Source organism: Camelus dromedarius, chromosome 28, assembly GCF_036321535.1.
Source record: "Camelus dromedarius isolate mCamDro1 chromosome 28, mCamDro1.pat, whole genome shotgun sequence".
Taxonomy (NCBI): Eukaryota; Metazoa; Chordata; class Mammalia; order Artiodactyla; family Camelidae; genus Camelus; species Camelus dromedarius.
The window spans coordinates 21,401,694-21,465,740 of NC_087463.1; the positions used below are offsets into that span (position 1 = coordinate 21,401,694).

The 64,047-nt window shown below is 38.8% G+C and overlaps 1 protein-coding gene across 1 annotated transcript; it reads right to left on the bottom strand.

The window, feature by feature from the left end:
* Positions 1–18,332: 18,332 nt before the first annotated feature.
* TMX3 (thioredoxin related transmembrane protein 3) lies at positions 18,333–60,644 on the bottom strand. The gene is made up of 16 exons (XM_031441765.2): positions 60,432–60,644; positions 59,390–59,444; positions 53,697–53,736; positions 52,368–52,491; positions 43,582–43,627; positions 42,156–42,236; positions 40,039–40,138; positions 39,202–39,279; positions 37,523–37,589; positions 34,486–34,584; positions 31,615–31,672; positions 31,364–31,417; positions 28,268–28,324; positions 24,508–24,637; positions 23,192–23,260; positions 18,333–21,745 (listed from the first exon to the last, which is right to left on the bottom strand). Exons 1-16 carry the CDS (start codon positions 60,475–60,477, stop codon positions 21,491–21,493), a joined length of 1,359 nt encoding a protein of 452 aa, XP_031297625.1. The 5' UTR covers positions 60,478–60,644; the 3' UTR covers positions 18,333–21,490.
* Positions 60,645–64,047: the final 3,403 nt, after the last annotated feature.

The window sequence follows — 64,047 nt, forward strand, 5'->3', positions numbered from 1 at the left end:
TGTATGTATATATTTTATGAATTTATAGTTCATATTAGTAAATAATTATATGAAATTCGCAGTTAAAAAAAGAAATTTTGTGATATGTTTAACCTCTTTACCAAATATTTTTCACCACAGGCCCCTTTGCTAAGCAAGATGTATTAGCATCCTGTAAAACAATTACATTCACACTGCCTTAGTCAATGGATTAGTTTTTTTAAAAAATGTAGCTCCAGCACAAATGCCCACTGAAAAAAGAATAATTAAAACAACGAAGTCACTTGAAAAACAGTTAAAGCTTTTTATATTTAGACTCATAGCTCCTAACACAGAATGAGTGTCTTTCAGCTATCCCCCCCATATATCAAAACTCAGAACTTAACTATATTCAGCAATATTTGAATTAAGAAATGCTGTCACATAGGCTAAATAGATTAGAATGAATTCACATTCAGTTTTCAGTTTCTCTTAAAACCATGGTTGCTTGTTTTTCAAACATGGAAATGATTTACCTGGTTAACATTTTAGGATAAGCCTTGATAGTGGCTATTTTTACAGAAAATTAGTGGGAGTATGTTTCTTAACATGTTAGTTAAACAGCTCTTAAAATCATCTCTACCAGTTGTCATGGAAAAACAGCCTATCCATGTGCCATCAACCATATTACATTGGATTGTAAAAATATCATGACATTTAAATAAGAATTTGTGTATAATAGCAGAGACTGATTTTTAGGTGAAACAGACAGAAATACTTATTAGTTTGATCATGGAATAAATATGCTGTTACAAGGTATGTCAGCAGGAGGTGAGTTGGAAAAGGCTATTCCATGCCTATAACAATGTCACTTTGATCACATCTGCAGAAACATGGTGATCTGTAAATTTTACTCTTCCAGAGAGCTGACCTCATCCAAATGCAGAAAAGGGAATACATCTAGTCCGTTTCTCTAAATCCTATCAATGTGTTTCCACTGTCAGACAGTGCTGACTGACTCTGCAGGCAGAGTTTGCCCTTACCTGCCTTTGGATGCTTGGTCCACAGTCTGAATGTTTGTGGCTCTCTCCCTCCCCCAGTTCATAATCTTAACTAGAGCTGGTCACCCATAGGTCAGAACATTGGCTTGATTCTGCCTACTCTTTCCAGAAGTTCTATGCAGGGCCACCATTTTATTTAAGAAATATTGCTCAGCATGGCTTAGAGATAATAAACTTGACTGAGGAGCCAAGGGGGTTGATTTGTCCCTGGAAACCTGCTCTTTCAAAGTTTTGCTGTGTTTTATTGGAAAGTCAGAGTTGGTACTTGTTCCTCCAGATATAATCTTTCTCTAAATAACCACCCAATAATGTGTGGTTAGAGATGAGTGACAGGATGTAATGAGAACATTTGTTTGCTCAACCACTGGACTTTTTTGTTCATAAGGAAGAAATATAAAACTAAATAATTCATGTAACATTACTGACTCCCACACTATTGATTACAATGGTTGTCGTCAATTTGCTGCCCCTCCAGCCTTCCCAGCAGGTTATTACTTACAGATTGTGGCATTATTTGCTGCCAGGATTCCATTTTTAAAAATAAGTGTAAACAACAGGAGGAAATTTTTAGCACACCAGACAGTTCCTTCCCTCTTGAAAATAACATAAGCTGCATCTCTGGTTTTTAATTAATCAGACACCAAAAGTTGATCCTAAAATTTCAAGTAGGATCAAAATGCGTGGCAAATGATAAGACTGAAATAATTGCACAGAGTAGGGTATGAAAGTTACTAGAATGAATTTCTTTATAATTTCAGACCAATGAGAGAGTAATCAAATTTGGTCACTTTAAATGACAAAAGACTAAAATTATATGATGTGTTTATTAATTATACTATAAGATAACAACAGTCTGTTTTATTATAAAGTCAGATTCCTGGATGTGCAGAGAAAAATACGAAATGTGACAAGCTATAAAAATTGCTTATCATTTATTAGCAACTAGGAGATTTTTAGTTAACTGTTAAAGAATTACCTTGAAATGTTTTATTTCCCTTTCCAGAAGGAAGGCTGAGAAAATTCTATTTATCCTGTTTCAATAGCCATGTTAATAACAAGCTATGTAATATGTCAGTGTACTAATCTGCAGAAGGTGTAACTAGGAAAAAAAGCCAGTTACTTCATACGGCAAAAAGTATCCTCTGTGTTGTGTACGAAAAAAGGACTAGGTAGTCCTTTCTATTTTTTAAAAAATGCTTAGTTATGATAAGCTGTCGCCTCTAAGTCACATAAGCAACCAGAATATTAATAATTTATAATTCCAGATTTTCTTGATGCTGGGTCTATTTGTAAATGTAAGCTTCTCACAATTTGTTCTCGTATTTATGGCAAGTATTTTCTTACCTTTAAAATGATCACAGAGGTACAATTACAACTAAAGATGGTATAAAGGGCTCATGAAAACAGCACCGCAATAACAACGAACTCCAAAGCAACTTTCAACCCCAGTTCACTCTCCTGAGGGCGGGCACAGGGGTAGGTCAGGGCCGTTGTACTGATGTCTGTGCTTCCACAGCTGCGAGTCATCTTACAGTCCTCACCACACTTGAGTATAGTTTGCCCATGTATGTCTCCCCCTCAAGACTGAGAGGGAGCCCTGATGTGTAAATCTTTTTTTTTTTTTAATTCTAGCTACCAAAATAGCATTTGCAGTATAGTGGATGATGAATAAAGTCTACCTGAATTCAATTCAATCCAAACTACCCACCTTACTCATGATACAGACTTTTAAAATAAAATAACTGAAATTGTTTGTTTCTATTCTGTGCATTTTCATCAGTGTGGCCAAACACACACACACACACACACGCATGCACACATACCCTACATCCACTCTTTATAGCCCTCTGATATACTCTGAATTCAACTACTTATGCCCATTTGGTTGGCTCCTAAAGAATGAAATACATTCTGAAATGCTTAACAAATTACAGTCACCCACCCTGGCAGGCTTTGTCCCGCCACTCGGCTTTGGACTTCCCAAGGGCTTTATAATAATTTTTATTTTCTTGGCTATCATACTCTTGACGAGCAACCATATTTCAAATGTACTTTACTACCTTCTAGTTGCTTCTATACATCACCAAGGAGGAGAAATAAGATCAGGTGGGATGTCCTTGAACAATATAAGTTTGAGCGTTTTTATTCAGAGTTTTATATTTCAACCAAGTGGAAAACTTTGGAATAAATAATATAATGTGAATTAAATCACCATTACTTTCCTATAATTTAGATTTATTATTATTCATGTGAAACTGCTAAGCCTCTCCAAGATACCCAACTTTCTAAAGCCAGCTTTCTGCCAAATCAGACCTGCCAGTAAATCACTGATGATTTTTCAGGTTATGTGACATTTTTTTGTCTTCATTTATATCACAATGCTCTGGGTCTTTTGAGATAGTCATATTTCATCTTCAACTAAAGAAAGAATAAAAACCTGGGTATATAGAATGTACATTTAGATTTTTGGGGGGCTTTCAATAATTACACTGTTTCAGAAATATATCAGCTATGAATCATACTGCCTTTGGCAATTTTCACCATCATTTGCTTATATATACTCAGATTATATATCAATAAATCTCAGGCATTCAGAAGCAGTAAGCAACACAATGTTACAAACTGAAACTGCAAATCAACAACCAGCGTGGATTGGTATTTGTACAGCACAGTATTTTATTCACCATTACTCTCAGTCATAAACCCTTCCGACTGTGCACACTAATTCACTTATTACTAGAACACATTGATTCATCACCTGCCTTGATTTTATTCTATGATCTTGGATTTCTTTCCATGTTACCAATGCTCATTTAAATCCCAACAATCATTTCATATCCAATATTCATTTCAAGAACCTATTCCAACTATGGTAATCCGCAGATTTCTTCAGGAGTATGTAATGAAAAACAGAATGAGGAGCCTTGCATTTGAGCCCTGGCTAAAGTGTTCACTACTCCTGCAACACTAGGCACATCGTTTATGTCACTTAGCCTCAGATTTCTCATTTGGAAAACCTGGATGGTAATTACCCCTAGTTCCCAAGTATACAATTATTCTAAAATGAAGTAAATCAAAACAAGTAATCATCAAAAGTTATAACATATAAATTGTTTTTAAATTTCCACATGCCACTGTTACACCTGTGGTCTATGCATATGACCTAGCCGTTGAAAAACAGTGTATTCTGTTTGTCTTACCTCCCAGAATAGATTGCAAACTTAGCAAGGCTAAAAAATTTGTACAGAAATTTTATTCTGTTTTGTTTTGCACAGCATGTGGTAAGTACAGTGCTGGACAAACACCTGATTCAGTGAAATTTGATTAGAGACGGATGGGTTCTTTTTCTTAGTCATTCAAGTAGATGACTAAATAGTTAGATTAACAAATGAATTTAACTTGATGGATCTCATTTGACATTTCATTACCTCTTTTCTTCAGAAGTGATTAAAGCATTTGAGTGATTTGTTTAAGAGAGTTTTTTCTCTGGAACAAAAGATTTTGAGGAGTAAATAAACAAAGCAAGCATACTCTTTTGTGATGGAAATGAAAACTTGTTTTTGGACAAAGCAGTAATAAAAATCATTGAAAAGAAGATTGCATACACTGAGAAAAACTACAACTGAGTAGGAATTAGCCAAGAAAAGAAATAGAGGAATTTGAAAATGGTCTGCACACGACAACTCCCAAGTTCCTGCTACACTGAAAGCAATTGGGAAGCTGTGGGAAAACTGTAAGTTTTGGTAACCATCACATTCTAGCTTTGAGACCTTGCACAAGTAGGTTAAATTCTTATTACTCAAGTTTCCTCATCTATAAAAGGCATAATACACCTGGTTCATAAGAGTAGGAAACATTTTTTAGCAACTTAATGTTATCAAAAAGCAAGTTCTCTTATTGGTTCTATAAATGGGAGAATTTCCTCTAAATCATTAGTCTCAGAAGGAGTGAACTAGGACGATCAGATCTGATGAGGTAATAAAGTGACAGCATTTTGCAGGTACCAAGGTCTTGACTTTCCTTTATGAGTAACTAAAAACTAAACCTTTATCTCTTACTTATGTAGCATGTTTTCTAAAAAGCAGTTTCCTTATACCAAATAAACTATGCAGAGATCTGTCACGATTCCATGTAATAAAATACAAAAATTTCTATTAAAGTTTAATTAGATTACAGCTTTCACAGCAATGAACTCAAAACAGATCACAGACATAAATGTAAAATGCAAAACTATAAAGTCCCTAAAAAGTAACATACGAGATAATCTAGATGACCTTGGGAATGACAATGACTTTTTAGGTACAAGACAAAGGCATAATTAATGAAAAAAAAGAATTGGTAAGTTAGACTTAAGTAAAAAACGTCTGCTTCATTAAAGGTATTTTCAATAGAATGAAAAGACAAGCTAAAGACTGGGAGAAAATACTTGCAAAAGACATATCTGATAAAGGACTGGTATCCAAAATATACAAAGGAGTCTTAAAACTCAACAATAAGAAGACAAACAACCCATTTTGAAAACAGGCAAAAGATCTGAACAGACACCTCACCAAAAAAGATATGTAGATAGCAAATAAGCATGTGAAAAGATACTCGGTGTGATACCATCATCAGGGAAATGCAAATTAAAACAATTAAACATTAAAACTGCACACCTATTAGAGCGTGGATTCTAAAGCACTGACAACACCAAACTCTGGTGAGGCTGTAGAGCAATAGGAACTCTCATTCACTGCTGGTGGGAATGTAAATGGTGCAGCCACTTTGGAAGACAGTTTGGCAGTTTCTTATAAAACATACCCCTACCGTATGATCCAGCAGTCATGCTCCTTGGTACTTACCCAAAGGAGTTAAAAACTTATGTCCATACAAAAAACCTGTTCGTGGATGTTTACAGCAGCTTTATTCATAATTGCCAAAAGTTAGAGACAACCCAAGATGTCCTTCAGTGGATGAATGGCTAAATCAACTGTGTTACATGCAGACAATGGAATATTATTCAGAGCTAAAAAGAAATGAGCTACGAAGCCGTGAAAAGACATAGAGGAAATTTAAATGTGTATTACTAAGTGAAAGAACCCAATTTGAAAATGCTTTATGCTTCCAGCTATATAACATTCTGGAAAAGGCAAAACTATGGAGATAGTAAGAAGATCAGTGGTTGCAGGAGTTTCAGGGCAAAAAGGAATGACTAGGCTTCACACAGAGGATTTTGGCAGTGAAACTACTCTATATGCTGCCATGATGATGGATACATGTCATTATACATTTGTCCAAACCCATTGACTGTACACAGGAAACATGAACCCTAATGGAAACTATGGACTTCGGGGGATTATGATGTGTCAGCATAGGTTCCTCCTTGGTAACAAATGTACCCCTCTGGTTGGGATGTGGATAATAGGGGAGACTGTGCATTTGCAGGGACAGAGGGTATATGGGAAATCTCCGTGCTTACCATTGTTTTGCTGTAAACCTAAAATTGCTCTATAACAGTTCATTACAAAAACTTCATTAAGGCATCCAGAGAAGGCTCAAGGAAGAATAAATCGTTGATGACTTTAAGACAGTTGGCAAACTAGTTGTGTAGAAGGTTAACATCTGAGTTTGGGTCAGATGAAGGATACAAAAACCAGGTTTAGCAGGTCGTGAAGTTTCCACGTGGCCCTTCCAGTTTCCACATGTGAACATGGAATGTTTACTTCCTTAGCTCTCCTGTGTCCAACCTTCTTTACACCTGAGCTTGTTCCTGTTTGCAGGCTTTTTAGAAATTGTTACAAACTGGTTTTCAAATTCCTTGTTTCCATACCTATCCTAACTTGATCCATTTCATGTAACTCTGTTTCTTATTGCTCTGGTTTGATTCCTGGCTATATCTTGTCTCAGTTTAACTCAGAGGAACACAACAATACAAATCCTGGCCCCTTCCCTTGGCATTAACCAGGACATGGCAAATACGTACTTAAATGGCACTCACCTATTTTCTCAAAAAGGTTAAATTGAATTCACTTCTATATACTTCCAAGTTAAGCTTCATTTTCAAAAATAACATTTTGTAGTATATTAAAATATAAAATGACTCTTTTTAATCTGTTAAAATAGACTGCAGAACTGTTTGGAAATTAGATACTGAATAATTTACATTATACTTCTATATATATCCAAAATAATTATAACCGACCAATAGAAACTACATTAGCAGCAATGACAGATAGACACATTCACACACACAGGCATTAGGGTTTTCGTCTCTGCCTTCCACTAAGACCAGAGGAAGGGCTGATTTGCTTAAAAGCTAACTTCTAAAAGATCTGCTGGAAAAATAATGCTAGACATTTAGTGATTATGTTAGGCAATGGGTTATTTTCCTGGAAAGTGACTTGTTTTATTCATATGCATATTAGGAGAATCACTCAGCTTTGACTCAGTTGTCAGGAATTCTAAGCTTGCCAGTTCATCTTGGAGAATCGCAAAGCAGAAACATATCCATGAATACATACTGAGTGTCTCCCTTGATCAGTATGACAGTGACTGCTTATAGCTCCATCCTGTGAAGCAATTCCTTGACTACTCATCCTTATCACCCTAAATTACAAGTAAGAATATAAAAGTGTTATTTTCTTAAACATGCCAGGCTTCAGGAGTTTTTTTTCCCCGTCTCTATTTAAATACAAGAAAACAGAGATTAAGTGAGAATAGGTTTAGAAAGTTTCAGAAACAAGTGTTTGGGTTTTATTTGCTCTTTCATGTTTTTCATAAACCCTCTGAAGATAATGGAAGATTTAAGATGCATATAGCTGACAGTAACAGAAAATCACATCCCCAGCCAGTTTAAACAATGAGAAAAATGCATTATCTCACAGCAAGTAGTACTGAGGAGAGCCGTTCCATGGCTTGGTGAGGGAGTCAGCCCAGTGGGATACGTATTTTTCTGTGTTCTTTATTTAATGCATTCTAATATTGCACGGGATACACGTATACTGAAACATTTGTGGATTATCTGGAATTCAAGTTTAAGTGGACATTCTGTTTTGTTTTTTCCCAAATCTGGTAACCCTAACAATGAGCCTGCAACATCAGCGTTCAGATTCTAACACACTTATGAGTGAGAATTCTGTTAGAAGTGTCCTTCCTTTTAGGTCTCCCATGTTTGAACAAATGAGAGTCAGTTAAGACATATGCATTAATTAAATAAAATTATAATTTAAGGTACTTTGGTTTTAGAGAGTCACTTGATCCTTGGCTCTGAGTGTCCTTTTTGCATATGTCTTTCAATTTACAGAGCATTTTTTAGTCTCTTCAAATACAATAGCTGTACTAAGCACTAGAGAAATGAACTTTAATTAAATTCAGTTTCTTCACACACATACATAGTAGCTGCCATCTACTGCCTAGGGGTGTAGAACATGTGATCAAAGAAAATTCCCCAGTAAGAAGCTATCAAAATACTGGTTTTAGAAATGAAATCCATCGACCTGAAAAGTGTACACAATATTACCATACTGCAATTCTATGTCATTTAGGAAAAGTAGAGTATTAAAATTTTAGCTAGTAGTTCCTCCTTGCAACATTAGTTACAAGGTGTAATGGACATAAATGCTAGAAGTTGATATGCAAAAAATATAGTTTTAATTCCAGGGTGTTGATTCTATTTTCAGGCACAACTTAATTATACAACAAGTCAAATCAAATGAAGTGAGCTAGTTAGAGGACAGGAAAGAAGCTAAACTGAACAAAAGAGAAAAGAGTAAATTATTCTTAAAAGTCTTTAATCACATTAATTGTCACATTAAATATCAAAGACAGGCAATGCAAAAATAACAAAAGTTAAATGACCATTTTTATATATTTCCTTAAGTTTTCTAAGAGAATAGACAGAATATATTGTTTTATTTAAGTTGCAGCTGACTAGGCAGAGGTAGTTGTAGCAAATAAAACGATGGTATTGATCCTAGCAGCTAATGTGTATCAAGTGCTTTAATTTGTGCCAACTGAATGCTAAATGATACATTGTATTATCACTTTTTTCTCAAGCCCATAATATGAATTGCCTCCATTTTACAGATAAGTAAAACTTAGGGAGCAATTGAACAGGGATTCACTCCCGTGAAATATGACTTTACAGTAGGAGTCCATAGACACAATTCTTATGGTGGAGCTTCAAGTACTAGAGGCTTTCTAAAATGCACTATTTCAATCCCTGGTTATAACCAGACCTTTCCCAATTTTTAACAGAGAAGCAATTTAGTAATCATGTTAGAAATTATAGATTTCATTTGGTAGGTATGTAATATATATCATAAGAATTGAATTACTATACTGAATAAGACTATCATACTCCAAAACACACAAAGAAGGTATAAGTGCCATAGAGATATCATGAAAAATAAGTTTATAACACACACACACTTCCAACTATGTTGAGTAAATCGGGGAAAGAAAATGATGAGCTCAAGGCCTTCAGTTCCCAGCTCAGTGTCTGCACAGAAAACCTAAAAACTTGTATGGCTGTCTTGAAAGAAATCCTTGCTTCCTGTAGCCACATAATTGAGATTTCTAAAAAGCAAGCCAAATTTCTGTACGGCACGTGGCTGGATTGCTAAACAAACTGAATCCTCAACTTTGCAGAACCTCTTTCGTTGAAGTCAGGATATCGATTGGAAATGAATGAAATCCTGAAAACTGGCATAAGAACATGTGGGCTGATTCTGATGGAAGGGGATACCTCTAACACGTAAATCACACCGAGCCCTCTTTCTGGTGGAAGCAGCCCTTCCTGCTCCTTGAGATTAATCTCTCTTTGCCTGAACAACTTGTAATGGCCCACAGACTCTTAAGTCATGAAAAACTAAGCATGACCCACGAGAAGGTGCAATGCAAACTGAAAGAATCGCATGACTTTGCCAGTTTATATTGACTGAAGCCAAGGGACTTGTATGAGAATATGAATATGTAAGTAACTCTTAAAGCTCAATAATTAGTTTTTCTTTTTAATGGGCAAAAGATCTGAATGAACATTTATCCAAAGAAGATATGTAAGCAGTCAACAAGCATATGAATAGACACTAAAGACAGCATCATTAGTCATGAAGGAAATGCAGTGAGATAGCATTTCACACCCTGGAAGGTGGCTAAAATAAAAGAGGTAAGCAAGACAGGTGTTGACAAGGAATTGAAGAAAGTGGAGCCCTCATACAGAATGTAGATTAGTGGTTGAGCAGGGCTGGCTGGGGAGGGGGTAGAATGGGGAATGATGACTAATGCGTGCAGGGTTCTTTTCCATGTGATGAAGATGCCTTAAAAATAGCTGGTGGTGATAGCTGTGTACCTATGTGAAAATATTAAAAAAAAAAAAAAAAAAAAAAGAAAACCCACTGGATAATGCCATTTAAAGGAGTGAATTTTATGGGGTATGAAATGTATTTCAATAAAGCTGTCCAATAAAGAGGTTTCAGGACATCGGGATGTTAGGGTGCATTTACCATGTAAGACCTGCTCTGGGAAGGCCCAGGACACACAGCTGGAGAAATAAGTTCATGAGAGGCGCTCCAGCAGTCTTGAAGAGCTATGTGGTCTCTCTCCACCATGAGTCACAAGTCACAAGGCAACTGCTCCACTGAAGTGGGCTAACACATGTGTATGGTGGGTTCCCAGGGTCTTGGAGCCATGTGAGGGACTTAATCCCCAAAGGTGAGGTGAGCGTGGTTACTGTCATGGCAAGTAGCTCGATACCAGTCAGACCAGAGCTGAAACCAGCGGGAGTCCAGTAAAGCCTTACCTGATCTGTGTTAAGTGGAAAAGCTGTGGGCCTGGTCAACTGAAGTCAGAATTGAACCACCAAAAAACAGAGCCACGGCCCACAATCAGTCCCCACACCTCCAGAGCCCCTCACGTGAAGGGAAGGCCAAGATGCTACACAACAAAGAAAAAGAAGTTACACTGTAAATAATCCTCTTTGCCCTCCTCTAAAGGTTCTGCAGCCACATACCAGGATGAAAGCTTTGAGGAGGAAAAAATTATCAGATATTGAGGATTTACGGGCATTGGCTCAAAGCTCACAGTACTGCCGGTGGTCCACCAGTCAGAGCAGGGAGCTAACAGTTCAGATAAGCCTCGGGGTTCGGTCTGGAGTCCATCTCACAGTTCCGCTCCTTGTGATTATTTTCCTGGTTCCAGAATGGATAATTAGAAATACTGTAGTGCAACTTGCAGAGTTTCCACAGGTTACTTACCTGACCAGGGAGTGAGGGCTCTGACAGGGGGAGTTAAAAGGAAAAGCCACTGGAACAGGCTTTGCCTTTGAAAATAGTAAACCTAAGGCAATCGCACATTCCTGGGGAGGCTGCAGAAAAGACTGCCATCGTCAAGGAGTTAAAAAAAATGCAAGGGTGGTGGCTCCATTCAAGTCGCCCGTTGTGCCTGTATGGAAACAGATGAGTGCTGAAGAATGAAAGCAGATTATTGAAAATTTAATCAGGTGGCGACTCCACCTGCAGCTGCTGCCCCAGGTGGGCTTTCTTTGCTGGAGCACAGAACACGTCCACCTGCAGCTGCTGTGGGGCCATGGATCAGCGGAATACTTTTTCTCTACCGGGCAAGACATGGTGTGCTGGCCAAATGCAGCCTGTAGCCTGTTTTTGAAGAAGCCTTGGGCTAAGAAATATCTTGACATTTTTTAAGAGTTAAAAAAAAAAAAAAAGAATATGTGACAGAGTCTATATGTGGTCCTCAAAGCCTAAACTATTATTTAGCCCTTCAAAGAAAAAGTTTTCTGACCCCTTGTGGGGCTTTAAAAAAAATATTTCTATGTTTCTGCATTGTGAGGACTTTGGAGCAAATTTTACTGTAACTTGGGACCTGAGCTGAAACAAGTGTTGGAAGGTAATTTATGACTATTTGGAAAAAAAAAAAAGTCTCTGGCTGTTATTTCCAAAATTATCAAAAGAATTTACCATAATACTTATTTTCTTTATTTTTTTTCTCCTTAACATTTATTTTGAAATATTTCAAACCTACATAGAAGTTGCTAGAACAGTACAACTGGTGATTCTGGGTTAAGGGTATGTGACACCCATATATATGTCCTTTACTTAGTCACCAGTTGTAAACATTGAGCTACATTTGCTTTACCTATTTTTCTTTCTAAAGATATACAGTAAGAAAATTTTATAACATGTTTAAAAAAAAAAACTAGAACACATAAAACTGCCAAAAAGCAGAATGAGTGTGGCAAAGCCCATGGTGCCATCTCTTCCCTTTCTAATGGGCATCACTCCACGAGGACTGGGAATTTTAGTTCCTCTCATTTTCTTCTTCTTATTTTATAGCCTGAAGTTAAACAATCCAGTTTCCTGGGAAAGAAACTGCTCTTGATCGCAAAACGAACTGCATGCTAAGGTGTTCGAGCAGAAATGCCCTCCTGTGCTTTGGCCATTTCTGGCTTTTGGTCATCTACTAAATGGGCATCTTGGCACACATTTTCTATTTGGGACCAGTTACTGGTCACATAAAATTTTGTTTTACATTAGGTAGTGTAGAAGACAGAAGCAAAACTGTGAATACACCTTTGCATTTTAAATTTCATTTTCCACACAAACGATGCATGAGGATGAAGCCAGAACGTTTGAAACCTCGATGGTCGTAACCTTAGCGCTCCCCGCATCTCGCACGTCCCCAACGGCAAAGGCTGATTTCAGTCCCCAAGCCACCACTCATTTCCGGGGAAGTGAGAGGTAAATAATCCCAGCTGGACATAACCTACTTTCTCGTTTACAAGAATAAAAGCCACTTTCCTGAAGGTGCTGCTGTTGCGCCGGCAGGCTGGCTTGCTGTTGGCCGAGGTCGAGGGGTGGCGACGGGGCTATTGAAGCGTGTTGTGCTCTTTGACTTCTGAATGCTCACGAGGCAATCACAAAAAGTACAACTTCTCTCAGAGGCACTGGCGTTTTCACCCCTCCTACTAATCATTTAGGCCATCAACTGGGTTTTTTTTTTTTTTTTTTCTCTTTTTGTTCAGGCTTCAAGCAGAAGTTCATCCAAGGCCAACTAAACAGATTTTCTAGGATTTATGTGCATTTCATCTCAGGCTGTGGACGCTCTTGTAATTTGATAAGCCCTACTGGTTAAGAATCCCTGACTTAAAATACAGTAATTGTTACAAAGGCTAACAATTTTAGACTGATGATTGCAAAAGAGCTGACTATTTCTCCATAGTATTTGAGAGATGGAGACTATCTGATTTCCTAAGTTTCTAATAATTCTTGACCTCTATTCCTATTTTCAATGACTGTATAAATTTTAAGATTTTAGATCCTAAGCTAATGTAAAAATCTTCTATATTAAGACATATTTTACATGTTTTATAAATAGAAAAATATTTCCAAAGCTTATGATTCTTTCATGCTTATTAGCTTTTTTATTGCTTAATCGTTAAGCATTTACTTTTTAGAACAGGCATTTAAAGTCTTCAACTAAAATAAAATATATGCTTTTTTTTAAAAATCAGAAACCTTCAACACACTAGTGACAAATACACCATTATATAAATACACTATATTCATTTACTCATTCATTCATTTACTGAATGCATACTTCATGCCAAGCACGTTTTAGGAACTGGGAGTATAGCCTTGAGAAAAAAAGTCTCACCATTCAGAGCTTATATTTATTGTATATTTGAGGGGGTAAGCAGGCAGCAAACAATTAACATGTAATATCATAAAGAAGAGCTTATACAAAATAAAGCTGCAGAATCAAGAGGTTGGGAAGAGTGGGAGGCCAGGAGGTATAATTTATACAGTATGGTTAATAAAGGTGTTAACCGCTAGGTGACCTAAGGAGGTAGTGAGCCATGAAGACATCCAGGAGAACCTTACTCCAGTCAGAGTGAAGGCAAGGGCCAAGGAGCTTGCTTGGTGGCTTTCGGGAAGAGCCAGGGCAGAAGGCTGTTAGGGAGAGAGCAAGAGCAGGTGGGAGGCAGGCAGGAGATGAGTGTCGTAAGCGGGACTGCGGAAGAGCACCAAGCGATAATTGGCTTGCTAGGGCTGCCGCAACGAAGTACCGCAAACTGCGCGGCTGAAATAACAGAATTCCATTACCTCAGTTCTCAGGGCTGGAAGTCCAAGATCAAGGTGTCATCAGGGCGAGTTCTTTGAGGCTGCAAGACAGAATCTGTCCCGTGTCTTTCTCTCAGCTTCTGGTGGTTCGTTGGCAATCTCTGGAGTTTCTTGGCTTGTAAGAGCGTCACCCCAATCTCTGCCTTCATCTTCACATGGCATCCTGGCATGTGTGTCTGTCTCCAAACTCCCCCTTTTTATGAGGACACCAGTCATACTGAGTCAGGATCCACCCTACTCCAGTATGACCTTATGCTAACTAATTATATCTGTAACAAAGCTATTCCCAAATAAGGTCACATTCTGAGGTACTAGGGGTTAGAACTTCAATGTATGCATTTTGGGGGACACCTTTCAATTAATAATATAACCAGTAACATGATTATGCTGAGTAAGACAAGGAGCCACTGGAATGTTGTGAGCAGATAAATGTCATGATCCGCCTTGCTTTATAAGAGGACTCGATCCATTTAGCTACTCCTGTGACAGTGGACTACACAGTCAAGGGCGGAAGCAGTGAAGCCTGGTAACGGATATGGTAGCCTGAGATGCTAAGCTGCAAAGTGGTGTGAAGTGCGGCTTCTTTAAAGGTACACCTAACAACCGCTCATAGATTAGGTATCGGGGGTTGAAAGAAAGAAATTATGGATAGATCCAGGGGTTTTGACCTGCGTAATTAGGATAACAAAGTTACCTTTTACTGAGATGAGACTGTGCAAAATCAGGCATTTGGTGGAAAATCAAAGTGGTTAGGACATTTTGTTTAAGCTGCCTATTAAATACCCAAGTAGCAATGTCAAGTCAGATATGCAAAGTGGAGATACAAATTTGTGTTGTCCTCACCTAGATTTTTAAAATCAAGAGACCGAATGGGGAATGATGTTGAGCACCTGTTAATAGGCTCATTGACTATTGGGAGATTCTCTTTGTAAAGTTCCTGTTGCCATCATCTGTGCATTGTTTACATTGGGCTGTCTTTTCCTTACTGATTTGCAAGTGTTCTTTGTAATATTCTGGAAAACAAGTCCTTTGGCAGAGTTAAGTATTGTGAATATCTTTCTTTTTTCACTTTCTAATGTTGTCTTTTGATAAACAGAAATTCTTAACTCTAATGAAACTCAACTGTTTTGTTTTGTTTTTTTTATGGTTAGTTGTCTTATTTTAAGCAATTCTACACCAAAAAGTCATGAGAATTTTCTGTAAGAAATTTATTTTTCATATTTGGGTCTACAATCCACTTTGAATTTTCATGTATGGTGTTAGGTGGGGCCAATGTTCACTTTTTTCCCTCAACAGGGATAGCCAACTGATTCAGCATTATTTATTGAAATCTTTTTTCCCTGTGGAAATTTAGATGATAAAACTACAGCACTTACTGCTTCCTAGAAATACCATGTGTTACCAGACAGAGCTGGGAGATCACCACTGGGCAGTAGAGTGAGTAATGTTGTCTGGAGACGCTCATTTAACTATCCCTACAGCTATATATGATGGATTCTTAACTCAAATTAATCTCGGAGCACGGAATTTGGCTTTTGCAAGTGGGAAAGGAAAATGGTTACTCCAGTCATGTACTGCAGGCTTCAGGCAGAAGGCTCTCTTATTAGCCACGCAGTACGCTCCCTTCCTGCTTGCCCATTGCTCTTTCCTGTAAGGACCTCCCTGAAGATCCAGGCAGTGGTCAACACCACCTACTATCTTGACGTTTTCCTACCAAGTCCTGTAAAGTTGCAGCCTTTTTATGCATGCACATGACACCATCAGCAGTTTAACAGTTTCAGGTTCCCAACATCACTGCTGAGAAGGGAAAAAGGGACATGTCACTGCCTCCCATCAGCAAGGTAATGAGAAAGAGTTTAAGTAATTTGTTCAGATTTAAACAATTATTGAGTGATTCTACTCAGATCGCAACTATAGTTTATCTCCAAAGGCTCTTTTGAACTATGCTTCATATTATCAATCTTAAAAATTAATCATTGACAATTTTCCTCCATAATATATCTGAGAAATACCTCATAATTTAATAAATAACTAGATCTTCTTGGGAAAAAAATGTTCCTGGTATATCTTTCTATACAGGTCCTTAGGCACCTATGAAAATTACCATTATGCTTCACACAGTAATATTTGAATGATTCTGTGTATTTACAAGGACCTAGAGAAACATTCATTACTTTCAAAGCCAGCAATTCAAAATTTGAGATTATCTATCAAAAAACTGACAGAAATAGATTGTACTAAGGGTAATAATTTGGCACAATAATTTTTTATAATCTTTAAAGCTAAACTACCTAATTAGCTTCAACTAATGTGTATTAACTTATGTCCAAATAGAAGGTGCTTTTTGTGAGTTCTTTTGCTCCTTTCAAAATCACCCCTTGTAAAAAAGGGAGTCATCTTTTACCTTACAAAAATCTTTAGTATTAAGTCACTCTCTCAATTATTTGATTTAGAACAATAAAGTATTGTTTGGAGAAGTCACATATCTTGAAATCTTAATAATGCCAATTCAGAACCTTACAAAGTTCCCTTAACAATCAATTTAAGAATAAAGAGAAGAATTTAACACAGATTTATTAGCTATACACATTATTTCTGAGTATACAACCTCAAAATATTAAATGTCATCTAATCATTTACTGTATTTTTGACTGGGTTCTTGGGGCTGATAATAGAATTTCTGATGATTACATCAAACATACATTCAGAAACTGCAGTATATCAAACAGCTTTGATGCAGGAAAACCACTGTTGCATAAATCCCTAAGTGGCCTAGTGATGAAGACAGTGATGCAAAGATTCATAAGAAAAATCTGACTGAGTGGAAAAATATCCTCAGTTCCTACTACGTATTCTTTAGTTTCACTTGGCTGCTTCGTCCACCCAACAAAAATTTAATATATAAAAGCTGGCCAAAATTCTTTTTGGGTTTTTTTTGTTGGAAAGAGAAGGGACAGTTGTAAACATGGGCATAGAGTGTGGCTTTAGTGTTTGCATTTATTGCCTCACAGAACTCATTCTCAGAAAGAAATATTGGCTATGTTTAAATATTTTCAAGGTGGGAACTCTGACCCCCGAGGTAGCCCATTCTGTCTCTGGAGTTCCCTTTCGTTAAGGGTTCCCTCACCTTGAACTCTATTCTGTTTCTCTGTTATCCACCCACAGTAGTCAGAGTTGTTCCATTTCTCTGTTATCTACCCACAGAACTGTCAGAGTTGCAGACATGCTGAGTAAATCCAACCCCTTCATACTGATGTCTTCTGGATTGTCCTGGTCTCTTACCCTCTGTCCCAAAGATCTAACAGCAATAATTTTATGTTGAACAACAAATTATATGAGAAGGGAAACCAAGAAAAACAGAGAAGTAGAAGACTTGCAATTGAGCATTTTAAGTAACACCTGAGTACCAGTTACTACAGCCTAAAAACTCCACGAGGACTGAGGCTGTGACAGCCTTTCACTGCTATATCCTCAGTAGTTCATAGAAGACATTTAATAAAGAGCTGTTGAAAGAATAAACTGCAAGAAAACAACTGCCACTTTTTTGCTAGTTGTTTAAAACACTTTTTCAGTTTACAAGAGATGGACTTAGAGAAAAGTTGAGGGCTCTTATCAGAAGATGCATTCTAACCAGCCAGTCTCTACATACCCACAAGCTGTGTGGGACTGATTTTGTGGCTGTTATTCCTGTGCCAGAGCAATTTTCACTTAAAGATATGCTTATGGTATCAAATGTGAAAAATAAATTATTAAAAATTAATAGTTGTATAAAGCTCTGTTTTCCAGTAACATACTCTCCCCATTTGACGCTATTTTAAAAAGGAAAACCGCTTTACTGACAGTGACAGTGAGAGGCGGTTGTCCTGTGTCCAAGATCACAATTCAGTAGTTGATCAAGGACTCAAATCCAATTATTCTAACTTTAAACTGTAATTAATATTTAAAATGATCAGGTTTTACCAGTATACAATATATCAAGCCTATGAAGCTGAGGTTCTTGATCATTTAATATAAAAGAATACAACAATCTAGTCTGTTTAAATTTTAAAACTGTTTCCACAATTACAAATAACTTACAATTAATGATAAAAAAAAAAGCGTTTTGTGAAAGATCAGTTTTAGCTGTCCTCTTCGCTTGCACAGAGAAATATTTATGTCCCAGACAACCAAAAGATAAATAGTAAAAAATAATAAACGGTTACATGTTTTCCATTAATTTATTTTAGAAAAACAAAGGTTTACAATTGGTGCCTTAAGGCAGGATATCATGAATTCAACAAGTTAGTAATACAGACTTTCAAAAACCTTTATAGATTAGTCCAAAGTAGAAAATTATTTTTTGCCCACTCTTGGACTCGGACACATTCAGAAAAAATATATATTTATAAAAATAAAATGGTAAACCTAACCTCACCAATTGATAGTCTTAACATCCTGCACTTATTTGAACAATTTCTGCATAATAAGATGAGTGATTTTTCCCTGTCCTACCTCCATATCATATGAAACAGTTATGAAAATATTTAAATTACTTTTTGCAAAATCCAAACCAAAAAGCTCCTTAAACAGAACACAAGAAGCATCAACAAGAACAAAAATCCACTAAACAAAAACAATATAGCTAATTATTTTACTATTCATATAAACCGTTCCTTCAGCCTCTAGACATCTGGCTCAATGTTATTTCTAAATCAGATACCAGGGAGCATTATGTATGAAGAAGAAAGTGAAAATTCCAGGTCTAATGCACCTCAGGTAAGTTTCAGAGAGCTAGAAAAAGATTAATGTAGACAGTGAAACAAACAAAAAGGATTACAAGCTATAATGGGGTGCACAGCTCAATAAAAATACATACTTTCTCTCTTTGAAATATCTTTGAAAATTGTCTGAGGACCAGACTCAGCAAGAGCAAGCATCTAGGATCCTGTATTTGAAAAGTCAGAAACAGAACTTTATTGAAACTGCAAAATTGCAACTTACTGAAGGGTATTCCCCCAATGATATGTAATCACAGCACAAGACTCATCCCTGCGTTAGGATGATGGATCTGTGTCCTCCTACCAGATTAAGAAACCTACCTTTATTCTGAAGCCATTTTTCTAAAATGAAAACAGCATTTCTAGAAAACTCTGATATGATATTGAAAGGAAAACCATACTAGTGAGCAAAAGTTTTACATTTGTTTTGTGAGGTTTTTGTAACAATATCCTAAAGTAGAGAGAAGTAAAAAGCAAATGTTTAATACAAAAAAAAATTAAAATAATCCACTTATAATCCAAATATACATTTTGTTTTCCTAATAGATACATTTTGAAAACACACAAAGAATATGGGGCAACAGTATAGAGCTGTGAAAAACGGTGGCAGAGAACTAAAGCATTATCTTAAAGAGATGGAGATCTCAGAAGACAAAGATCACTGGACTTCGCTGATACACATTAAGCTCTACCTTTTTCCCCCCGTTTTGGTCTTTATCGGTGCACTTGACAAAAGACGAAACTATGCAGATGACAGACATCTGTCAGTGATAAACATGAAGAAAAAAGCAGTGACACTGCTACTCCAGTTTCCTCCTGTCACGGTGGCAGCTAAGACCCCCTTCCCTGGAGGTCAGGACTCCCGCGAGGCACCTGCACTCACCTGAGCTTCTCACTGCTGCAAACAAGCCCGACCGCGGCCATCGCTCATACTGACCTTCCAAAAGAATCTCTCCTTACTCGTTAGAGAGGCATCTCCTTGTCAAATTAACAGCATTTATTCCTAATTCCCATTTAAGAATAACATTTCATTCTGTGTTTCCTGAAGTTTCACTTGATTGCATATGTGCTTCACTTATAAAAATTATAATGGGGTGCCAAACACTAAGAATAAGTAATTATTATATCCTAAAAGAGTACATGGGTACAAGAGAGCAATTACCAGTCACTCCTTAGAACTTAAGATAGAAGAGTTTCAGGTTAGTAGTGATCAGAATGGCATCAGAAATAACCACTGGGGAACCTTTGGGACCACAGCCCTGGACAACTACAGGATCAGGACCATGAATTATGTATTTTTAAAGTGATGAAACATTTTAAAAATGTCTAATAACTCAATGAATAACCACCCAAATAACAGTCACCTTAAATCCTAAACTTGACTAAAATGAAGACCTCAAAAAATAAACTAATCTACAATAAACATACCATACTGGTATTAAAACAGTACCAATTTTGTACATTACTTGGGAAAGAATTCCTACGTTACTTTATTATGGGGAGAAGATGAGAGGTCACTGGCTGAACTGGATGACACACTGGGACAATGGGGAAGTGAACTGGCAGATCTCCTGAATCACCAGACGTGAATGTTAACAGGCTGATGATGTCACTCATTACTCATTGTGAACAGACACACCCATAATACCACATGGCAAGTGTATGCCAATGCACTTCCTGTGTATGTGTACGTATAGATATACATATGCACATATTAAATCCTAAGTTACCATAAACTTACACTATAAACAAAAATATGATATATATTACTTTTTAAAAAGCAGGAGGAGCTTTTTATCAAAGAAAAATTTTAGAAGAAATCCCAATATATAAAACAGAGAGGAAAAAGTAGGCTGTTCTGGATAAAGCAGGGCAGGAGTAACAGAGATCCTCCCTGCCTGCCATGTTGGCTGAGACCCCTACTAAGCGTCCAGGGCATGGTTTTAAATCACTGCTCCCAGTAAATCCTATTTATGCTGCAAAAACTGAACATAAGACTGTTTTTTCCCCACTTATATAGGCCCATATGAAAGTTTTATAATGCAACTGAGTATAAAGGTAAAAAGTAACATTTCCTCTCCTTTAAAAATAATAACAAAATAAAATCACTATGCTATACAAAATCATAATCTTAATTTGATCCTTGGAAAAAAGTTGTTAGTTCTCCTTAAAGTGCCTATATTTTAAAGACTTAATTTTGTCCATATAAATCTCATCCAAACGTGAGAAGAAACGGACGCTGGGAGGGGGAGGCACTCTTCTTCTCTCGCACATGTGTCTTCTACCTGACTGGCCAAGTTAAATATTCTGCCCAAGAACCTTAATGTTGTCACAGAATATTCAGATAGAGAAACATGCAAATAGAATTGATGTGGCATAACAACATCTATAAGGTAAACTCTGATGGAGTGTTTTGATTTTGCTCTTTGCTCCCAACATCTCCCCACTTACGAAAGGACTATTTTAACCCATGCAGTTGGTATTAGCAGAACACAGATACCATGTTCTCTTCTGTGAAGGTCATGATTCAGTGTCTGAATTCAATAAATAGACTCTTTAATAATTTGAATCCTATCAAGTATTTCATCCCGGGAAAGTCTTAATCCTTCTTCTTTTCTAACACATCCTTGGGTTCCTGCGCCGCAGGCGCTGGCGGGTCTGCGCCGCTCGGCTCCGGCTGCCCCGCGCCCTCGTCCGGCAGCGCGGCGCCGCCGCCCTCACCGCGCACCACTTCGTAGCGCTCGTCGTGCCCGTCCGCGTCCGCCGTGTAGATGCCGTAGCACATGATGCTGACGACCCCCAGCGGCAGGCCGAAGAGAAAGCAGCCCAAGAGCGGAGAGCTCCTGAACACAGACTGTGGAGAGACGGTCACAGCTCAGCTGCCCAGCCGCGCTCCGACAGAAAAAGCACACAGGAGCTCAAAACCACTACAGAGCTCTTCCTCTTGCCGCCATCCAACGTGCTTATAGTTCCAACGAATCAGTGTCAGTCTTTCTGTGGTAACTACCGTGTCAAAGACACTGTATAAGAGAAATTTTATATTCGGGGCGGGGGGGCCCAAAATACTCTCTCACCTTTTCAAAACATGTTTTCCTCACGTAACTCACGGAGCTCTCTGAGGCGGTCACTATGTGCCCAGAAGCTTTCTACCTGTCCCCTGACCATGGGAATCTAACACCCAGAAGGCTGTGTGGTTATTTACCATAAAGAAGGCAACACTCTCTTCACATGACATTTTTTTCACTTATCTGGTTAGTAGTAAAGCAACTTTAATGTAATAATTTCTCCCAGCTTATATATTGTCTCCTCAGCTCCTAGAAAAGCAAAAGCAATCTGAACAGGTTTTTCAACTATAATACACTCTATGGGTTGTTACTATAATTCTGAAGAACTAAGCAGACAGATTCAGAGGAGAGCAAGGTCACTTTGGCCTGAGATAATAGAAGACGTAACTGAAAAAAAGCATTTGGAGGCAGAAATTTAGGCATGAGCAAGAATTAGGCAGGCCAAGGTACAGCGTGAGCGCAAAGGCTGAGCTAGAGATTATGTGAGATGAACAGAGAATTCAGATCCAGGGCATCACTGGAATAGGGAAGGGAAGTGATCAAAGCTGAGTATCTTAGTAACAATAATCACACAGAGATGCACAGAATGGACTGGAGACAGGGCAAAAGGAGGTGAGGAACCGAGGTGGAGGCCAGAGCAGCAGCCAGTCATAAAGTGATAAGGGCCCAATCCACGAAATAAAGGTCACTGAGAAACTGAAGGGTGCATGGAATAAGTCCGAGATTATCAGCATCTAATTCTCACCGACAGGAGGTTAGGTCTACTTAAGCTTTTGGCCGTGATGAATGAAAACAGCCGTGATGCACCTCGACAGACCACCAGAACTAAGCTTAAGGCTCCAACAGATTTAGGGCTGCCTGCAGTCAAGGCGCCTGGGAGCTGAGGCTGGGATCGTAAGAGAGATTTCTTAGCATTCTCAGCAAGAAAGGTACAGATCCAAGGACTGAAAACGGCAAGAGGAGGAAAGAAACTGAAAAACACTTTGAGTCATGCAGTCAAGTTAAGTGATTCTGAATTCCAGTTAACTCACCAATCATACAGAAATGAATAACCAAAGAACAATTTCTACCTGATGAGTACCTCTTCTTAACATAAATACGGACTAGCTCTTATCTTGAAAGTTAAGACGTATTTTTAACAAATCCTCCGGAACTCCAGATTTTACTTTAGACATAACCTATATACCTATATATTCTTAACTATCAATAATGCTAAGACATCTGTCACAACTTACCACAATAGTAGATTTGGCATCAAAAACCATTCTTTTCAATCTCTGCAAAATGCTATCACCTCCTTGGGCCTTAAATTTAACAGGGAAAAAACAAATTGTTATTTAAGTCCTACGACTTCGCTTTTCTGTTACATAATCTTACAACTGCAGGTCAAGGGGTGACGACAGATCACGTAAAGCGCCTGAAAGAGCCATGGAGGAAGTGTTTACTGGCTTCCTGCCCCACCTTCCTTCTGGCTTCCTGTGTGCACCGGCTGCCTCAACCTCCCTAGCCACAGTCCAAGCAGCTGGGCTCAGGCTGCCCCACCCTGAGCACAGGCCGGCCCCGCTTCTGAGGTCAGCGGAGTGTTACAGTGGCTACAGGAGATCTCTGCTGTCCTAGAGGGAGAGTCTCCCTGACGAAGAAGCTCAAAGAGAAAAGTGTTCGAAGGCAGAGGGAGAAAAATTCTTGATGAAAATCAACCAAATCTCTGCATTCAGCCACCGGCAAAGTCTGGCTCATTCCTGGAGTTTCACTAACTTACAAGTAGCTTCTCACTCGTACAGGGAGCATTCTTTCAGTAAGTGTTACTTTCACAAAAATCCCTACTATGCGACTGAGGGTGTTTCCAAAGAAGAAATACTTGTTACTCTGTGAGCCAACTTTCAAATAGTTTGTGTAAAGCTGAAACAAGTCTCACAAAATAGTAATTAAACTTCATGAAAGCACTGAAATCCTGTATTTTCTTTTCCATTTTATTCTAATCTATTGAATTAACAAACATGTTGGTCACAACCTGCTGAAGAGGTTTCATGACCCTCTAAGATGGATTACTTCAATGAAAAAAAAAAACAACACAATACGGTCTACATATTCTCAGTACATTTCCTTTTAAGAAGCTATCTTATTATTCACAGGTTTCTTAGAAAACCAATCCGGATAACTTGATCTAACTGTATGTTTAAACCCCAGGAGGTACTAAGCCAAGAGAGCTCACTGTCAGAGAGCTCTGCACAATGCAGACGTCTCAGCATCCGTGGCCCCTGACTCTGAGTGCCAGCAGCACCTCTCAATCGCGACGACAACCTAAAACGCCCTCCAGATAACCCCTGAAGAGACATTTCCACCCCCTAGCAGCCTCTGCTTTTTGAGCAGCCTCAGCCTTTGTCCTGAGTAGTATGACTCTGTCTACAGTGTGAGAGAAGCAAGGATGGAGGCCTGCCCTTCACCCCAGGAGATGGCCAACTCTTCCTTTCAGAATCAGGAGAAAAGAAAAAAACTCATTTCTCCTCCACCTCCTCCCATCACCCCTTTGAAATGAAAGTGAACAACTTACATCGACTGTGCCATCCAAAATGTTATTAATGAACTGGACCATGTCTTCAGCATTATTAATCTGTCTATCTAATAAAAAGTACTGTTGGTTTGAAGTATTCAGTACAACCACAGTTGGGACTTTCAATTCACTGAAAATAGAAAAACAAATCAAAATGTACATTAAACACAGAGATAAATATTCTGATATTTGTCTGTATTATATCTAAATAACTAAGTATAAAAGGAGGGCTGTAATGGCTGTCCCTTCCTTTGTCTACATGAAGAAAACTTCAACTAAAGCATCAATTTAAAAAAGAGCTAAATTAAGATTTATGAAAAACACACGAGTATACAGTATCAGACAGCTAAGGATTCACAATTAAACCTAAGGATAACAATGACTATGTATGAAATGTCAATTTCTGGGCAATATTGTTCCTTGCCACAATTATCTTAAACACTAACACTGTTAATTACATACAGGCCACCCCAGTTAAATGGAAATCGGGTAGGTGGAGAGAGAAGAGCTTGGTCACCAGAGTCACACTGCCTGTGCTCAAATCTGCAGCGTCCCCGTAATTTCATTTAAGTCTAATGGTTTTAATCTATAAATGAATACAAGGTGCGTGGGGGGTACCTATCTTGTTTTAAAAACTAAATGAGAAAACTAAAGTTAAATATCCAGCACATTCCTTGTACATACTACGTTCAATAAATACTATTCCAAATTCTCTGAACTTCCACTACCCCACAACATAATCACCCCCTCCTCACGGGTGCTTCAGTGAGATTCTAGATGTCAATTCAGCTTGCAGACAAAAACTGTAATAGTACTAATGTGTCATTTAATTGAAATAATTTTTAATATTTTTACATAATCATAAAAGGAAGGTGCTTAATTCTGTATGACACTACACATCAGGTCATGGTGAATGTATTATGCAAAAATACAAAACTCTACAGTAGAAACAATGTACACCACTATATTATCACCACATAAGTAACTCAGTCCAGCAGATTGCTTTCTTGTTCATAACTCTTTACTGTTCCCTGTGCCACCTCCTTCTCCCAAAGGGGCAAATGTGCTCATCTGACCCCTGATGCTGGGCTCAGCCACGTGGGCTGGCCAATGGGAAGGCACAGAAATGACTGAAGCAGAGGCATGAAGTGTGTTGCCTTCCTGTGTTTCGGTGATTGCCATGAGAAGAGAATTCCCCAGGAAAATAACCCTCCAGGGTCAAGGACATGGAAGACATGTGGGGTAGACCTGAACTTAACTGGCAGCTTGGAGCCGTGCCTGGCTATGCCCAGCCAAAGTCAGCCAAGCCCAGACAGCTGAGAGAGAATACACGATCACTCTTTTACGCCACTGGGTATCAGGGCGGTTCATTACCTAGTATGATTATTAGGCAACAGTTAACTGTGTAATACAAAAAAAAAAAAATCTTAGCTTCATTCTTGTTCATAAAAACACGAGGCAACTTCTGACTTACAGCAGCTTAGTTCTTGGTTATCATCATATTGCATCAGTAGCAAAAATAATCCAATTTTTATGGAATGGATTAGAACCTAGCTTTCCTACAAACATACATCTTATGAAAAAGTTAAATACAATGTACAGTTGAACTAGAAATAATTTGTTCTGAAGTAATTCAATGTTAATAATGACAAAAAATACACCTCATCCTACTCCCTCTTAGCTGTACCCGCAAATACCACACCAGAGGGCTGGGAGCACCCTGTTTACTCTGAGAAACAGTGAACAACACAGTCGGCGCTGCAGTGCGATTATCTTATACAATATCATGTACATGCCCTAAGTTAAAAACTGCTAGGCATCGATACTTACTAAATTCCACTAATTTATCTGTCAGTATTGCTGCTGTAATGGTTAAGAGTCTTTAAGGTCTTTAGGGTGAGAGATCTGGAGGAGAGGACTGGATCTCTTTGACTTACTTGCTGGGCATCCTTTGGCATATTACTAAACTTCCTTGAGTTTCTTCTAAGAAATTTCAAATTCCTCATCTATATAAAATGGAAGTAATAGTAGTACTTACACCTTACTGAGTTACTGTAAAAGTCAGAAAACATACATTGACCTCTTAGTCCAGTCATCATTATATGCCTTCTGTCTTCTCAAAAGAAAGAAAGGCAAAATATGAATTAAAAAAAAACCACACACAATAAGGGGTTGGTGGTAGAGATGATTCTTTCATCGTAACTGTTGCAAAATTTCTATCACACAACTCACACTAGATACAATGCTCATGAAGGAATGTCCATCCATCTCCAGAAATTGAGTGTTATTCTGAATCAAGCAGTTATTTATCGGATGCAAACTGCTTTGGCCTCTTGCCAATGTTTTAGACATCATTATATTGGTTTGCCTCCAAGGACGTTATAAAAAATGGTTGTGTCTAAGTCCCTACTAAGTATCCTGTAAAAATCCTATTATAAACACATTTCTGTTATAATGTGTTCCCCTTTGTGAAATTATACAGCATAGCAATTTCTCTTCGGTTTCCACAAGGGCAACTATACTACTATAAGCAAGTTATTTAATAGGTGATGGGAAACAAATAAACAATGTTTTTCTACTTTGTCTTCAGTATTAAAAATTTAAATTGTTTAAGTGCTTTTAACAATTTTAGAGATCTTTTATCTTCCTTTGTCTTGATTTCTTCATTACATATTGTATCTGGTACTTTGTATCTCTGGTAAACCCTTTCAAATCCTTACTGGATTAAGGACAACTAACTGAATGTAAATGAATGAGAGCAATGCTACTTCATAGTTTTGCGCTTTTACTTGAAGACTGTGCATGTTACTACTGGTCTGTAAGTTGGGCCCTCAGTGGTGCTGGACAAGTTCCACTGGGCTTTCCCTGTCTTCACATCCAGGCTATTTTAAGCCCCACTTTCCAAACGCTCTTATGTTTGCTATTACACTCTCTGCAGTCTTCATTCAGCTAACTTCTCTTTCTTTAGAACTTCTCCTAATTACTACCTCCTCTGGCAAGTCTTCTGAGTCCTTGTGCCTTCCTGTGATTGGCCTGGGGGTCTCTCTGTTTCCAGAGCTCTGTACCACACAGACCTTCTCACACAGTGCCGTAATCATCACGTTGTCTTACAGCAGACTGTACGTACCTGAAGACAGGGACTCTAATTTACTCACTGTTTTGCATCAACAGTGTATGACACACAGCAAATACTCACTAAATGTCCCCTGAATATAGCAGGCCTTCTTTAAAAAAATTTATTAATTCAGTATAGGTATGGTAAATGTTTTCTAATATCAAATTTCTGAAGTGACAAATCAGGTCTTCACATCATAAACATAATCAGCAATATTTAAAAATTGCGTATTTCCCTACAAAGTTAGTCTATTAAAATAAATTCTTCTAGAATAGCAGTTAATTCTTGGATGCTAAAAAAATTCCACTTAAGTTACATTTATTCATTAAAACTGAACTCAAGGTGTGTAGTAAACAGAAACTACAAAATTTACAAGTTTTTGAATGATGTTTTCTTTCCGAAATACTTTAAGTTATCAACATTAAGTTGGCTGTTTTTTTTAGTCTAGAGCAGTATTAAAGTTTAGTAGGTTTCAAATACAGATTTAAAAACTAAAGTAACGTATTTAATGGGAGAATGTCTGCATCAGCATATACCAATGGTTCACTTTCTTCAGCTGTGAGTCCTTCTGCCTCTGAGAAACAGATATTTAAAAACTGATAGAATGGGTAGCAAAATCATTTCATCATTTAGCATTTTACTTACGCCATCAGCAATGTATTTATATAGTCATTTCCATCCATATGGCCAAACTGAAAATCCCTAATCAACACCAACCAAAAAGAAAAAAAAAAAAAAGAGAGCAATATTAAATACAAAAAAAAAAGATAAATACAGAGAACTGAATTTAAGGCTTGGTAAGCATATAAACTTTTAACATATAAATCACATACAATACATGTGAAAAAGAGTGAAGTCTACTGGGTTTTGAGATGCAAACACACTTGAATAATTAAGCAAATTTCAAGACATTTCTATTTTGTTTTGTAATATGTAACACTAGAAATATAAATATATAGTTATGCATCATTAGAAGACTCAGAATAAAAAGGGAGTAACAATTCAGTAATGTAACAAGTTTGTCCTGACTGTCCCCCATGGCAGTAACAAGCTGGTCTAACATACAGGAAAAACAGCACCTATTGTTTATTTTCCATTATTCTTTGAGTTCCTGTTAAAATTGTCATCTCTCTGCATCTGACTTGTGATTGCTCATTTAACTTTAACTCAGAGGTATGAGTAGACAGGCAACCTCATTTTATTGTGCTTTGCTATACTGTAGTTCCCAGATACTGTGTTTTTTCACAAATTGAAGGTTTGTGGCAACCCTGCGTTGAACGAGTCTACTGGTACCATTTTTCCAACAGCATCTGCTCATTTCGTATCGCTGTCTCTCATTTTTGGTAATTCTCACAACATTTCAAACTTTTTCATTATTGCTTTATCTGCTATGGCGATCTGTGAGCCATGATTTTTGATGCTACTGTTGTGATGTTCGGGGGATGCTATGAATCATGCCCAAACAAGACCTCAAACTTAAGCAGTGAATGTTGTGTGTGTTCTGACTGCTCCACCAACCAGCTGTTCCCCCATCTCTTTCCCTCCCCTGAGACATAACAGTATTGAAGTTAGGCCAGTTAATAACCCTATGATGGCCTCTAAATGCTCAAATGAAACAGTCCTACGTCTCTCACTTTAAATCAAAAGCTAGAAAAGATCAAGCTTAGTGAGGAAGGCATGTTGAAAGCTGAAACAGGCCAAATTCCAGGCTTCTTGCACCAAGCAGTTAGCCACATTGCGAATGCAAAGGAAAAGTTCTTGAAGGAAATTAAAGGAATACACAGTGAATACACGAATGGTAAGAGAGTAAACGACCTTACTGCTGATATGGAGAAAGTTTTAGTGGTCTGGATAGAAGACCAAACCAGCCACAACATTCACTTCTGCCAAAGCCTAATCCAGAGCAAGGCCCTAACTCTCTTTAAGTCTATGGAGGCTGAGAGGTGAGGAAGCTGCAGAAGGAAAGTCTGAAGCTAGCAGAGGCTGGTTCATGAGGTTGAAGGAGAGGGGCCATCTTCGTAACACAGAAGTGCAATGTCAGGCAGCAAGTACTGATGTAGAAGCTGCAGCAACTTATCCAGCAGATCCAGCTCAGATCATTCATGAAGGTGGCTACACTGAACAACGGCTTTTCAGTGTAGACGACATGACCTTATACTGGAAGACACTGTCTAGGACTTTCATAGCTGGAGAGAAGTCAATGCCCAGCTTCAAAGCTTCAAAAGACAGGCTGACTCTTTTGCTAGGGACTAATGTACCTGGTGACTTTAAGTTGAAGCCAAAGCTCATTTACCATTCTGAAAATCCTAGGGACCCTTAAGAATGATGCTCAACCTACTCTGCCTGTGCCCAATAAATGAGCAACAAAGCCTGGATGCAGCACATCTATTCACAACCTGGTTTACTGAATATTGAAGTCCCACTGTTGAGACATCCTGCTCAGAAAAAAAAGACTCCTCGCAAAATATCACTGCTCACTGACAATGCACCTGGTCCTCCAGGAGCTCTGATGGAGACGTACAATGAGATTAATACTGTCTTCTTGCCTGCTCACACATCATTCTGTAGCCCGTGGATCAAAGAGTCATTTCAACTTTCAAGTCTTATATTTGAAGAAATATATTTCAGAAGGCTACAGCTGCCACAGACAGTGATTCCTCTGATGGATCTGGGCGAAGTAAACTGAAAACCTCTGGAAAGGATTCATCAGTCTAGATGCCATTAAGGACATCCGTGCTTCATGGGAAGAGGTCAGATATCAACATTGACAGACATTTGGAAAAAGCTGATTCCAACCCTCGTGGATGACTTTAAGGTGGGGGGGGTTCAAGACTTCCATGGAGGAAGGACCCACAGGTGTGGTGGACACAGCAAGAGAACTGCAATCAGAAGTGGAGCCTGAAGATGGGGCTGAACTGCTGCCAACAACTGCGTGATGAAACCTGAACATGAGGCGCTGCTTCCTATGGACGAGCAAAGAAAATGGTTTCTTGAGATGGAATCTACTCCTGGTGAAGAAGCCATGAAGACTACTGAAATCACAACATTTAGAGGATTTAACTTAGTTGATAAAGCAGCAGCAGGTCTGAGAGGACTGACTGCAATTTTGAAGGAAGTTCTACTGTGGGCAAAATGCTACAAATGCTACAGAGGAATCATTCCTGAGAGACAGAGTCAATCAATGTGGCAAACTTCGTTGCTGTCGTATTTTAAGAAAAAGCCACAGCCACTCTGATCTTCAGCAACCTCCACCCTGATCAGTCAGCAGCCACCAACATCAAGGCAAGACCCTCCGCCAGCAAAAAGATTGACTCGCTGAAGACTCTGATGATGGTTAGCACTTTTTAGCAATAAAAAAATTTCTAATTAGAGTATGTACACTTTATAAGCACTAGGAAACCAAAACTTTTGTGACACGCTGTACTGCAGCTGTCCAGAACCAGACCTGCAACACCTCCAAGGCGTGTGTGCCCGTGTGCGTGTATTTCCTCAACACAAGCTCATCCCAAAGCCCATCAAGAAGCAGGTAAGAAAAAAAGTTGTTTTTTTTCTTTAAACTTGTAGGACATATATCAACAAACTTCAAGTCCAGACAATTTATACCGAAATGAAACATGCTATAATTCACTTCAGCTCCTTGATTCATCTTTGAAAGTATGAATTACTCCTACATTTGCTTTACTATATTATGAAACATAATTAAACAATGATAATGGCATCTTCCAGAATGCACACACTGACCTGTGGAACTGGTCTCTATAATCTCTAGCAACTTCCTGAATAATTGACTTTAATCTGTGAAAGAACAAAAAATCACATGAATATTCCATCTCGTCAACCTGAAAAATGTAATTATTCAATTATAATTTCTGCTGTCTTATCTAATATCTAATACTGCAGGAAAAGTAAAATACTATTCAAGTGTATCTGAAGCCACGTAAAGTCTGAGCTGGATGACATCTGAAGGTTAAATGTGTGTCAAGGCACTGTACCTGGTATGTTCAGCTGATGTGTTTTTCTCATCAATAACTGCAATAGCCACGAGCTTTCCTGAAATGAAGAATGACATCCAAATTCAGTAGCCGTCATTACACAGACTTTTCAATTATTACTGTATTATGAATAGGGAATTAGTGTATCATTTCTAGAGTTTAATTCCAATTAATCTAAACATGCTATGCTTAGTAGAGTGAACCAGAGAATTAGAAGACTCCAAGTGACAAATTCCCCCCTCCCTCCCACCCCCCCAGGGTAACTAATAGTAAATATTTAATAATTCATATACTCAGATTGTATTTTTTCACACGACCCACAAACTAAGTATTTTGTTGAAAACTAAAACCATTAGGAGGAACAAGTTGATAAAGGAAATATACCAAGAATGACTGCAGTGCGAAAAGAATGGTATAGGACAATAAGAAAGTCATTTTTACAGTGTTATTCTCTTTGGTACCAAGGGCTACTGCTTGCTAATAATAATGCACAAAATAAAACTGCCGCAAGTTTATTTAACCCTAAACAGAACATAAATCATATTCATCTCTCATATTCTTTAGGATGGCAGCATGACATTATAACCAGAGCGCTGGTACTGGAGTCAGAGCCCCAGACACTAACCCAACAGTGTCCATTACACTCCATGCCTGGGAGAACAGCAGTGAAGCACACTGTCTATTAGCTGTGTGACTTAACCTCAGTAGACTTCAATTTATTTTAGAAAGTAACATTTAGTTCAGTTACTGGGAGAGTTGAATGAGCTGACATGTACAAAAATACCGGGACACTTTCTGGCTGAGAGTAGGTATATAAACATAAGATTAAATCAACAACCTTTCAATATCACTACCACATCTTAATACTTTTTCTCTGATTTCATGCTTAAATTCTACACAAACATGTCTTGAAATTCTACACAATCTTGATTCTTCTTTAACTCTCAGCTAAAAACATTAGTTCACAGTGCTTATTTCCCCTCCTGAAATGTTACTTCATTTACTGTTCAGTGCTTGGTTTTCACTGTGCTTCTTTAACTTTCAAGTGCTTCGTGAGTTTTTTTTCAAAATGCCTCCGACATGTCCAGCATCTCCCCACAGGCCAGCACAGGCAGCTTCTCATGCATTAATTTCAGTTACTGAGCGCCAAGCAATGTGCCCGGCACCGGGCTAGTTCCTGAGGCCGCGGTGAGGAGCACACAGACCCAGCACTGCACCCGTGGGAAGCACAGTCTAGCGGGGACAGTAATCACACACAGAGACGTGTGGTTAACAATTAGAAGACTTCAAAAAAAAAAATAATTAGAAGACTTCGGAAGGAAGGGAACACAGGTTTATAAAAGATTACAAGGTAGCTAATGTAGTTTGACGGGGTTAGTAAAAGGTTTTCCTAAGGAAGACACAGTTGGTCTGAGTTTGACAGATGAGTATAAATACACTACACATTTCCAGGCAAAGAAAACAGGATGTCTAATGGTGCTGGTGCAAGGTGCACAGCCCCCTTAAGAAACTCCACAGTCAGTGTGGCTGGACAAGGGACAGGTGAGGAAAGAGGAGAGAGAGGTGTCTAGAAAGGAGGGGCAGGGACTTGCAGTTGCCAGAACTTCTGAGAAAGACACGAAGAATCTGAAGCTGCCGAGAGCCGGCAGCCCGTTGCAGTGCTTATATGAGTGGGCAGCAGTGCTTACGTGACAAGTGTCCTGCTAGGACAACAGGCAGGGCACAGCCGAAGCTGACCCCCATGCAGGGCAACTCTGCTGGGCACACAGACACACTGCCATAGCCAGCTTCCTTCCAAACTGACCTGGGAGAAGACATTGAAGACAGCCGAAGCCGCCTGTGTTAACTACCCCGAGGTCAAGCTGTCTCCTACGAGTACTGTACTGAAGGCAAAACTACATATTCCCACATTCTCTCCTTTCCCTTTACGTGGGCCACCGTGAATCAGAAAGTAAAGAAATCAGAAAGTATCCACATCAGCTTCCAGTACTGAGCTGGTACTCGCCTCCCTGTGTAAGGCCAGCAGAGACAGACGTCACCAGTCACAGAACACTGAACAGCCGGCTCAGGACCAGACAGTTATCATCCTACGACAGTTACACAGTAACAGGTGTGTGTGTCAGAGCACTTCCAAGTTGTGTTCTCATCAGAGTCAAGAGCAGGGAGTCATGAAGAGGAAGCTCCCTGCCTGTTACTTCTTAGCCTTGAGTAACGTTTTCCCATTCTTTTAATCTAAAACTATACTTTCATCCTACTTAGAAAGTTTTGAATGGAAACAAATGTGGCAACAATAACTATGATTTATTTCTTATTCATAATTTGTTATAAATTTACAAAACACTTCCTAAAACTTACATGGTTAGTTTCTCACAATTTTAGTAGTTTATATCTGAGACCATTCAGCTGGCTTCTTACAGCTTTTCTGCATCTATATTTATATTTGCTTTGCCTATTATTTTCAGTCATGTAACTCCAAGAAATCATGTCAATTTGATGCCCATATTTTCTTCCCAAGTAAAAGCAGGCCTTCAAAGGGTATGATAAATTGTATTCCCACTCCTATTACAAAATCAGCCTCCTGACTATAGCTTCCTGAATGGTTATTTTTTCTCATTTCCTGACTATCCAGGCTCCAATTTCCCTGCCACTATCAGCTGTGTTAGTAAACCCTTGCTAGCTGATCTTTACTCAACATAAGTATGCTCTTTGGTAATATTAATCTATAGTCTCATAAAGCTGAGTTGGCATTCAAGTATGAAAGAAGGAATGAAATTATGAAATAGAACTTAAAAACTCATATCCTACAGATTTAAGTGATCAGCTAAGGGAAGCTAGTGTAGAGTAATGCAGAGCTGTATGCATGCTTGTTACCGGTGTCTCCAAGTTCATACAAGAGGAAGCCGTCCATTGTAAGGTAATTCTGAAACCTCTCCCTGTTGATCCAAGATGACAGATCACCATCTTCATACTCTTTAAAACAAAACAAAGTTGATAAATGATAGTGTAAATACATTAAATGTTTGTGATTAATCCAGCAACATGTATCAAATGTCTAACATAGGATCATAATCCTAAATTCATAAATTTCATTTTTAGGAAGCTATTCAAAGCAAACAATCAAATATAAAAAAAGGATTAATGCCGGGGGGAGGGTATAGCTCAGTGGTAGAATGCATGTTTTGCATGCACAAGGTCCCGGGTTCAATCCCTAGTACCTCCATTAAAAATAAATAAATAAACCTAATTACCTACCCCCTAAAACGAACAATCCCCCCAAAAGAGGATTACTGCACAAAACAATCACTATAGCATCATTAAAAAATAGCAAAAAATAAATAAAAATAAAGGAAATAACTGAAATATAAACAGGAAATAATTTAAATCATTATGGTACACACTGAAGACCATTTATAGATAAAAAATTATAATCATTAAGTGGTAAAGCAGTAGTAAAACAGTATTATGACATCATTGTAACTATAAAAAAATAAAGTATGAAAAGAATAACAGAATGACAAAATGAGGGCCTAACTCCTACTAAACAGTTTGCCTGGGTTGATAGTTATTCTTGGATTATGGCACTATGGGTAGTTTTTATTGCAATTTCTTTTCTTTTCTCTATTTTATGACACTTTGCCCTAAGTTTACAACCCTTTTTCATATGTAAAACTAACACAAACACACACATAAAGCCACAGTACTTAGCCCTTTTCTAACATCAAATACTTCCTCTGATAGCAGATAGGAAACATTTACAATATCCAAGAGGATTATGTCCTGACTAGAAATGTAATTCTGAAAAACTATTACAAGCGTGTGGAAAGGAGGCTGATGCAGGAGCCTGCCAATACATCTGGCTGAAGACTGGATTCTATTGATTTCTTGAAAGATGTGCTTTTTCTGTCACTTTCATTGCTTAACAAAATATTTTCAAGTTATCAAACATATAAAGTAAGTAATATACAAATCTAAAAGTATTTACGGATTAGAATTCACAAATTAGAAAAATAAACATAAAACCAGAAGTTGATTATTGGGCCACAATCTCCACTCCAGGTCAAAAGCAAATTTTCTAAAGATTATACACAAAAGCGGTAAGTCTAAAACTCACTGGAAAATAAACTGTCCTCCTGAGCTTCATCCCAATGCTGCTGAGCTTACTAACAAGGAAAACAGGATACGCATTCAAAGCACACCCTTTATAGGAAGACTTCAGGCAGGTTCTGAGTGCTGACTAGTGCACGGTAGAAAATGCCGGCCTTCCCAACAGCTGTAGGTACTCAACACATTACTCCCGTCTTTCTCACGCACGGGAGGCCACACTGAAACGTGGACAGATGAGGGGCACTTTCTTAGCCATAAGTAAAGAATACATTTAAGTCTAAACAGATAGGATTAGGCTTTTTCCAAAAGAAGCGAAGCAGCTGAGTTGTTTCTAAACTCACAGCGGAACTAGAACAAGAGACTCGAAGGCTGAAGCTTGATGATGCCACTGACTGTTTTAACTTGGAAAAAATCAAAAGCTATCTCTTTAATCCTGTTTATCTGTAAAACAGTATGAATGCTGATCTCAAGAGATAATGATCCAAACAAGACAATACACACGAAGTGCTTATCACACAAGGAGTGTAGTAGTCAGAGAGGAAGTGGATGGAACTGATGCAGATGGGGAGTATTTTCCGTAACACGTTTTCATGTGTGCAAGTTCCTCTTAACCTCCTTTTAAGCCCAATGTCTCATGTAGCCATTCAACAAATATCCAGTGAATGAGCAAATGAATGAACCTACAATTTAATTACGTATCTATCTCTCTTCATCTAACAGTCTTAGTTATCTCCTTGGTAATCTCAGGATATTAGTTTATCTGCCTTACTGCCTGCATCGCTGATTATGGTGAGGGTAAAATAAAAATATCAAGTTAAGTACACAGGTAGTATCTGCTGTATAAAACACAGCAAATAAACAGTGATTATTATATTATAGCAAGAAGCAGCATTCAGTCCTCACATTTATTTAAAGATAGTGAAGATGTAAGATTTTAGATCTGCTTAGTCTTCACAATGTTACTGTCAAAACAATTAAAAGACTCCTTTTACTAAAACAAAATAATCAAAATATTCCTTTTATTAGATATTACATTCATTTTGAGTTATTTAAGCAACTCAAAGCTTATACCTCTTAAGCAATTCTACTTCCTTTTCCATCATAAAATGATGTAACAGAGCAGGACCCTATGCTATGGGGCCTCCTGGGACAGACCCCTCCCCCATATCCTCTGCTTTAGCTTCTCTCTAAAGTACCCTTATTACACAGAGGTCAACTGCTACTGGGATTTGCTAAAATACTTCATCAACAAAAGAAAAATTATTGAAGCAAAGGTGGTAAGATCTTAGTAACTGTCTCACCTCGCTGATGAGTACGTATGTAGAGTCTCATTATTTTAGCACTGTCTTTACTATAATATGTGTCTGATATGATCAAAAGAGACTAAGGGTTTGTTTCAACAAATAAATGGTGAATGGCAGGTGGCTGGTTACTTCTGTCAGGGAGGGAGAGATGAAGCTAGAGACAAATACCCAGGGCTGCGTCACTACTGAAGATGGTTTAATTAATTTTGAATATCTTAAAGTAATGTATAGAAACTGCATAGGGCTCATTTCTAAAAAAGGCAAATGATCTGACAAAGGAAAAAAAAAAAAAAGAAATTCACCATAGGTAAACTCAGAATTAAAGAAGAGTGAATGGAAAAACTGAAGTTGAAGGGTAAAAAATACCTGGCAGTCATTCAACCAATGGAAATCACAAGCCGTAGCTACATTTACCAACTCTTCATCAACACTGAAGCCCATAACAGACACAACATTTTACTTACAAAATATTTTCTATGAGTTAAAACTTTGGAACTTACCATCATAAACAAAGTAGGTTTCATCTTTGAAAACAAGCACCGCGGGCATCTCTTTCAGGGTCACATACTACAAAAATCAGAAAAAAATCAGAAGTGGAGGTGACTTTCACCATTAAAAAGATTCTAAAGTAGCCATGATTTCAAAAGTACTGAAAGATACTGGGGGGTGGGGGGACCACAATGATAATAACAACAAAAAAGTTACAAACAATTTAAAAGAGTCGAGTCAATCCCAAGCTCATCCAAGGCCTGGGCCTGATGACTCGTTACACATCGCCAGGCACAGTGCACTGTCTGCTGTGGTGAAAACATGGAATTTTCTTTGGTGAACAGACCCAAAGGTATCACAGGAAGCAAATGACAGGAGGCACTCTGAAACAGCAGCAGAGCCGGGGCTAAGGTAGCAGCGCCCGTCACCCAGGCTGTGTGACAAGGAGCCTGGCACTTCACCTGGGGAGTTGGCTCCCCATAAATCGAGGACACCAAGCACCCACCCACTGGGCCTGGGGAGTTAGAATTAGATCTCCCAACATACATGGAGCAGGCTTGGGCTGCAAACCGCTTTATAAATGGTAATTAATAGTAAGAGACTCATTTAGTAGGTACCTGCTTCTTACACCTGTGTTGTACTTATTTCAAAATTGGAAAATTACCGTAGAGAAATCAGTATTAGAGCAGAAAAGATATAATTTGGGAAAGCCATGCAGAATTATTGCACAAGTGTGGTAATACTTAAAGTTACAACAAATCAATGGTAAGTAATAAAATAAAAATAAGGCCAGCTGTCTTGGAAAGACTGAAAAGGGAGGGAGGCATGTCTCAGGTAATACAGAACGACCTGGTTACATTGCTACTGGAAACTGCTACAGCCCCGCGACAGTGACCGTGTTACGGGCAGGCGCAAAGCACCGGGGCCAGGCTCCTTCATCAGGCCGGCCTCTGTTCCCCACTCCTGGCAGCTCGGCCGCAAAGGTGCCTGAAGTGTTTTACAGCGTTCTGGATCCTTTGCTGTGCTTAGGACTCGGGCCCTCTCACCTCCCCCAATACTTACATCCCCTGTCTAAGTTCATTCATACAGCCTTGACTTAGCTCCAAACCCTTATACCCAACTGCTTATCTCATGCTTGTTCTTAGATGTCTAATGCATCAACTTAAATTAAAATAAACAATTCTTTGATCACTGCCCCGCCACTGTCCCTTCCCCAATATTCCCAAGCTGTTCACTCCACTCCGCCAGGCGGGCTCTCCCCTTGGGACATCTGTAACACCTGTTCTGTGTGTGGCTCCTTCACACCTGTAAGTCCCAGTTCAAATCTGTGTTCTCCTCAGACAGGCATTTCCTAATCAATCAACCAAGAGCAGCCATCCCCCTCTAAATGTCCCTCCTATCACACCGCTCCTTTTTTTTTATAGCAGCTATGATCTTCTGTTTGTAGACTTGCTTACTGAGGACCACCACCTCAGTCTGAGGGCCCCAGAGAAGACTGCAACTACAACACTAAAACTCAGCCCACTTCCATCCACGACAATGGAAGCTCCACCCAGCAGGACCCTGATGATCTTGTCATCAATGACCCAGGGCTCATAACGGTGTATGGCACACGATCAAAGGACAATAAGTAGCTGCTGAATATATGTACATATTAATATGTTATTTAAAATCCAACTTTAAATATTACCTCAGGAACGACTTCTTCTGAGGCAGAATAAAAGTATGTGTAAACAATTAACTCTGAAGCAGCATCGATGTATTTCTCCTGAAGATACAAACAGAAAAAAGTGACTCTTCAGTATCAATCAATATCGACCATAAATTTGTTTTCTGTATCTGTGAGTCACCAGAAATTGATATGTTATAAATTAACTATACTTCAATTAAAAAAAAATCACAATTCATTCCTTATTAAACATTCAGAGAAAGCAGTATCACTGCTAGGTAATTGCTACGTTAAGTCCTTTCAGGTGAAAAAATGAAATACAAGGAAATGCAATAAACTGTTTCTAAAGCAAAAGACCATCGTAACTAACTGCTTTCATACTCCTTTGGTAACGTTCACTGAAGAGAACAAGCTCAAATCGTATTTATTAATTTAATTTGATTATAGGAAGAGAGATGTGGGTGTTTACACACATGCAAACACACACATACATCTATCTATACAATAATCTTAAGCCAGTGAGCTTCTGCCTTTAAAACGTTTACACTCAAACTACATTTTGCAGTCTCAAAGGCTCAAAACGCTAAAAAGCAACACAAAATTTATTCAGGTCACTAACAGAAAAAATACAAAGGCAGGCAACATCCACCCACTTTTTACTCAGTTCTGTTTCATGAAGCTAAACACCACAGAGGACACATGACAAAGTGTCTTTATTTAAAAAATACTTAGATTGAACTAAAGTATCTCTAGTAAGAGTGAAATAAGTCTCAAGTTTTTGGTGAAGTCTTAGTTATACAGAAAATTGAATTATAGTATCTCTGTGTTTGTGGATTAAAAAATTAAATCATTTGATACCTTCAAAGGTGACTCTCCACCTATATAAACAAAAAATACACGATGTCTCTTCCGGACATGTTCAAACATTTGCTGACTTGGAAGGGGCCGAATTAGAGCTCTGTTTAAAAATAAAACAAACCAAAAAAGAAACTTGCATTTGAACTAAACATAGTACATAATTTACTCCTATTTATATGACAGTTATCATGTCTAAAGTTATAAAGTTTTAATACTGTATGAACTGCATTGTAAGTATATCACTCAATCCACATAAATCTAATATCCCATATAATAAAAATGTAGTACCTACAGTTTAATCTACCAGTTTAAAAAATAAGCTTTAAATACACCCCTTTAGAGAGTCTCATCTTAACCAATATTTTGAAAGGCAAAGATGGAATTATAATCCACTTAGAACAGTCAGCTAAAAACAAAACAATCCACATGAGAATTATTTTTTTTTCTCCCTTTTAAAAGCTCATTCACACACATTGTGAAATACGATCCCAGGAGTTTATAATACTGTATTTAGAATATTTAAGTCTTACTCTGTCCACTTAAATGCTAGTTTTAAAATAGCCTATAAAGATTAAAATCTAAAATGTTTCACAAGTATATTATTCTTTTCAGAACAAATAAAGTGGAAACTGGTAGTCATGATATCATATGAGAATCTCATGAAGAGAAAACAAAACTACAAAAAGTTTTATTATACAATTCATATTTCAAAGCCAAATAGACTGAGAAATGAATTACATCAAAGGATATTACAAAATATGACTTAGAAAATATTAAAAGCTAAGAGGCAGTCTTCTTTTAAACGCAGTCTATAATCAGATTTTTACTGCACCACATTTGCAAAAAGAACAAAATGTATTTTGCGAAGGCAAACGTTTTCAAAACGCACAATTATTTAAATACATTGCATCACTCTAGCCTCTATTTTAATATTTAGTAATTAACTGTAAGTGACGCAACTCCAGAACTGATTCTTGAAATTTCCTTCGCAATAGAGTCACTCCTAAGACACATCAGAAGGCCACCTTAAGCTTAAACTAGAACTCATTAAAAATTGCCAAAACATAAAGACTAATATAAACACATGGGGGAGTTATGTGATTCTACTAGCAACTCCCTCATATAATATAAAGATACCTCAAAATTTATTTATTCACAAAGAAAATGGAATATGTAATCAATAAAAAAATTCAGTGAAAATTACACTTTATAAAGCTTTGCAAACTTTAATATACAAAGATCATCCCTAATTCTGTGCCTTTTCTCACATAATTTAGATAGTATCATGCAACCAAACAAATCCATCCCAATATTTCAATTTACCTTAAAACTATACAAAGCTATCAATGTGAATACATCCTGTCGAACTCATAAGTGCCTATACTTTCAAAATCAAAGTACCTATCTTGATAAATGTTCTCTTCAAGAAGCTACACATAATCATATTAATTATAAGCATCAACTTTCTTTATAAGCTAGCAAGATGTAGATTAAAAAAAAAAACACATTCAAACCGACAGGAAACTCTTACAGAAGAATTTCTGTTCTCTTAGCAGTAAAACTTCAGACATCTGTAACTTAAAAAGATCTCTAGGTTCTAAGTATGTGACATGCTAAGCAAAATGTACACTGATACCTCACAGCTGGCATGAAGAAGCATGTGAAAGACGAGGGCAAGTATTTTAGCTGCATCTAAAAAACATTTTCTAGTATCACAGGCTAGGGATTAAATCCTAAGTCTACTCACAACAGGTAGACTTAACTGAAATTAGACAAGAAAAATAAATTAATATACACCAAGCAGTGCAAAGCAAAATCGTAATAAAATAAAAGTTAAGATTCACAAAGTTGTCAGAAGTAAACAAGTTTTGAAAATGTATTTAAAAATCCACTGGGAAAAAATTCTATACACAAAATGAAGTTCACTGTGAGGTTAACAAGTACCTAACACATATTACAGACCCTTTTGTTTCTTTAGAGGATCTCTTTCCATATGCTACACAACCCTGTCTTTCCTTAAAAATAAACAAATTATATTTAGGGTAAATACCTAAAAATATGTATGTTCTATATGGTCTATTAAAATACATGTAAGGGCCTTCATAATACGAACTTACCCAGACACTCTGTGAGCAAACTCAATTATATCATCTTTAGTTCGCGGTCCTCTGTAATTATAGGCCAAGTCCCCCTTCAATCTTAAAAAGAAAAAAAACGGGTAAGAGTCTAGATTGTTTCAAGTGTTTTCGTATTTAATGTTAATCACTCTCTACTGTTACACAAATCACAGCCTATAAAACAGTAAATGCAGTGGAGTTTCAGAAGTTGCATAATCACGTGAAAAACAGCAGGTGACTAGCTGCAGGGAACCAACAGCTCAAAACATAAAGAATACACGGAAATATTTCACTCTGTATTTGACAGCTGCATTGTGCCTATGCCTTCTGAAAACTGAGTAATATACCCACAGCCAAGAACCTGTCAAAGTATTACAATTCTCACTATCGTCTCTACTAAAAGGTACGTGAAAGGATAGAGAATTAAAAGTATTTTGGTAAAGGTAAAATCAATTTTAAGCAATACAACATCAAAGTAACCTGACAGATGCTCCAAGATTACAGAGTAAAAACAATGCATAAAACACCTCTTCTAGAAAATTAGATAATTCTCCAAAAGCCTACCAATGAATTATGTGTCCAACTAACTGAAAGTGAAAAAAAAAAATTGTGAAAGTACAACAGAACACCTGTAATAAAACAGAAAGAACAGAAAAGATAATTTACTTAACACAACAAAGTAAAAGAGGCTTAGCAAACATTTTTAAACAGCGGGGGAAGGAGGGAGGTGAACACAAAACCCAAGAAATAAGAAAATTAAAATTAGTCAAATTTTAAAATTTGAGATTTTAAAATACTAAAGTAAAACCTTATTTTAGTAAAAAAATAAATTTCAAAATAACTCCTCAACTCTCCACATTACTGAAATAAGAATGAGATCAGGACCAAAGTCATGATGAGAAAATTCAATAAAATCAAGATTATAAAGTAAGCCCTTTAGAATTATCACACTATTTCTTCTCATTTATACACTCTGTATTAGACCTTATCAGTATCTACAGATGAGGATTAACAACCATCAATTTGATTTTCTTTGTTTTTTCATGTCTAATGAAATATGTCTATTTTAATTATAGAAAAGTAAAATTGTTAGGAGACAGGATTCACAAGTTAGAAAACACTCTTGAGCTCCTCAAGGGTAAAAGACCATTCCTACTTTACAACTGTACACCTCGTCCTGCTCAGTGCCTGTCACAATAAACTAAAAACACCTCTGGTGACTTAACCTTACAGCACCATTTACTTAAGTACAAGGAAAAGTACAGAGATGCAGTCCATCTCCCCTGACCACACACTACACCTAGAAAGAACTGCTGAACCCAAATCTTCAACCCTGGTCCAAGGAAGCTACTAGAAATGATGTAATAAAATGTAAGTAGAGTGAACTAATAAAAATACACATATAAACATACGACACTCAACTTACAGCTTAATTGTTGGATAACCTCGAACTCCAAACTCTGAAGCAATGCCTTGATAAGAAAAAGAATAAATAATTCTAAATTTTTTTAAATGAGAAACTAGATAATAAATGAGCCTTTTACTTTAAAAAAAAGATATATTTATACAAACCCATATAGACATATTTTTAATTCTTAAAAAATAATATAAACACATACAAAAAAGAAAAAAATGACATTCTCATACAAAATAATTACTTAATAATCCAACCTATGGTCTGCACAAACTACTATGACAAAATAAAAAATAAATGCCAAAAAAATAAACTTTTATCTCTGAAGTATTTATTTTAAAAGATATTTTTTGTTTTAAAGAATATATACATATATTTATACATACACGCATATATAAAGTCTTACTTCTCATTTGACTTCATTTCCAGGACAAATATTTCTTTAGAAAAAGGCCCATCTCTTCCTTTAGTGTTTTGAGGCTTTAAATAACTGCTTTGCATTTTAATTTTAAAAACATGAATTGTAATTGCAAAGTTAATTTTTGCAGTCAATATATAATCTAAACTTAATTTTATCTACATGTTTTAAAAGTTTCTGCTTTTGTAGTAACCTAGAGTAATTCCAGTTATTTTAAAGATTACTCTGAAAGCGTCATGTTAATGAATATGGGATAGTCCCTACAATGGCATCTTCTTGAGGGAAGTAAGAAATAGTGATGAAAATAAGCAAACAGGAATCAGGACTTTAATAGGTGCAGGAATCACTGTGGGAAATTAATACTGTACTACCTGACGGATTCAAGGCAACTAGGACAGGAAAGAAGAAATAAAATATTCTCAGTTGGTAGACAAATACAACGTATGTACACAACTACACTAGTATATGCAGAGTATACTGTTACTCACATGATCTCTCCCTTTGTTAATTTTCTTTTATTTCCAGAATATTTTCTTATCACAGCTGGGTATAAGAAAACTACCTCTACATGTGGGTTCCAAACCACCGGTCACTTTGGTAGTCATTAATTTTGGTTTCTCTTCACTCCCCAAAATACACAAGAATAAAGATAAAGTGAATTGTGGCAAATAATACACAGAATCTCTCCTTGGTCAACTCTAGAGCTTCTCCCTTAAACTCATGGAGGGAGTTGACCAGAAGGTTCTAGACAGTAATCAACTGGTTTTTATTAGAGGCAATACAAACAGCAGAGGTAATAAAAATAAAAACTTGGTGTGTATGTATACGTATACACACACACACACACACACACACACGTACGTATGTATGAAAATAAAGGTCCTGCCTCCGAATAGTCACGTGAACTTAGACCAATTACATAAACCTGTGCCCATCTCTAACTTAAAACTTAATTCTGTCAAGTATATGTATGTGTTTTTATATATATATATATATATATATATATATATATATATATATATATATACACACACGTACTTTTTTTATTGATGTATAGTTGACTTACATTATATTAGTTTCAGGTGTACAGCATAGTGATTTAGTATTTTTACAGATTATACTCCATTTAAAGTGACTACAAAATACTGGCCATATTTCCCTTACTGCTTATTTATTTTCTGCATTCTAGTTTGTATCTTTTAATTCCACATCCCTGTCTTGCCCCTCCCTGCTTTCCTCTCCCTACTAGTATCCCCTAGTTTGTTTTATCTGAGTCTGTTTCAGTTTTGTTATATACATTCATGTTTTATTTTTCAGATTTCACAAATAAGTGATAACATACAGTATCTGTCTTTCTCTGTCTGACTTTTTTCACTAAGCATCATACTTTCTACGTCCATACATGTTGTTGCAAATGGTAGAACTTGTCTTTTTTTTTTTTATGGCTGAGAAATATTCCACTGTGTGTGTATATCTATCTATCTCACATCTTCTTAAGCCAGTGATCTGTTGATGGGCACTTGGGTTGTTTCCACATCTTGATTATTGTAAGTAGTGCTGCTATGGACACTGGGATGCATGCATCTTTTCAAATTAGAGCTTTCATTTTTTCCAGATATATATCCAGGAATGGGATTGCTGGATCATGGGTAGCTCTATTTTTAGTTTTTTTAAGGAACTTCCATACTGTTTTCCATAGTGGCTGCACCAATTTACATTCCTATCAACCCTGTACTAGAATTCCCTTTTCTCCACAGTCTTACCATTTGTTATTTGTAGACTTTTTGATGAGAGTCATTCTGACAGGTGTGAGGTGATACCCCATTATGGTTTTGATCTGCATTTCTCTAATAATTAACAATAAGCATCTTTTCATATGCCTGTTAGCTATCTGCGTATCTTCTTTGGAAAAATGTCTATTCAGGTCTTCTCATTTATCAATCAGGTTGTTTTTGATACTGAGTTGTATGAGCTGTTTATATATTTTGGTATTAATCTCTTATCAGTCATATCATTTGCAAGTATTTTTGGGTCAAGTATATTCTAACTGAAGCCTGCTGTAATTGACACTAACCTCTTCCAAATAAAAACCTAGAGTATGTGAATAAAGTACACTTTCAGTGCTCCCCATCCCAAATTAAGAAGCAGGTAAATATAAGCCCTTATTATCCTCAAATGAAACTCATTAAAAATTGTCAAAGTATTAAGACTAATTTAATTGACTGGAGAGTGGGAGAGAGGTACATTCCACTAGCAATTCCTTATATAAATTAGAGAAAAATTTATTTATACACAAATCAAATAAAGAAAATGAACTATGCAATCAAAGAGAAAACAGTGGTGGTATTTTATAGCTGATGTTATGGTTCTCATAACAGACTTCAGAGAGAAAATCCCAGCTCCACAGAATCCTATCATTTAATTTCCCTGACCTCAGTTCTCTTTTTTGTTTTTTTTTTTGTTTTTTTAATTTTAATTTTTTTTATTGAAGTACATTCAGTTACAATGTATCAATTTCTGGTGTACAGCACAATGTCCCAGTCATGCATATAGATACATACATTTGTTTTCATATTCGTTTTCATTACAGGTTATTGCAAGCTATCAATATAGTTCCCTGTGCTATACAGAAGAAACCTAGTTTTTTTTTTAATCTGTTTTTATATATAATGGCTAACATTTGCAAATCTTCCAAGTTTATCCCTTCCCATCCCCTTTTCCTGGTAATCATAAGATTGTTTACTATGTCTGTGAGTTTGTTTCTGTTTGTAGATAAGTTCTGTGTCCTCTTTTTCCCTTTTTTTAGATTCCACATATGAGTGATATCATATGGTATGTTTCTTTTTCTAGCTTGCTTCACCTAGAATGACGATCTCTAGGTCCATCCATGTTGCTGCAAATGGCATTCATTATTTTATTCTTTCTTATGGCTGAGTAGTATTCCATTGTACAAATATACCACAACTTCTTTATCCAGTCATCTGTCAGTGGACATTTAGGTTGCTTCCATATCTTGGCTATTGTAAATAGTGCTACTGTGAACAATGTGGGTGCATGTATCTTTTCAAATTAGAGTTCCCACCGGATACTACCCAGAAGTGGGATTGCTGAATCATGTGGTAATTTTTAGTTTTTTGAGGAATCTCAATACTGTTTTCCATAATGGCTGCACCAAACTACATTCCCACCAGGAGTTTGGAGGGTTCCCTTTTCTCCACACCCTCTCCAGCATTTATCATTCATGGACTTTTGAGTGATGGCCATTCTGACTGGTGTGAGGTGACACCTCATTGTAGTTCTGGTTTGCACTTCTCTGATAATTAGTGATACTGAGCATTTTTTCATGTGCCTATTGGCCATTTGTATGTCTTCACTGGAGAATTGCTTGTTTAGGTCTTCTGCCCATTTTTGGAATGGGTTGTTTGTTTTGTTGTTGTTGTTGTTAAGTTGCATGAGCTGTTTATACATTCTGGAAATTAAGCCTTTGTCAGTTGCATCATTTGCAAATATTTTCTCCCATTCCGTAGATTGTCTTTTTGTTTTGCTTATGGTTTCCTTTGCTGTGCAAAAGCTTGTAAGTTTAATTAGGTCCCATTTGTTTATTTTTGCTCTTATTTCTATTGGCTGGGTAGACTGCCCTAGGAGAACATTGCTAAGATGTATGTCAGAGAATGTTTTGCCTGTGTTTTCTTCTAGGAGATTTATCATGTCTTGTCTTATATTTAACTTTAAGTCATTTTGAGCTTATTTTTATATATAGTGTGAGGGAGTTTTCTTATCAATAAGATGGAGATGATACCACCTACCCTTTAGCCCTTTGGTTCCTTGAGCATTAACTTTCATTTCTGATAGAGTGTCAATTGACAGTGACCCCTAAAACTTCAAAGGTAGTTTTTCTAGATGGAAATGATAATATAATTAAAAAGCACACAAGCAAAGCATGAGTCAAAGACACATAATGACCCTGGTTAGGATTCCAACTTCTCCATTTCTCACTTATGCAGCAATGCAGAAGCTCCTTAACTCTGGATTCTGTTTCCCTTCTGAGGATACCATTCATCTTGTAGGGATATGGGTGATATTTAAAAACGAGTAAATGTGGAAAAGAATCTAACAGAGTCTGGCACGAAGAGATCCTCAAATGGCCCATTTTCTTCTATTCTTGATCCTGACCTCACAGTTAAGTACTTATCTGCTGACACAGTAATGTGCAGATATTAGTAAGAATTAACATGCTTAGAGTATCTTACAACTGGCTTTAATGTACCTTCAACTACACCTCAAAACAATCCTGTGGCAGGGGAAGGGTGCTAATGTTATCTTTCAGATAAACGAATACTTCAGAAGATTCAGTAACTTGTTACAAAGCAAGCAGTGATTAGGCAGCAGAGCCCACAGTGAAATGCAAGTCTGAGTTTAAATTTTTTGTTCTGTGTTTTTTGTATCAGAGAAGAATGGTTTAGATATAAACCTGAAATCAACTCCTTTACAAGCTGAAGAATCTGTCTCTAACATGAATAATTTGCCCTGAAGTTTTAAAATTTTAAATGTTCAGAAAACGAAGTTAAGCACAAAGCCCCCTATTTCATTTGTTTTCTCCTTGAAATGGTAACAACTTGATGGTCAAAACAGGCCTGATCTTGAATCACGGTGACCTTGGATTCTGGGCCTAATTCTGCCTCTAACTTTGGTGTTTGAAATTACACAAAGTCATTTCACTGCTAATTACCTTCTGTTACTTCATCTACACAATGAAAGGAGGGAAGAAGTAAGGAGTAGGACTCACTCTGAAATCCTTTTCAGCTCAAAAATACTATTTTTCTTAGCATTTACTATGAGTGTCACTATAAGTCTAACATGAGAAAGGGATAAAATAATGCCGAAGTTCTCAATGAGGGGCGATTCTGCCCTCCGGGAGACACTAGGCAATGTCTGGAGACATTTCTGTTGTCACAACTTTGGGGGCTGGGAGAGAAGGGTGCTACTGATATCTAGTGGGTAGAGACCAGGGACTCTGCTAAACATCCTACAATGCACAGGAACTCTTCTCCCCACAAAACAAAGAACTGTCTGGCCCAAAATGTCAACAGTGCCATGTATGAGCAACCCTGAATATACTCACTGACTAAAAGGGCTTACAATCTAGAAAGTAAAGATTGATTTGCAAATATATCTGGGATCAAGGAATCAGAATAAGAATGTTACTGGCCAAATGCCCTTGAAAGTTTATACATCAGAGAGAAGTAAAATATGATCTTTACGATAAAATGATGTCACACTTAGGTTGAGGAATATATGGAATTTCAGTGGTTTCACAGTAGAAATCAGTACATGATTACAAGTAATATCAAGTAACAGTGTATCTTCTGAATGAAAAACAATATTTGTGCTCATTTTTGAAGGAATATGTACGAAAACAAAGGCAAATATAATATCTGAATTTATGCTGGACATTATACAACTTTCTAATGTTACTGGATTATAGTTTTATTAATTAAAACCATGTATAAAGAAGTTTTTGATACAATTCCAAATATACGGGCAGGATAAATCAAGACAGCTCAAATCTCTCTAGTTCAAAAGTTCTCTACACAGAGATTTGGATTTGTTGGACTGAGTGTGATGCATTTACTTTCAGTCACTGCAACTACATGATTGAGACATAAGACATCCTCAAACAGCCTAAGAGATTTCCTACACTTGTTACTGAATAATCCTATCGCACCCTAAACTGAAATCCTATAAATAATTATCCATCAAAATAATACTTTACTTTGTGACTCTCTAAGCGTGCAGCAGAATTACCTGAAGTTCATGTTAAAAACACAGTCTCATGACCTAATCTCAGAGGCTTTCATTTGGAAGAGCTGGTGTGGACCTTTGGAATGTGAATTTATATTGAGCACCCCAGGGCATCCTAATGCAGGTGGCCTGCAGCCTGAACGCTGAGAAACACTGACGCTGTGAGTGCCTGAAAAGCCGCCTACAGGGACGTGAGAGACACGTACGAAACAGTCAGTCCTTTAGTATTCCACGGTTAGATGCAGAATACTGCCGACAGACTGCTTGAAAAAAAATTCAGTAGCTTCGCCTGTTTGATTCCTAGTCCTACTAAAATGGCTGTATCTGAGCTGCCTTGAAAAATTTAGGAAAACTTTAAGAATTACATGCCAAAAATGTGTTTGTAATGTCTAGACAGTAGTTTTTGAATACTTAACTTTTTTTAGAAGATGATATCTCTCTTTTTCTCCATAGCACATACATAAAACAACTTAATTCTATAATACAGTGGAAATGCATCCATCATTGACATCAAACACTAAACACCAATTAACCAATGTTTATTGGTTATCGTTTAACTTAATAAAGTGAATGAATGAAATATGGATGCATTAGTCAACATATACTAGACATAAGAATTTACCTTCATGAGCAACGGCTGAAAGGAATAATTTCTTAAACATTGACAAAAGCTTATTTTAAGAAACATCAACTCAAGCGTATTATTTTCTCCCTCTACGTTAACTCCCTGCCATCGAGCTCTTCCTCTCTCAGTCCCAGCATTTCACACTTGTGAACTCAGTAATTCCAGCTCCAACATCTCATCTGCACTCTAGTTCCCTATATTCTCACACATCAATAAAGCGAAAGATCACAAACTCAAAAACAGCTGCTAACATGAAAACACACAAAATAAATGTATTCATCTTTTCCATTAAACTAGTGGTGATGTAGGTCAGTATGAACTACGCTAAGAATCTTACACTACTATTTTCAACTTTTTCTTTATACCACAGAGCCAATCTATCACATTCGTGATTTAACCCTTGAAAGTGTCTGTAAGGATGACTGTTCCCCCTTCACTCCACTGCCAAAGCCCCAAGTGCAGCCTCCCAAGGTCCAATATCAGGATGATACATACGTCACCTGAGATGATCTTTCTGCCTCTAACCACCCATCTTTCATCCTACACTGTCTGCCAGAAACATCTGTATCAAACCATCTGCCTTCTCAAAAATGTGCATCGCCTCTCAACTGACAGCTGATAAAATCCCAAACACCTGTCCCACTCGGGAGGCTCTTAACTTCTGGTGTTACCCCTTAGCTCCTTATATGTGTCCACCATCGGGCTAGGGGGTTTGAGTAGGAAGTATTAATACAGTTCTCCAACCTTGAGAAGTATCACTCTCTCATTTACAGACAAGGAGACAAAAATTGAGAGAGTTTAAGTGCTTCCCTAAAGCCACAAAAGTAGGAGATGACCAAGCTGAGATTACAACATAGGGCTGTCTTGTTCCAAAGCGCTCCCAGAGTGCAATGCTGATTTCCTAAAATGAAATATGCATTTCATACTTCCACTTTCTTCATTCATTAAAGAAAAAGGGAACCTACATTTATTGAAGACAAGGGACCTTACATGTGCTACATCACTCTAATCTCAAAACCACCAATAAAAGAGGCATTACAATTAAATATTTACCAGTGTGAAAATCAAAGCCTAGAGATGTTAAGAAACTGCCCTTGTGCCACAGGGCAAAAGTAGCAGGCGGAGCCAGGATGTGAGCTACTTTCTGAGGCTATGCTCTTTCCAAATCTATGTGATACCTCATGCTTCCCCAAGCTTAATTTTGCCTTTTACCAAATCCTTTAAGACAGGTGTTGGTAAACTGTATCTGTACAGGATCTGATAATAAATATTTCAGGCTTTGTGGGGCCTAGTTTCTGTTACAACTACTCGATTCTGCCACTGGGACACGGAAGCAGCTGTAGTTACAACGGTAAACAAAGGAGACCAACTGTTGAGCAGAGCCCAACTTACAGAGCAGGCAGGGGCCGGGCTGCGTTCAGGGGCTGTAATTTGCCAACCTCTGCTTGGAAACATTCTAGTCTCTGGTACACACTTACTAAACTCATTTTCCACTCCAGGATTTTGCTTTAATATTCTCTCTAATGTGCGTAATTCCCTGATGTTCACTCATAGTTATCCTAACTCGACTCACCCTGCAAGCTCCCGTGTCCTCCTCTACCAGGCCGCCCCGGCTGCTCAGACAACAAACTCTCATTCTTAAGTCTACACAGCCTCATCAAGGGCTTAACACTCAAATTTCTGTAGTTGTCCCAAGCAACTGATTATCTCAGGTGGGCTCAAAGTAGGAACAGTGGCTTATACATCTGTTATTAGGTGTAAGATTAACACATACTGCATATTACACATTCAATAATTAATTCATCTAACCCGTAAAATAGTCTGAAATCTCTAAGATAACCTTAATTTTCCATGAGCAAAAAAACTATTTCTTTCTCTTACCTGGACTGCTTCATGTAATTAAAACGTTTTCATTGTGAGGACAGTAGAACAACGAACTCAGTAAATGCTTACTAGAATAGGAAGTAGCATCCATCTTCCCAACTTTAACTGGAGAACCAACGCTTTTCATCTCCAGACCAACTTCATTCCAGATCGGTTCCAGTTTTTTACAATGGCCACACCATGGTGCATAAAACTTGTTAAAAAATTAAGAGAGAAAGAGAGAACCACTAAGACATCCTGCTACTATGGATACCAATCTTAATTTTAACAGAACTTTTTCGACAAATGATCAGATAACAATCTGTTTTAGGAAAAATGTCTAAATATAATTTTTAAAATGGTTACAAAATAAAGGAACACAGATACAAACCTAGATAGATCAACTCCTAGGATATACCTCAACACTGACACCACTTTAAGTTTGTTTTAAATGACTACCATAAAAACATCTTTGCTCACAAGTGAGGATGTCCATGTTATTTAAAAATAAAACCACCAAATACACTTCATACATCATATGCACACCCCTTAAATGTTAATGATAAATATCAATCTATTTCTATTACAAAAATTCCAACAGAGTAGGTGCCCTTGCTACTGCAAGCGTAACCACTAGTTAAGACATGGGAGGCCACCTGGATGACTGCGTTGGCACAGTGACAAGTCAGGCTGATGAAGCTAAAATCGCAGTTCCTCCTTCTTCAGAATCACCGGGTGGCTGGGGTGGTACTTAGGCTCCTCCAGTTAAATGATGTAACAAATTGCTTGTTGTACTTTTATGAAATAAGACTTATATCCTTTTCTGTTATTATACTATGGAAATGTTCAAACATATACAAAAGGAGAGAGAAAGAATGAAACAGCAGACCTTCATGCCTCATTGCCTGGCTTCAGTAACTGTCAGCTCTGCCATTCTCATTCCATCTCTTCTGTCACTCTACTTTTCACTGAGGCATGTTAAAATGAATCCCAGGTATCAGAAGGTTTAAATACATTCAGAACATCAAAAGTGAGAAAAGGAAGACGAAAATTTGATTTTGTTCACTACTAAGATGAAAATGCGATTTTGACTGCCAAGTGATATTAATATATTCAATCTCCTGGATAACATGAAAAAATAAGAGTGAATTATGTAATAAAATCACACCATGATCTCTCTCAGACATAAATCTACAAGTGGCCATCATTAGACCCTCATCAAAAACAGGCTCCCTTGCCAGGAATCTTCAGGCTCTGGGGCTCAGTTTAATATAAAAACCCAAACAGTACTACCTGAGAAAACAAACTGAGTAACACACTACTACTAACTGTATATTGCCATATTCGGGTGAAGGAGAATAGAAAATAACACTAAAAATGGCAGGGGTGGGTAATTAGTATAAAAATTTACATACTCACATCTACAAGCCAAATGTCATCTTTTCGATTATCTTTAAACCTAAAAAACAAAAACAAGAAAACAGATCTTTGATTATAGGTTTCCACTTTACAACTAAACAGCACACGTGAAGATACTAAATAGACAAACACAGGAGCAAAAAACAAATTCTTATTTTACTCAGTGACCTCTAAATCTTATCCATTAAACATCTTAACAAAAGTAGAGAAATGATAAAATAATCAGGAATAAAGAATCAAAAAAAAATTAAAGTAGGACTTGGTAGAAACAGATATTCTTCAAAGCGAGAAACAATCTGTCATATTGTCTTCGTCCTCTTTATGATTCTCAACAATTTCCACACAGTGTAGTTATTTACATACTCTCCAACCATAGATACGCTAACAGAGGAAGGAGTATGTTCGTTTCATCTCCTAGTGCCTAGCACAGGGATCTATGTTCAGTTTGCACTGGATGAATGACAGAAGTTCTCCACAGGCAAATTTTTAAAAGATTCTTAATCCTACAGATGAGGCAAAGACAACATATTCCCCATTATCTGAGCTCTAAGGTTCAAAGGTGCTCACATCTGTCCAACTGTGACAGTCTATTGTGTGCCATGGGCAAGACAGCACCCTTAATCAATCCCTCAGCTTGGTGAACCCATATATTATGGCTTTGCTCCCCTTGCAGTTTATAGTTAAAAGTTCTATATTCATCCCATAGGGATACCCAGGATAGCAGCATGGCCACCTTAAGCAAACTGAACTAAAGCCCTCTAACTGATGGTCATTAATTCTTGAGGTCCATATAGGCAAAAACCCATGCTCTGTATCCAGTGGCAAACGGAGGAGGTAACTGTCTCTCACTCCCTGATATTTAATAGCCATCCTTCTCTCCCATCAATTTGAGTGTTTGGCGAGGAGTTAAAGGGTACAGAAGTCCCTTACAGGGTCCCACATGGAAAGGAAAGTGTCAATAAATGTAAAAAGATACACAGTTAAAGGAAGGGGGCAGACAACGTGTCCAAACATGCAGGGCTACGGAGAAGTACCCAGGTGGGGAAGAGCTGCACTGAGCCCTCAGACTGCTGGCCTGAGGCGCGTAACCCAGCTTGTGGTGATCTTGCCCCCCCCCCCATCAGCAAGTTAACCCTGTCCTTTAGCTGTTCATTAGAATGCTCACCCACCCCTGTGGATGAGGGGTGATACAGAGAGTCCACTGCATGCCCCATGACGAAGCTCACTGAAGTGTAGCCTGGGCCACAAATCCAGGCTGTTATCAGATGCAGTGTTTTCAGGAAGCCTGAATGGGAAACCAACGTGGTCTTAAAAGGCATGAGTGTGGCTCGAGTCGGTGGAGTGTATGGGGATGGCTGGACCAAACTGAGGGAGTGTTCACTGCAGTCGGAGTCCGGGAGGGGCACTATGGATGGGGTGAGGTGCCCAATGTCTTCTGTCTGCTGAAAATGCCTGGCCCGCCAACATGAAGTCATCTATTCCTGGCAGTCATTTTCAGCCTTGACCAGGATCTGACAGCTTTTTCGTTGCTGGTTGTCTTCTCACAACAGTGGTAATCCACACATGCCAGCCCAGCCTAAGGAGGTGTCTGAGTTTCCATGGCCCATCCTCTCGTGGCAGCAGGAGGCAATTAGCTGCACATCAGCTTGCTCTGGGGTGAAGGACAGTTCAGCTCCCGGTTTAGCTGACAAGCACGGAATGCTGGCTGGCTGTTTCCCTTTGTCAGCATAGGGGCTTTCCTGGTCAGCACGCACGGAGGGAACAAATCGCTTATTAGGCACAGAACCTACCTTTATGCAGATACGTCATTTTCACAGGGCATCTCTTTTGTATGCCACACAACCAATGGTTGTCATTAGCCACAGACCACGAAGTCAGTGAAAATATAGCCGGGCTCATTTGCTGGGGCTGGAGCAAGGGGCAGGAGATGGGGGAAGAGCAGAGGAGATGATCTTACAGCCTTCCACACTGCATGAAGCCGCCCACTGTGCAAAGGTCCTTGATCATGCTTAGCAAAGAACAGGTCTCTTTCAGGTTGGATGGCAGGTGTACCCATTCCATCCAGTACAAAACAATCAGGAGCCACAGGGGAACCAGGCCCATAGGTGATATGGGAGGGCTCTGTATCTGGGCCCCCTCGTGCCAGAGGACGCAGTGGCTCCTTGGGTGTCATTGCCGGGAGGTGGAGGGGTACCTTTTCATTGAGTCATAAGACTCCAGCTGAGCTCCTGGATGTGCCGTTCCTAGTTCACCAGATCCGTGTTAGCATTCGGCAACCTGACTAATGAGTCTACTACTGCACTCATCCACCGAGGTCCAACAACAGGCCAGTCACTGCCTCTCCAAAGGCGTATATCTTTCAGCCAACTTGGGGTGCTTCCCAGGTCAATGCTGGTCTGTGGTGGTGTCCTTCTGCCATGGGCTCCAATCACTGAACTGAGAGGCTGCTAGATGTGCAACTCAAGTGGCAGATGGGCACCAGTGAGGCCCAGCAGAAGGGAGGCCTCGTGGCCTGCTTAAGGACCATCAGAGCATCCTGTCGGCTGGGGCCTCACTCAAAGGCAGCAGCCGTTCCGGTACCTGGGAGATGGATCCCAGATCCCTGCATGAGTTATATGAAGCATCTGTAGCCCAGTAAGTCCATTAATCCTTGGGCCTTTTTTATTTTGGGTGAAAAAGGGCCAAAGGTTTAGTAACGATCTCCTCTAGAGCGAGATGCTGCGCTGGTCTCAGATTATACCAGGAAGACCAGCTGGGTACTAGATCCTGGTGTGCTGTTGGCAGTAACAGCCCAGCCTTGGTGCCAGCTGAGAGTTGTCACGGTGTCCAGTCCTTGCTGCACGGGGACCATGTTTCTAGTGTTTCCAGGTCATGGCCTACCCACTGAGAGCAGACAGGGAGGGAAGTCAGATAACCATAGAGAGACATTAAAGGTGTGACAGAATCCATTCCAAATGAAGGAAACTGATCCTGATCAGCCCGGTGGGGGGAGATGCTGGCATGTGAAATCACAAGTGCCACGGACCAAGCTCCCTCCAGCAGCACCTTCCTGATGTCAGGTACCACCAGTGTCAAGGGTGGCACCACGGCACCGGGCTCCCATCAGTGCTGAGTCCCCCGGCAGCCCAGGCCTTGTGCACAGGCCAGATGCGGCTACTGAGAAAGAAAGTCTCACAGGGCACTCCGGCTTCCTTCAGTTCAGTTCTTTCTTTTACTAGCCAGGCAGCCAGTACTGTTTTTGGGACACAATCGCACTAAGAGCTGATGGCCCGGTAGGTTCAGTTCTCCACATGCTCTGCAAAGTGGCCCCAAGGACAGGAGTCCCACGGGGGCTTGGGGACAAAGGTGAGAAGTACATGTAGGTAATACATCTGTACCAATTTAGCACACTGGGCAGTCAGGGTCCAGAAGTGCACTCACCCAGCACAGGGCCTGGGCAAGGCTGCTGGTGCTGGTCGGCACTGGCTCAAAGCCGAGGAGCGCTGTACGTGTCCTCCTCTTCCTGGGAGCTGGGGCCACAGGGCCCATACTCACCTGTTCACTGATAGCCAGAGGGCCCAGGAAGTACAGTTCTCCCCACCTCCCCGGTGAACGTGAACTCGGCAGCCTCCCTGGGGAGAGAAAGGCCTCAGCCTGACACCTAGTCAGGGTCTGGGGCAAGGTTCTGGGCTGTCTGACTTGTCTCCACTCACTGGGCAGATGTGATTCTAATAGTCACAGGGCTGTCACTGTGCTGACCCCAGGTCAGTGTCCGTCAGACTCCTTACAGGTGGGTTCCTGGCCATGGGCCCACAGTGAGGAGCCTACCCATCTCCTCCCTGAGACCCCGTTACTGCGTAACCACACCTGGAGATCTTTCTAGAAAGGCTCTTGCATGACTTGCCGAGGAGAGGGTACCCAGTTCCCACCCATGGTCATTCTTTGTGCTGGTCAATCTTCACTCTCTTCGTGGTGACTGCTTTTTCCATGTCCAAAAATGTCAGTGAAAACATGCACTGTGTCACAGGCTGACCGACCTGACTTCATGAGGAGGCTTAAGTGGGTCAGGTGACGAACAGGAGGAGCAAGGACAAACCTAGGAATCTGAGTTTGGTTAACAGTCTCATTATCCACTGTTCCTAATCCTCCCCTGCAGACCCAAGAGATCACCAGGATGGCTTGCAGGGCCGCTAGGGCCTCTGGAAAGGGGGCAGACATTTTTTTTGGTTACAGGAAACTCATCACAGGTGGGCCAAACCTGTTAGTCCATATAGCACCCAGCTGAGGCAGGTGAGGGTCCTGGGTGTCTGTGCCTGCTCATCCCCCTTCCTCCTCCTCCTAAGCAAAGTTGTGCTGTTAGGGCATTCTAAAGGAGGAGGTCTGCAGTGACACACCCTCCAAGGCACCACTAAGTTAAACAAAATCACCTCTGTGTTAACAGTGGTTTCCTTCAGAATCAAAAAGTGTCTGTCAACAATCCACTGGTGCTCCCCAACCCGGCTGGCAAGGCTGGTGGGTGCCCTGTGGGAACTCTTGAGCTTTCTGCTCTTCCAGAGCAGCCCTGAGCTCAACTGACCACCCTGCTGTGCACCCACTCTGTTGTGTAGAGGTGGTTATTTAGGACAAGCCAAACTGAAAGGAACAATCAAAGCTTTATTCTCTTACTGCGACAATACAAGCCAAGAGGCAAATCAGTAAAGGTGCCAGCTCCTCACTGTTCCATTTTTCTGAGTGGAACTGAACAGGCGAGAGTCAGGTGAATGCAGCACAGACAAAGGAGTTCATCTCTCTGCTGAGGAGCATGGAAGCAAAGGCTTCTGCCTCTCTCTGGACCCGTGGGCAGAGGGACAGAGAAGGAAAAGGGATAGGCATGGAAAAGTACTGAGTCCCAGGGGAGAAAAGTGCAACCAAGCCTTTCAATAAGGAGGTTTCAGCAGAGATCCCAGGAAAGTCCTTAGGTGAGGCCCCATAAGGAGGCCGCCAAAAAAGGCAACCAGGCTAAGAATGCAGATATGCAGGTGAGCATGGCTGGCCCAGGTCTGAGTCTACGACCAACTGCAACTCCCTCCAGACTGCAGTGCACTGGCTGTGGGCCAAGTCGGGGTGGGGAGGGCACTCCCCCTGGAGGGCTGCCGAGAAACGCCTTGTACTTGCCTACTGTCTGAAAGATCACACACAGGATTCGGTCTGAAGCAGGACTCCTCACCTACTATAAGCAAGGTCCTGTGATTAATGCTTTGACTATGAAGATGAAGATGTATATGGTTATCAAATTCTAGCACCCACTCAGTAGTGACTAAAGCCAAAACACTAACAAATGTACAAGGTAAAGGTAAAATAGGAGAGGCTGCCAATTTTTTGATCTTATAACCGTTCTTAAAACTCTTTTGAGCACAATCCCATTTTGTACACATACAGCACTTAAGAGCAACTCCTAAAACAAAACTGGTGCTTTATTAGCTTTGGCCATTACTGACTCTATTAAAAAATTAAATTCACACTACGTCGTATATGCTGTACGCTTAAAACTAATATAATATTGTAAATCAACTAAAAAAAAAAACTACCTCCCCACGGAGTAAGTAAATTATGTAGCGTATATTAAGTGCTCAATAAAGCAAGCATTATTTAAAAAATACTAGATTGATACAAATATTCAGGTAACATCACAGTTGGAAGAAGTTAAGATAGTATTTAAAAACATATATACTCACGATTCATCTAAGTCTTCTACAAATCCTTTACAGAAAGCCATATCTAGTAAAAAAACTGGAAAAAAAAAAGACAAAATGTGTACACAATAAATGCTGATTTATTTTTGGCTTTATTATATGCTTAGTCACCTACGTAATGTTTTGGGTTTTGTTTTTTTTTTACAACCTACCAAAAAATTCATCATTTATCCATCCCACGGCACAAATGATGCAAAAGCATAAGTAGTTCGTCTGTGTAACAAATATTTACTCTGCATGCAGCCACACTGTGGTAGCAAATTATATGCAGAGTAGTAACTGCAAGACGCAGAAACTGTTTTTAAATATATTTTTACTTTCATCCTGTTTTTTCCTTTTTACCACTCCATCCTTCTGGAGTAGAAGACGAAAACTTCTTCCCTATTTCTTTTTCTCTAGTAGCCAGTTACCTCCACAGTATAAACTTCAAGCGCTGTTCAAAATAGCGGTTACCCCCGCCCCCGCCCAAACTGATAGAAATGACGCGAGCTACACTTCTAACCCTGACAGCAGAACAGCGCCTGGCACGCAGTGGGGACGACATCGCTGCTGAGTAAACGAACTCATCACCGTGAGAACCAGGGGGCCAGACGCCGGCACGAGGCCGGGAAAGGCCAACACACGCCCGGTCACTTCTCACACCGCCCGGCCCGGAGCCTGACCACGACACGCCCTCGGCCCCCCTCTCTCTTAGCCCCCGCGTGGATGACACGACTCAGAACCTAAAGCCAAAATAAGGTTTGGCCACAAGTTGGAAGGTGGCATCCTTCTTGCCCACGGATGGAGCTGGGCCCCTGAAACTTCCTGCCGCAAGAGACCAGAACCAACGGCAGTCGCGGGGCTCCAGCAAAGCGGCCCCGGGGAAGGACCCCACGGCGTCCGCTCAGCCGGGGGGCCCAGGGCCCGGAGGGTACGTCGGCGGTCCCGAAGGCCTCTCCCTATCCTCCCGACCCCCGCCCCGCATCCGACCCCACCCGGGGGAGGGTCCCAGTGCCCGTCCGCATCACCCCCGCGCGGCCTTTACCTGTGGCGCAGAGTCCCAGGGCGGCCCCGCGTCTCCGAGCTGCCATGCTCGCCGCGGAAGAGCTGCAAAAGCGGCCTCTGCGGAGGGGAGAGAAAGACACACCAGCAGCCGCCGCCTGCGCTCGCGGAAAGGCAGCGGGCAGGTCTGGGCGCGGAAGGGAAGCTCCGCGCTGAGGGCGGGGGCGGGGCAAGCCGGCCTCCGCTACCCTCCCAGGACCCCTCCGACCCCCGCCTCTGAGCATGCGCGGAACTACGGCGCCTGCGCGCGACGGGAACTCATGCGCGGTCGCGTCCCCAAAGCCTTTGCTCCCGGAACTGCCTCCGGGAGCGTGGGAACCTGTGCAGGGATCTTGCCTGCGGGGGCGGAGCAGCGTGTCGGGATCAAGGGGGCGGGGGCGTTTCCGGGAAGTTGGATGCCCGCCGAATTTAGGGCGGAAGATGAGGTAGACTGACAGCATTTGAGGTCGAGTTCTGCCAGTCCTTTCCCCTGCTGCTCTTGTGCAGTTAGCACAAATTCATGAAAAGAGGTGGGTGTTAGTAGTGGGTAGGAAGCGGGAAAGCTCCGTGACCCTCCATACGTTTCCAGAATGAATTTGGAATCTTGGACAGTCTTAGCAAAATGGGAGATATGCCTTAGGGTAGGAAGCTCCATTAATGCATTTTTGCCAAACATGAGTCCCTTTAAAAAAGAACTTGTTTGCCTTGAAACCTGAACACATAAAGTAGATCATGGGGTTTGATTGGATGATTTGTTCCTGTTTTCTGATTTTTGAAATAAGTACTTAGTATAAAATATTTATATTGCTATCTGTTTTTCTACAGAACGAAATTTATAAAAGCAATATAGTGTTATACCATAGTGATTGCTGCAAGAACCATATCCGATTGAGATGAAATTTGTATAGGAGATGGAATGCCAGAGGATTTACATTAAGTCAGTTATCGAACGTGTTATGAGGACAGAGATGGATTGTGATGTCAGCCCATTCACCTTAGGTTCAAAATTCCAATAGGTAAAACTCATAAAACACCAATATTCCTAATGAATAGAAGATTAAGGTATAATCTGATTGAGAGCAAGCCCTCAGTTTCACCCCTTTTATTGCACACATGTCTAGTATCCAGTGCAAGCCTTCAAGGGATTCAAATATGTATATTTTCACATTAAGCGTGTACTTTATTCTAAGAGTTTAACATATATATATAATCCTCATGAAGTTTCTCAAAGTAAGAAATGTTATAAATGGGGATCTAGGGACCCAGAGAAGGTAATTTGCTTAATAATGTAAAATGATGAAGTTGCTATTTGAAACAAAGTCTCAGGCTCCAGAGCTGGCATTCTTCCTGTAAGAGGGCACTGCCTATAGGATTTCTTTCTGCCCTAGAGTTATCTCCGTCCCTTTTCTCTGTCTCCTTTTTCAGTCATCCTATTTTGGCTAATGGTACACATATTTGACTGATTTCCTTGGGAGTTATGCTAGGTACTTCCCAACTGAATATTTTTCATATCCAGTTGGTCACCCCATCTTGTTGCTTTTATCACGTAGATATCTCTTCAGTCTATCCCCATTTTCTCCATCTCCATTACCCCCAGGTCAGGTTCTCTCTTCTTTTGCTTGGATGATTGAAAAAGCCTCCTAATTGGTCTCCTAACCTCTAGTTTCACCTCTAAGTCACCCTGTGCACTCACTAGCTTGGTGTTTCAGAAATACAAATCAGAACTTTCATACAAAATCAGACTACTTTAAAACCTTTACCACTACTCCCTGGGTTACAGAACAAAATCATAGATCTACACATGTCTGATGGTCTGAGGTTTTCTCTAACTTCTCTCCCATTACTCCCCTCCCCCCAACTATGCACCTCTAGCAACTGTTCTTTGCAGAACTAGTGGTGCTATTTTCATCCCTTGTACCTTTTGTAAAATAGTCTTCATCCATTGGACTGAATGGATCTACCATCAGCATGTTTGCTGTCTCAGCCAGAATCTCCTATGTTGCACTTTGTTTTTAAAAAAAAAAAAAAAAAAGCTTAACTTTTTTAAGAGCAGTTTTAGGTTCACAGCGTAATTGAGAGAAAAGTTCAAAGATATCCCCTCAAAAGAAGTAGACTAAAAAAATTCTCATTCTTATCCATTTTAAAATTGTCTTCTACAGCATATAAAAGAAAATATTAAAATTTTTTTATCACAGCTTAAATTAGCAGGTAGAGGACAACAAAAACCACTCTTGACCTAGGCCTGTGCTTTCCAATAGTGTAACCACTCACCATACATGGCCACTGAGCCCTTGAAATGCGGTTAGTGTGATGGAGTTACTGAATACTATTCTTATTTAATTTTAAAACTGATACTTGATTCAGTTTTTGGAAAATGTTTAAGTATGGCTGAAAAACCTAAATATACATTGGATTTTAAAGGCAGTATAAAATGAATGTAAAGTTTCTCAAAATATTGATTATGTTGAAATTATTTTAGGTATGAGTTTATAAAATATTTTAAAATTAATTTCACCTGTTTCTGTCTTTCAACGTGACTACTAGAAAATTAAAAACTACATATGTGCTTGCATTATGTTTCTGTTGCACACCACTGACCTAGACAAACTGAAAATAATCAGAATAAAGCATTCATTTGAAAATGGTCAAAACAGAAAAACCTTTTTAAAAACTTTTGTACAGAACACAGGCTAAATTTACAAATGCTAAAACTTGTATTTAGTAAATTCATAGTACAATATGGGATACATTTTTTAATTAAAAAGTTTGTTTTTCCTGCTTATCTGTCTCCAGTGGTGATAAATTTCCTTGATACTTAGAAGGTTTTGTGCTACATGTGACATTTTTTAGAAAACCTTTCAGATGAACTAAATATTATACATATATATGCCTTGTATATTTGCCTACACATCCTCACCAAAAGGCATGTACAAAGAGGTCTGCAGGAGGACTGTTTGTAATTGTGAACAACTGGGCAACGCAGATGTCTAATAGCAGAATACTAGGTTGTGCTTTTAGCACAGGTTAGGGATGAGAATGGATGGACTTTTGTATAAGAAACTCATGGATGTATCTCATAAACAAAATGTTGAGCAAAAGTGAGAAACCAAAGAAAGGTACTCACAGTATGATTTGAGCTGAAAACTCAAAAAATAGGCAAATTAATCAATAGTGTTAAAAGTCAGGGGTACGGGTAATATTTTATTTCTTAATCTGAGTGCTGTTACACAGATGTGTTCACTTGTGAAAATGCCTTGCACTCTGCTCATGTGGTTTGTGTACTTCTCTGTGTATAGACTCTAACAATAAAAGTTTAAAAATAAGAATAAAACTATATGTTTTTTTAATGGAAAGATGATCAATACACAATGTTAAAGCAGTGCTTCTCAAATGTGCTTAGTAACAGTTACCTGGAAAGCTTGATAAAACACTGTTTCCAACCACTCCTTACAGCATCTGAATCAGCAGTTCTGAATTTGTGTTTCTCATAAGTTCCTGGGTGATCCTGTTGCTTCTGGTCTGCAGATCTCATTTAGTGATGTTGAGGGAATATAAATCCAGAAAATACTGTTCATTTTTCAGATTGCTTTGTGTAACATACATGAGGAAAAAAACTAAAG

Coding starts and splice junctions, on each gene's coding strand:
- TMX3 (XM_031441765.2), bottom strand. CDS start 60,477: ATGGCAGCTCGGAGACGCGGGGCCGCCCTGGGACTCTGCGCCACAG. Junction 37,590..39,201: donor CAGAAGAAGTCGTTCCTGAG/GTAATATTTAAA, acceptor TGATTTTTGTAG/TATGTGACCCTGAAAGAGAT. Junction 23,261..24,507: donor TTTTGGATGGCACAGTCGAT/GTAAGTTGTTCA, acceptor GTTAAATTTAAG/GCCCAAGGAGGTGATAGCAT.